The sequence below is a fragment of the Hordeum vulgare genome, chromosome 4H, assembly GCF_904849725.1.
Source record: "Hordeum vulgare subsp. vulgare chromosome 4H, MorexV3_pseudomolecules_assembly, whole genome shotgun sequence".
In the NCBI taxonomy this organism is placed as follows: Eukaryota; Viridiplantae; Streptophyta; class Magnoliopsida; order Poales; family Poaceae; genus Hordeum; species Hordeum vulgare.
The window spans coordinates 439062350-439134438 of NC_058521.1; positions in this window are offsets into that span (position 1 = coordinate 439062350).

Consider the following 72089-nt stretch of genomic DNA (forward strand, 5'->3'; position numbering starts at 1 on the left):
ACCTATGCAATTTACCATGGTATTAGGTGTGTTGGGGACACAAGAGACTTCTCGTTTCTTAATTGCGGGGTTGCTTGAGAGAGACCATCTTCAACCTCTACTTCCCTGAGTTTGGTAAATCTTAGGTCATCCACTTGAGGGAAATTGTTGTTGTCCTACAAACCTCTGCGCTTGGAGGCCCAACATAGTCTACAAGAATAGAAGCGTGCGTAGACATCAGTGGGCAATCATCCACATGCACTATCCTAAAGTTGCAAGGACCTTCAACATCATTGAAGGCTTAACATTCTCCTTCCACTTCAACAATTTTCTAGACAATACTCATATGATGCTACTTTCCAAAGGTTTTAGATGTTGCATTTGAAACTTGGTCATGTTGTGTAATTGGGTACCTAGGTAGTATATGCCTATATGATCTTCTACTATGATGTAATTCAATCATGAAATCCTGGTTGTTTAATATGAATATAAAATATATTGTGTGCTTGATATGAAGTGTTAATTTGATTACTAAACAGATTATAAATAATAGGGCAATTAGGCTAATTATTGGGATACAACATTGTGGGCGATGACCTCGACAAAGCAACATGGTTTCTAGAAAGTTGGTGTGTTAGATCAATGAACAATCAGACACGACTTCTATGTGATAATTGTGTGCATTAGGCCACCCTATCACAAGCGTTTCCACATAACAAGTGTGTGTGATGGACAACCCTATGCCAAACACTTTTTTCTAGGCATCGTGTGTGATGTATTGAATAATGCAATCGACAGAATTATAACTATCATTTGTGATGGTCACCCCTTTCATAGACGATGTTATGCATAAAATTGTGTGCAATGTACCATACGAACGGAAACGTATCTTGGGCATTCACTGTTTGGTATGCTAAGAACATCTCACACGCCTTCTACAATATGTTTTTTGTGATGGCCCTCCAAATCGCACACGATCTCTTTTTTCCTAGTGTGTGTGACCGGAGACACCGACGATTTCTATGTGTCATGTGGCATAGCACCCTATCGCACACACTCGAAAGGTGATGATTTAAAACTTCATCACAAAAATGGGGTAAAAAATCGTTTGTATAGTACTCACCTGCACTAGTGAAAGACACTTGTCGGTAACGAGATCGAACTAGGTATGGCCATACCGGCGAGCGAATCTCGGGCAAGTAACATATCACCGGACAAAGGAAATTAGATATGGGATTAACTAAATTCTTGACATCAAGGTTTAACCGATAAAGATCTTCATGGAATATGTAGGAACCAATACGGGCATCCAGGTCCTGCTATCGATTATTAACTAGAGAGGAGTCTCGGTCATGTGTATATGATTCTCGAACCCATAGGGTCACACGCTTAACGTTCGATGACGCTAGAGTAGTATTGGGATAATTACATTGGTGATCAAATGTTTTTAGGAGTCCTGGATGAGATCCTAGACGCCATGAGGAGTTCCGGAATGGTTTGGAGGTAAAGATTTATATACACAAAGTAATATTTTGACTACTCAAAAAGTTTCGGGTATTGTCGACAGTGTGTCTTGAGTGCTGAAAGGGTACCGAGGGTCCATCGGGGGGGTCCACCTGTCCCTGGGGGGGCATGGGCTGTAGGGGGTGCGCCCATGCACCTAGGGTTGGTGAGGACTCTAGGGTGGAGGCGTCCCCCCTTTCTTGGGGGCCACTCCACCCCCTTGGTTCTCGCCCCTGCCTTGAAGGAGGGATCTAGGGCTTGCGCCCCTACCCCTACACCGATATATAGTGGAGGGGTGGAACGATTGCCTCACCCCTTTCCTTGGCACAATCCCCTCTCCCGTATCTCCCTCGTCCTCGTCTCGATGGTGCTTGGCGAAGCCGTGCCGGTGATGCACCACTACCATCGCCGCCACGCCGTTGTGTAGGTCGTGATCCCATCAAATTATCCCCTTCTCCTGCTGGATAAAGGAGGAGGAGACGTCACCAAGCTGCACGTGTACTGAACTTGGAGGTGTCATCTGTTTGGTGCTAGGTCGGATTGGATCGTGATCTAATCTCGAACACTACGACTACATCAACCGCATTATATACGCTTCCGCTTTCGGTCTACAAGGGTATGTAGACCCACTCCTCCCCTCTCGTTTCTATGCATCTCCATAGATAAATCCTGGGTGCTTATAGGAAACAAATTTGTTTTCCATGCTTCATTCCCAACAATATCACTGTCCAACACAAATGTGTGCTACTTCGAGCAAAAAAGAATGCTTTTGGAGATCACAGTTGTTGGTGTGAAGCATGTTTTTAGCACGGTTGCAACATTCTTGTCGGTCGGTTCCAGTGCGCACTTGTCGTGTTTGTAACATCACGTTGGCCTAGTTTTCAAATTATGATCACCACTTTCTTTGAAAAAACATTCTTCGTTCCAGCCCGCGGTCAACATGGTCACGACAAAAAACATTGTTGGTTGCAACATATGTGGCACCACTAGGGTTGCAGCGCCAACTCACGTAGTTCGTCGATGCCTCACTTTGAGGATTTGGTAGATGTAGGTTTGAGTTGGGTGGCTTTGCATCATGGTCCACCCCCTTGCAGCCAGTGGGTGCTATCATCCTGAAAGTGCTTTATATCAACTAGAGGGGGGGTGAATAGGCGATTTTTACAATTTCATCACTGAGGAATATCCTAGTGAGGAAAATCCTCAGTCATGAACTGGGTGCAGAGGGAATAGTACTTAGGCAGAAGTGCAAAAACGTCTACACCAAAGTACTTAGCGTGAATTTATAGAATAGGTTTGCACAGGTCACGTATACGGGATAAGAAGGTGATGGATAGCTCAGGTGAAGAATTTGAGGTGAAGAATTCATTGAAAGTCTTTAGTCAAATTCTTCAAATAGTACAGATGAAAGTCTTCAACATGCAATTGAGGAAATGAAGAGTTGAAGAAATAGAACCAATAGCTCGATGAAGATAGTGGTTGATGACCCAGTTCCAACTGTTGTGACAGTTGTACGTCTGGTTTGGAGCAGCTTGGTATTGAAACCAAAGGACACACGGTCCCGGGACACACAGTCCCTACCCTATTCTCCTTGAGCTAAGAACAGACAGTCCTCGCCCAACACTCGTGGTAAGTATTCAGGGCAAACTTCCAAACCCTCGCAAACTCGGTCACCTGGCGATCCATAATTGAGTGCTGGATGCTCTAGACCATGACGCCTAACCGTCTGGACGATGCACAGTCCTCAAAGGTAACAAGCATCGGTTGCACACTAGAATAACTTCTTCAGTGATGCTTAATCACTTGGGTTTTGGTTTGGGTTTGGGTGTTTCGGGTATTTCCTCACTTGATGATTTTCGTTGAAAGACTTTGAGGAATTGGGTTGCTCTAAATCACTAGTGTCAGTTTCTCTCGGAGCAGCCAACCAGCTAGTGGTTGTGGGGTGCGGCTATTTATAGCTTGGGAGCATCCCGACATGATTTGACATTAATGCCCTTAATGATATGACCGTTGGGTGGATAAGATTTGGGACAGGTGGTGCGTGGCGCGGCAATGGTCGGAACTTTCAACTGTGAACGTCCTCATGTCTCTCATGTTCCTCACTTTGAGGATTTGGTAGATGTAGGTTTGAGTTGAGCATGATGATGAAATTATATCCATAGTTTTACCTCGACCCCCTTTAAAAGTACGGTGTTCCTTGACTCAAGAATGAAAAAAATGAAAGAGTAAATCTTCAAACTTCAAAGTCTTTAGGGTATTTTCTTAGGGACACACCGAATTCCTCATCTTCAATGTATTCATGGGGAATATCAATTTCTTTGCAAATTATTTGCGATCGAAGTCTTCAAGGAATGACCAAACTCTTCACCCGAACACATACATTTTCAGCGATAGATATTCATTGAATAACTAAAACTCCTCGGCAACTTATAGAGCTTGCGTACACTTACAAACTTATCAGTCTCTTAACCTATAAGTCTTCAATCCACTAAAATCACTAAGGGGCACTAGATGCACTTACACATCGCGTCTCGTCGTAGCTTATTGTGAGTGTACCTGACATAGCGGGCCCACAAGGCAGCGGCGACCCCATGCCCATGCTGCCACCCGGCCCGCATGCTCGAGGCAGCCCAACTTGTGCTACCATGGACCAGCATGGGCCAACTGTGGCCCGGGCACGCCCTACTTATCCGTGGCACCGAGGGTGAGGAGGCATCCTGTGCAGCACAACAACGACGGCGGCTAACTCCTGTGTTCTTCTCTCGACCGATCCCCTTCACCAAATCCATGTATCCCCTCGTGTAATAGATATCTAGGAACTGAATTGTGAACTATCTCTGTCGATCGGAGTGATTCTGGTTCCCTATCATCTGGTATCAAAACCCAGTCTGCGCTACCGCGCCTCGATCTAACACATCTGATCGAGACGCGGATGCCGAGTAAAGCTCGCGCGTCGCTGGACGCCATGGATCCGAGCATCTCCACCTTCCTCAGCCTTTCCAAGACATTGATCTAACCTGCGATTGACACCAACACCAAGGCCCAGCAAACCACGACGGTCAAAATTGACGATCTCCTCGCGTGGAGGCCTGATCTCGAGCGACGTGTCACTGATCTGGACGAGGCGGTCATGGCGCTCTAGTTCGCGCAACCGGCAACCCCTCCGTGGTCATGTTCCGCTACGACGGCTGACCAAGTGGGGGAACCATGTTCTTCCCATGGGCTTGATGGCCACAACGACATCCATCTACAACAGGGGCGTGCGGCGGTGTCCATGGTGACTCCACCATCGCTCCCGCCAAAAGGTCAGCTCGAAGCCCACTCCCGTGTGATCCCTCTGTTCATTCTCTCACGCAAGTCAGATGCTCGCGGGACTTGGCCAGGCGCACCCTTCAGTCTCGTTCCCGCGGCTTACGGGCGATAATCCAAACCTGTGCAAAACATTGTGCGAGGAGTATTTCTCTATGTTTGGCATTGTTGCTTCATTCTAGGTCCCGATGGCAGCGCTCAACTTCTCAGGACCTACAGCCATTTGGTTGCAATCAATTCAGAAGCGCTTGGGCGAGTTTAATTGGTACTCGTTCTATAACACCCAAGTTTTTTTTCTTTCTTGATTTCCTTGGATTTTTAAATTTTTAGATTGACAAAAACTTTGAAGCTCTCTTACTAACCTTCTTGAGAAAACCTTTTGGATCTTTTTTTTCCACCAAACAAGTTTAGAGATATTATTTTGGCCCTTTCTCAAAATGAATGGGTTGAGAGAATATTCTTTCTTTTGCAAATTTGGAAATATTTTCCTAAAATCTTCTATTATTCTTTCAAAAAGAAATTAATCACTACCTTCTGTTTTAAATCTTTTACACCTTCCCTAGCCCTAAAGCTTTAATTTGAATATTTTCCAAAACTTTAGAAGGGATGGGTCACCCTTAATTATTTTATTTGAATAAAAAGGGATTTTCTATAATCAGTTTAAACCTCTGCCATTTTACAACGAAACTCCTATTTTCCTTTGGATTCTAGACCCCAAACTCTAGCAGTTTGAAGCCTTAGTGTCTTCTATCATTTCCACAACATACTTTGAGTTGCCAAGTTCAAGTATTTCAAATTCTGTTTGACTGAAGTTTGACCCCAGAAATTTATTTTCTCTGCAAACCTGCCTCAAACTTCTCTAAAAATTCTGAAATTTTTTGCAGTGCATTTTCTTCCAATCATAGTGCTCCCCACAAAATTTCAACTCCAAATTCATCCAGCAGCTACCTTTTTCAATCTGTTGAGCACCTCATCTGCACTCTAACTGAACATGTCTAAATTTATTTCAGACCAAACTTTAGACAGAGCTGCAGCTCCTCCCCCCTCGCCAATCTCGCCAGTATCGTCGCCTTGGTCGCCGATCCTGTGCGTCGAGCCTATCCGTAGCGCCGCCCGCAGCTTGGGCACTTCTCCCCGTCGGTGGCTAGCTGTTAGAGCCGAGCAAGCTCATGCAGCGGCTCTGCAACAGCCGTAGCATTCCCTCTGCTGCAACCCCGCGCCGCCCGACACCGCCCTTTGCCCCTGCTCCCTCCGTGTGTCCCCCTTCGACAGTGCACGTCACGATGACCGTCGCCACGCACCGAGCTGCTCAGAGCACGGTTCCTCCAGCCGCAGAGCTCTGCAATGGCCGCGTCGTCGCCGCGTTGCCACAATCGATGACCAGCTCCCCTTTGGTCAAAAATGAGACCCCCGTGGTAGTTAGGTTCGATCCGCGCCACCTAATCTCCTGCCCGAGCCTCTGCATCACCGGAATCGCTCGCTGGAGTTAATGTCGAAGCTCCTCCCGCGACGCCTATAAATAGAACCCCACCCCCGAGCTTCACACCTCACCTCGCACCTCTTCACACTCCATCTCCACCCAACAGTACCAGCCGATCCAGGAAGGGCTCCTCGAGGGGCCTTCTTCATCAACTCCGGCCGTCCCGATCCACTTCGGGATTTGGCCATTCCCGAGCCGCGAAGGAACGGTAGGACCCCCTTAGGTTTTCGTTTGCATCCAGGATCTCCTCCCCTTCTTATCCATCGCTCAATTTGATCGTAGGAGCTCTCTTCCGTCGATCCCCGCAACTCACTGGACTGCTGTCCGCCGGAGACTTGCTACCGTCGACGTGAAGCTTCCCCCACAGCCATATCCTCTTCATTCAGACGGGCGATTCAACGGTAAGTGCTGCCGCACCCTCAGCCGGCTCTCTCCTCTCTACAATCGTCACCCGCGATCATCGGATGCTTCTCGCACGGGTGAGGCCTTCGAACCTGACAGGGGGACCCCCCTTGTCAATGTCTCCCCCTCCCTCCAAAGCGTTTCATAGGAAACGTATTCGGCCAGAAGCTGTTTTCCTTTTGGGGAAACGCCTTTCCCCTCGGGTGCTTTGATATATCTCACGCTAGCCCGTGTTTCTAATAAATCTTATTGCAGATTAGTCCCTGAAACAGTTTTGGCTATAACTTTTGATCCATAACTTATTTTTCAGTGATTCTTTTTGCAAAATGATCCTCGTAATGCCTAGTTTATTTTAACGTTTTTCTAAAACTGTTTTTGGACCAGTAGCTAGGCAATACCACTTATGCCATTGTTTGCTTTATACCGTAGATTCCGACACCGCCACCGACGTTAACTGCATCGAGCTTGATCCCGACTACGTGGAACCACGCAAGCATGTTTGAACTCTTGATGTGTTGTTTGCTAACCTAACTCATATTTAATACCCATCACCTTGCATATTTCATACATGTTATACATATTTCAACAATGATAAAATATGATGATGGCAAGTGGTAGTTATGAAAGGTCGTGGAATAGCCTAGTCACGCGGAACGTGATGCCTGGTCATGACATGTGCACGATGGTGTTGGTAAAAACATGGTTAAACTCCAGTATCAACCTAGATCAAGTCTTGTTCGTGTCATACTTCTATATCGTGCTACCACAGTTTCCTGGATAATGGATTCGGTATAGTCAGCTGTAGACCTATTATCAGTCACACACCATTAGAGGGGCCGGTATGAAGGTATCCATGGCCCTAGACTAAATCCTGTCATCCGATCAGGGGGCATGGGTGTTTCCGGTCTGGGACCGGAAGGGAGGGCACTCCCCGTGAGTGCGCGGTATAAATATTTTGATCCCATGCTAGTCGAGGTTGGAGCCTCCCCGTCTTATGGTTTTACCTTGGCAGCGTAGTCCGGGTGAAATCGGGCTCTGTAGAGGTTAAAATGGGTGTGTGTTGATTCTGAGTGTCCGCTTCTAAATTCTCGTACGCGCGATTAGTCATAATGACTATCGAAAACCATGGGCTATGGGTAAAGAGTACACCCTCTACAGACTCAAAACTATTCGAGTAGTCGTGTCCCCGGTCAAGGACATTGTTTGACGAGTCAAGTGACGGTCCTAGAGTCGGTCTTTGGAGTATAAGCGGTGATAATAATGGATGTGGAAAATCATATGATGATGTGGGACATGATCATACTATGGTTATTACTCTGGACTAACCCCTATGATTATGTTGGTGGATATCCCTGGGACAGTTCTACCTCCTGGATATTCAATAGGTATTATTATCTCTTATAAGCTCGTTCTGTGGTGTCGCTTAGACGCCCGACTGTGGCCCATTCTTTATTTATTATGCCCTTTCTGTGGTGTCGCTGAGATGTCCGACTGTGGCTTGTTATTTTATTTATTATGCCCTTTCTGTGGTGTCGCTAAGACGCCCGACTGTGGCTTGTTATTTTATTTATTATGCCCTTTCTGTGGTGTCTCTAAGACGCCCGACTATGGCCTATTATTTATTTCTGGCCTTATTGTGGTGCCGTAAAGATGCCCGTTTGAGGCTTCTTATTTATTTCATTTATGTTATGCCCTGTATGTGGTGTCGCTCAGACACCCGACAGTGGTTTTTTACTTTTCTGTTAAGGATATCTCGGGAAGACTACCGCGTGATTTATCCACTAACTTAATTTACTTTGAGCACATATATTTTTGGATATAACTTGATTCTAACCATGCATATTAAAATCAACTGCATGCATCTCATCTTTTGTGCAACTTGTTTGTGAGTACTTCTCGAAGTACTCATTGGCTTGTTATTGTGGTCAGATATGGATGAAGGAGACCTCATGGAAGAAGAGTTTGATAGCGAGTTTGATGTCTAGATGAGTCCCAGTCAGTCTTGCGATCCTGGAGTCCGCCGCTCTTTTATTCCATCGCTTCCGCCACCCGAATAAATCGTTGAGCTTCACTCTGATGCTTAACGCGTAGTAGTACTTGTCATGTCACATTACTCTGATGTGACGTGCCCCTTTTATTTTCGCGAGCAGTAGAGTCATCCTAAGACCACTTTAACATTCCATTTTTCCTAAGACTTGGATATGTTGTAATAATTGTAGAGCAACCCTTGCTCTGCTTGTATAATATTAAGTACTACTGGTTTTCTGTATCAAGATGAGTCTGTGAGTGAGAAATATTTTCTTCACTAAGGATGCACATGGCTGATTTTCAATTAATTCAATTATTTGGAAACTGGTCGTGAAAAACTTGGTACCAGAGCCAGGTTGACTGTAGGAAACCCCTAGGCATGATAGCTGACCGAATTAGTCATTTTTAATTCCGGCTTGTTTTAGCAATTTTCTGTTAGTCAACGTATATTTATGTTTTGACTATATGATAATTTTGTTTTGTAGATGGCTGGCAGTGGTTGCCCGTCGTAGGTGTGTGCCAACGAGCCAACGGGATTTTCGCGACTTCTTTTCGTCATCGTTAAGATCGCGATTGGACCGACGACTTGCCCCGAGTACACATTTTACCGCCACAAGATCAGCGACTCCGTGACTACGCATCAGGCGTCGGTGCATTTTATTCGTGGTCGACCAGAGATCCGTTGTCTTCACTTTGTTGGGAGAGCCATGCCTACGGAGAAGCATGCTATTTAGATGGTACCCAGGGAGGCGATTGCTCGTCTCCGGGACACTCTTCCAGCAATGAAGACTCCTCCTTATTATTACCTGCCTTGCCACGTGTCGTACACCAGTCACTATGCCTATGCATGCCCCAAAGGAGAGGAAGATGATGCTGTTGGGATGCTCGTGTAGTATGTCCGAGCCCTGGAGTCAGCCTTTGATGGCTTAGTGGATGACTTGGTGGCTGCTCGCATGGAGCACCTTACTCGTCCTCACCACAGGACTGAGCTCCTTCGCCCCGCACCGCCTTGGTCATGCCCATCTTCTTCTGCCTCATGCGCTCCACCATCTCAACTCCGTCGTCAGCTGCCTACCATTGAGGAGTTCAATCAAGTCATTGCTCATGCCCCCATTAGAGCTGCTATGCTTGCTAGTCATGTGCATGCTTCGCCATCTCGTGCAGTCCGCTTAGAGCCAGTAGAGGAGGAAGTGAACTCCCCAGCTCCTCATCTGACACTTTCCCTAGGTCAACCACCAGGTTCCTTCCGACTCCGCCTAGAGATGGTGCAGCAAATCGCTAGTACGCCTGTATGATATGTATGATATGATGTGCTCTTAGATCGAAGAGAAGTAGTCGTGTTGCGTCATGTAGGACAGGAGAAATGCACTAGCTTAAATAACAAGTCAAGCATATGAGAGTACGACCTGAGTGGTATCTATAAATATGTTCGATGTAAGATGTATCGCAGTCCTTCTCCGAACATGACGGTTACTTATGAAAAATACTTGCTGTCTTTCCTTGGAAAATTATTTCTAAACTTTTTATTCGAGCTTCATTTTCTTATTGGTTCTTGCAACATTAAACCAGCTTTCAAAAAATGAGTCATCCCTGGACACGCTCAATGCCAAGGGACAATGGAGAAAATCAATTCGCTGAGACAGGGAACAACTTCACTCAAGGTGAGTCTAGCCAGCATGAAAGCAGCCCAGCACTTTCAGAAGTCTGTCATTTATACGAGCAGAGCCAACAGCAGCATCACGAAATGATGAATCAACTGATGAATATGGGAAATCAGCGTGGTCCACACCCACAACACTCCCGACTGGCTGAACTACAAAAGACACGTCCGCCAACATTTTCACATACCGACAAACCAATGGAAGCAGACGATTGGCTACGTGACATTCAAAGGAAGATGACAATTGCACATTGTTCAGATCATGAGAAAGTACTTTACGCTCCCCACTATTTGACTGGAGTCGCAGCCTCGTGGTGGGAAAATATCCTCCACGTACATCCTGACGAGAATAGTATCACATGGGCTGAATTCAAGGAAAGTTCTCATGGAGCGCACATACCCAGCAGTATCATGAAAATGAAGAAGAAAGAATTCGAAGACCTGAAGCAAAGACGTTCCAGCGTGATGGAATACCTGGATCAATATAATCAACTGTCCCGCTGTGCAAGTGAGGACTACAAGACAGAGGAAAGAAGGATGGAGAAATTCCAGTATGGACTTGCTCCAGCATTAAAATGCCAACTGGTTGTTCACAAGTTTCGAGATTTTAAGACACTGGTAGACAAAGTCAATATGCTAGAAGCCGAACGTCACAGCCTGGATGACATTCACAAACGTCGTCGCAATAATTCTGCCCCAGTGTGCAACACCATGCACAAGACAGAGGACTCAAAGACTCAAGCTCCGCGTACAACAACACCAACCACTAAATTCAACAACAACTCTTACGTAAGGAACAAAGATTTTTCTCCCCGTACCAGCATCACTTGTTTTGCATGCCGAGAAATAGGACACTACGTTCTGCAATGCCCGAAGACCGGAAATGGTGCAACCAAGACCAACACTTCCAACTTTGAGTCAGCAACAAAGCGCAACAATTTCAACCCCAATAACAATCACAGGAAGGGTCACGTGAATCTTGTCGCCAAGGAAGATGTTGGAAATATGCCCTAGAGGCAATAATAAAATGGTTATTATCATATTTCCTTGTTCATGATAATCGTCTATTATTCATGTTATAATTGTATTAACAGGAAACAGTAATACATGCGTGAATAAATAGATCACAATGTGTCCCTAGCAAGCCTCTAGTTGGCTAGCTCGCTAATCAATAGATGATCATTGTCTCCTGATCATGGACATTAGATGTCATTGATAACGGGATCACATCATTGGGAGAATGATGTGATGGACAAGACCCAATCCTAAGCATAGCACTAGATCGTATTGTTCGTATGATAAAGCTTTTCTAATGTCAAGTGTCTTTTGCTTCGACCATGAGGTTGTGCAACTCCCGGACACCGTAGGAGTGCTTTGGGTGTATCAAACGTCACAACGTAATTGGGTGACTATAAAGGTACACTACAGGTACCTCCGAAAGTGTTTGTTGGGTTGGTACGAATCGAGATCGGGGTATCTCTGGGCCCACTCGGTAGAACATCATCATGACCTCAATCTGACTAAGGAGTTAGTCACCGGATGACGTGCTACGGAACGAGTAAATAGACTTACCGGTAACGATATTGAACAAGGTATAGGTATACCGACGATCGAAACTCGGGCAAGTTCTATACCAACAGACAAAGGGAATTGTATACGGGATTGATTGAATCCTTGACATCGTGGTTCATCCAATGAGATCATCATGGAACATGTGGGAGCCACCATGGGTATCCAGATCCTGCTGATGGTTATTGGCCGGAGAGTGTCTCGGTCAGGTCTGCATGCCTCCTGAACCCGTATGGTCTACACACTTAAGGTTCGATGACGCTAGGGTTATAGGGAATTGGTATACGAGGTTACCGAAGGATGTTCGGAGTCCCGGATGAGACTCCAGACGTCACGAGGAGCTCCGGAATGGTCCGGAGGTAAAGATTGATATATAGGATGGATGGGTTTGGACGTCGGAAATGTTTCGGGCACCACCGGCAAAGTGCCGGGACCACCGGGAGGGGCCACAAGCCTCGGAGGGCTACATGGGCCAAGTGCGGGAGGGAACCAGCCCCTAGGTGGGCTGGGTTCCCCCCACACCCGGCCCATGCGCAACCAAGAGGGAGGGACGGGAAACCCTAGGAGCTGGTGGGCCTAAGGCCCACCTAGGGGTGCGCCACCCCCTCTCCCTGCCCTGGCCGCCGCACCTCCCATCTGCGGGGGCTTCCGAACCACCTAGGGTGGGAACCCTAGGGGTGGCACACCCCCCTCCCCTTCTCATATATATAGAGAGGGTTTTGGGGCTGTTTTGCACACAGTTTTCCCTCTCCCTCGGCGCAGCCCTGCTCCCCTCCTTCCTCCTCTCCCACGGTGCTTGGCGAAGCCCTGCCGGGAGACCTCGTGTCTCCATCGACACCACGCCGTCATGCTGCCAGAGATCTTCCCCAACCTCTCCCTCCTCCTTGCTGGATCAAGGTGCAGGAGACGTCACCGAGATGCACGTGTGTTGAACGCGGAGGTGCCGTGGTTCGGCACTAGATCGGAATCACACCGCGATCTGAATTGCCGCGAGTACGACTCCATCAACCGCGTTCTTGCAACGCTTCCGCTTAGCAATCTTCAAAGGTATGAAGATGCTCTCACCCCTGTCTTGTTGATGGTCTCTCCATAGAAAGATCTGAATACGGCGTAGGAAAATTTTGAATTTATGCTACGTTACCCAACAATGGCATCAGAGCCAGGTTTTCTATGCGTAGATTCTATGCACAAGTAGAACATAAAAGGTTGTGGGCGATGATTTTTCAATTGCTTGACGCTACTAGTCTTATTCTTTTCCGGTGGTATTGTGGGATGAAGCGGCCCGGACCGACCTTACACGTACGCTTACGTGAGACAGGTTCCATCGAAAGACATGCACACCGTGCATAAAGGTGGCTAGCGGGTGTCTGTCTCTCCCACTCTAGTCGGATTGGATTTGATGAAAAGGGTCCTTACGAAGGGTAAATAGCTTTGGCATATCATCGTTGTGGCTGGCACGTAGGTAAGAAGGCGTTCTTGCTAGAAACCCAAATCAGGCACGTAAAACTTGCAACAAAAATTAGAGGACGTCTAACTTGTTTTTGCACGGTTTGACATGTGATGTGATATGGCCAAAGTTGTGATGTTGCATGCGTGATGTATGAGATGATCATGTTATTGTAAGAGGATTCACGACTTGCATGTCTATGAGTATGACAACCGGCAGGAGCCATAGGAGTTGTCTTAATTTATTGTATGAGATGCAACGCCATGTGTTTACTACTTTTACTTCATTGCTAACGGTTAGCTATAGTAGTAGTGGTAGTAGTAGTTGGCGTGACGACTTCACGGAGATACGATGATGGAGATCATGATGATGGAGATCATGGTGTCACGCCGGTGACAATGATGATCATGTGATGCCTGAAGATGGAGATCGAAAGAGCAAAGATGATAATGGCCATATCATGTCACTATATGATTGCATGTGATGTTTATCATGTTTTTCATCTTATTGCTTAGAACAACGGTAGCATAATAAGATGATCCCTCTTAAAATTTCAAGAACGTATTCCCCTAAGTGTGCACCGTTGCGAAGGATCGTTGTCTCGAAGCACCACGTGATGATCGGGTGTGATAGATTCTAATGTTCGCATACAACGGGTGTAAGCCAGATTTACACACGCGAAACACTTAGGTTGACTCGACGAGCTTAGCATGTACAGACATGACCTTGAATACAAGAGACAGAAAGGTCGAACATGAGTCATATGGTTGAATACGATCAGCATGAAGTTGCTCACCATGACGACTAGTCCGTCTCACGTGATGATCGGACACGGGTTAGTCAACATGGATCATGTATCACTTAGATGGCTAGAGGGATGTCGATTTAAGTGGGAGTTCATACTTAATTTGATTAAATGAACTTAATTGTCATGAACTTAGTCTAAAAATTGTCTTTATAAATATTGTAGATGGCCAACGTCAACCTCAATTTCAACGCATTTCTAGAGAAAAACAAGCTGAAAGATGATGGTAGCAACTATGCAGACTGGGTCTGCAACTTGAAGCTCATCCTTGAAGCAGCTAAAAAGGCTTATGTCCTTGATGCGCCGCTAGGTGACCCTCCTGCTCCTGCAGCAGCCAAGGACATTCTAAACGTCTGGCAAATGAGGAGTGATGACTACCCTCTGGTTAGGTGTGGCATGTTATACAGTTTGGAAACTGGGCTCCAAAGGTGTTTTGAGCAACACGGTGCATATGAGATGTTCCAAGAGGTGAAACTAGTTTTTCAAGCTCATGCCCGTGTCGAGAGATATGAAGTCTCCAACAAGTTCTTTAGCTATAAGATGGAGGAGAACAGTTATGTCAGTGAGCACATACTCAAAATGTCTGGGTTACACGGTCGTCTGACTTCACTTGGAGTCAAACTTCCGGATGATGCTATAATTGACACAATCCTCCAGTCTCTCCCACCAAGCTACAAAGGTTTTGTGCTGAACTACAACATGCAAGGGATGGAAAAGACCACTCCCGAGTTGTACACGATGCTCAAGTCTGCAGAAGTAGAAATCAAGAAAGAGCATCAAGTGTTGATGGTCAATAAGACCACCAGTTTAAAGAAGGGCAAGGGTAAGAAGAACTTCAAGAAAGACGGAAAAGCCGTTGCCGTGCCCGGTAAGACAGATACCGGGAAGAAGAAAAAAGAATGGACCCAAGCCTGAGACTGAGTGCTGCTATTGTAAGGGAAAAGGCACTGGAAGCGGAACTGCCCCAAGTACTTAGCGGACAAGAAGGCCGACAACGTTAAAGGTATATATGATATACATGTTATTGATGTGTAGCTTACTAGCGCTCGTAGTAGCTCCTGGATATTTGATACCGGTGTTGTTGCTCACATTTGCAAATCAAAGCAGGAACTGTGGAATAAGCGGAGACTGGCCAAGGACGAGGTGACGATGCGCGTCGGGAATGGCTCCAAGATCGATGTGATCGCTGTCGGCACGCTACCTCTACATCTACCATCGGGATTAGTTTTAAACCTTAATAATTGTTATTTAGTACTAGCTTTGAGCATGAATATTGTATCAGGGTCTTGCTTAATGCGAGACGGCTACTCATTTTAGTCAGAGAATAATGGTTGTTCTATTTATATGCGTGATATGTTTTATGGTCATGCTCCGCTGGGGAATGGTTTATTATTGATGAATCTCGATCGTGATGTTACACATATTCATAGTGTGAGTACAAAAAGATGTAAAGTTGATAATGATAGTCCCACATACTTGTGGCACTGCCGCCTTGGTCATATCGGTGTTAAGCGCATGAAGAAGCTCCATACTGATGGACTATTAGAGTCTCTTCACTTTGAATCATTTGACACATGTGAATCGTGCCTCATGGGCAAGATGACTAAGACTCCATTATCAGGAATAATGGAGAGAGGGACCGACTTATTGGAAATAATACATACTGATGTGTGTGGTCCAATGAACGTTGAAGCTCGCGGTGGCTACCGTTATGTTCTCACTCTCACCGATGATTTGAGTAGGTATGGGTATATCTACTTGATGAAGCACAAATCTAAGATGTTTGAAAAGTTTAAGGAATTTCAGAGTGAGGTTGAGAATCAACGTGACAGAAAAATTAAGTGTCTACGATCTGATCGTGGAGAATATTTGAGTCACGAGTTTGGCACACACCTAAGGAAGTGTGGAATCGTTTCACAACTGACGCCGTCTGGCACACCGCAATGCAACGGAGTGTGTGAACGTCGTAATCACACTTTATTAGATATGGTACGATCTATGATGTCTCTTACTGACTTACCGCTATCATTTTGGGGATACGCATTAGAAACTGCAGCATTCACTTTAAATAGGGCACCGTCTAAATCCTTGAGACGACACCGTACGAACTACGGTTTGGCAAGAAACCTAAGCTGTCATTTCTTAAAGTTTGGGGCTGCGACGCTTATGTGAAGAAACTTCAACCAGAGAAGCTCGAACCCAAAGCGGAGAAATGCGTATTCATAGGATACCCTAAGGAAACTATTGGGTATACCTTCTATCTTAGATCCGAAGGTAAAACCTTTGTGGCAAAGAACGGTTCCTTTCTAGAGAAAGAGTTTCTCTTGAAAGAAGTAAGTGGGAGGAAAGTAGAACTTGATGAGGTCATTACAACCCCTCTCGAACCGGATAGTAGCGCAGCGCGGGAAATTGTTCCTATGGCGCCTACGCCAACTGAAGAGGAAGTTAATGATGATGATCATGAAGCTTCGGATCAAGTTGCTACTGAACCACGAAGGTCCACAAGGGTATGTTCCGCACCAGAGTGGTACGGCAACCCTGTGATGGAAATCATGTTGTTAGACAACGGTGAACCTTCGAACTATGAAGAAGCAATTGCAGGCCCGGATTCCAACAAATGGCTCGAGGCTATGAAATCCGAGATAGGATCCATGTATGAGAACAAAGTATGGACTTTGGTGGACTTGCCCGATGATCGGCGAGCCATAGAAAATAAATGGATCTTCAAGAAGAAGACTTATGCAAACGGTAATGTGACCGTTTATAAAGCTCGACTTGTCGCAAAGGGTTTTCGACAAATTCAAGGAGTTGACTATGAAGAGACTTTCTCTCCCGTAGCGAAGCTGAAGTCAGTCTGAATCATGCTAGCAATTGAAGCCTTTTATAATTATGAAATTTGGCAAATGGGCGTCAAAACAGCGTTCCTTAACGGGAATCTTAAGGAAGAGTTGTATATGATGCAACCAGAAGGTTTTGTCGACCCTAAGGGTGCTAACAAAGTGTGGAAGATCCAGCGCTCCATCTATGGGCTGGTGCAAGCATCTCGGAGTTGGAACATTCGCATTAATGAGGTGATTAAAGTGTTTGGGTTCATACAGGTTTATGGAGAAACCTGTCTGTACAAGAAAGTGAGTGGGAGCTCTGTAGCTTTCCTCATACTGTATGTGGATGACATATTATTGATGGGGAATAACATAGAGTTGTTGGAGAGCATAAAGGCCTATTTGAACAAGAGTTTTTCAATGAAGGACCTTGGAGAAGCTGCATACATATTAGGCATCAAGATCTATAGGGATAGATCGAGACACCTCATAGGTCTTTCGCAAAGTACATACCTTGACAAGATATTGAAGAAGTTCAATATGGAAAACTCAAAGAAGGGGTTCTTGCCGGTTTTGCAAGGTATGAGATTGAGTAAGACTCGGTCACCGACCATGGCAGCAGACAGAGAGAAGATGAGTACTGTCCCCTACGCTTCAGCCATAGGCTCTTTAATGTATGCCATGCTGTGTACCAGACCTGATATAAACCTTGCCATAAGTTTTGTAGGGAGGTACCAAAGTGATCCTGGTATGGAACACTGGACAGCGGTCAAGAATACCCTAAGTACCTGAAGAGGACTAAGGAGATGTTTCTCGTTTATGGAGGTGACGAAGAGCTCGTCGTAAAGGGTTATGTCGATTCTAGCTTCGACACAGATCCAGATGACTCTAAGTCACACACCGGATACGTGTATGTTTTGAATGGTGGGGCAGTGAGCTGGTGCAGCAGCAAGCAAGAAGTCGTTGCGGCATCTACATGTGAAGTGGAGTACATAGCTGCTTCAGAAGCGGCTCATGAAGGAATTTGGATGAAGGAGCTCATCACCGACCTTGGAGTGGTCCCAAGCGTGTCAGGTCCGATCACACTCTTCTGTGATAACACTCGGGCCATTGCCATAGCCAAGGAGCCCAGGTTTCACCGGAAGACCAAGCACATCAAACGCCGCTACAACTCCATCCAGGACCATGTCCAGAGTGGAGTAATAGATATTTGTAAAGTACACATAGATCTGAATGTTGCAGACCCGTTGACTAAACCTCTTCCTCGAGAAAAACATGATCAACACCATAATGCTATGGGTGTTTGATACATCACAATGTAACTAGATTATTGACTCTAGTGCAACTGGGAGAGTGTTGGAAATATGCCCTAGAGGCAATAATAAAATGGTTATTATCATATTTCCTTGTTCATGATAATCGTCTATTGTTCGTGCTATAATTGTATTAACAGGAAATAGTAATACATGTGTGAATAAATGGATCACAATGTGTCCCTAGCAAGCCTCTAGTTGGCTAGCTCGCTAATCAATAGATGATCATGGTTTCCTGATCATGGACATTAGATGTCATTGATAACGGGATCACATCATTGGGAGAATGATGTGATGGACAAGACCCAATCCTAAGCATAGCACTAGATTGTATTGTTCGTATACTAAAGCGTTTCTAATGTCAAGTGTATTGTCCTTCAACCGTGAGGTTGTGCAACTCCCGGACACCGTAGGAGTGCTTTGGGTGTATCAAACGTCACAACGTAACTGGGTGACTATAAAGTTGCACTACGGGTACCTCCGAAAGTGTCTGTTGGGTTGGTACGAATCGAGATCGGGATTTGTCACTCCGTGTGACGGAGAGGTATCTCTGGGCCCACTCGGTACAACATCATCATGAGCTCAATGTGACTAAGGAGTTAGTCACCGGATGACGTGCTACCGAAAGAGTAACGAGACTTACCGGGAACGAGATTGAACAAGGTATAGGTATACTGACTATCGAATCTCAGGCAAGTTCTATACCGACAGACAAAGGGAATTGTATACGGGATTGATTGAATCCTTGACATCGTGGTTCATCCGATGAGATCATCGTGGAACATGTGGGACCCACCATGGGTATCCAGATTCCGCTGATGGTTATTGGCCGGAGAGTGTCTCGGTCATGTGTGCATGCCTCCCGAACCCGTAGGGTCTACACACTTAAGGTTTGATGATGCTAGGGTTATAGGGAATTGTTATAGGAGGTTACCGAAGGATGTTGGGAGTCCCAGATGAGATCCCGGACGTCACGAGGAGCTCCGGAATGGTCCGTAGGTAAAGATTTATATATAGGATGGATGGGTTTGGAAACGGAAATGTTTCGGGCACCACCGGCAAAGTGCCAGGACCACCAGAAGGGTTCAGGAGGCCCGCCGGGAGGGGCCACAAGCCCCGGAGGGCTACATGGGCCAAGTGCGGGAGGGAACCAGCCCCTAGGTGGGCTGGTGTCCCCCCACACCCAGCCCATGCGCAACCAAGAGGGAAGGAGGGGAAACCCTAGGCGATGGTGGGCCTAAGGCCCACCTAGGGTGCGCCACCCCCTCTCCCTGTCCTGGCCGCCGCACCTCCCATCTGGGGCGCTGCCGCACTACCTAGCGTGGGAACCCTAGGGGTGGCACACCCCCTCCCCTCCTCCTATATAGAGAGGGTTTTGGGGCTGTTTTGCACACAGTTTTCCCTCTCCCTCGGCGCAGCCCTGCTCCCCTCCTTCCTTCTCTCCCACGGTGCTTGGCGAAGCCCTGCCGGGAGACCTCGTCTCTCCATCGACACCACACCGTCGTGCTGCCGGAGCTCTTCTCCAACCTCTCCCTCCTCCTTGCTGGATCAAGGTGCGGGAGACGTCACCGGGCTGCACGTGTGTTGAACGCGGAGGTGTCGTGGTTCAGCACTAGATCGGAATCACATCGCGATCTGAATCGCCGCGAGTACGACTCCATCAACCGCGTTCTTGCAATGCTTCCGCTTAGCGATCTTAAAAGGTATGAAGATGCACTCACCCCTCTCTCGTTGCTGGTCTCTCCATAGGAATATCTGAATATGGCGTAGGAAAATTTTGAATTTATGCTACGTTACCCAACAGAAGATGCTATGAACGCACATGAAATAGTACTCGGTAAGTTTCTTGTCAACAAAATTCCGGCCCTGGTTTTGTTTGATTCTGGAGCTTCCCACTTGTACATTTCGAAAAGATTTGTTTTGCAACACAACTTTTCAACCCTCCCCTTGGAAAATTCAATGACTATCAAGTCCCCGGGAGTACAGCAGACTACTCAAGATATTGCAAGGATGTTGCTATTGAAATCAAGGATTTGGTGTTTTGGGGAAAATCTTATTGTTATTGAAAGCAACAGAGTGGATATTATTTTGGGAATGGACTGGCTAAACACCAACGAGGGATTTATTGACTGCTTTAATCGAATGGTCACCCTCACTCACCATCAACGTAAGAGAGTAACAGTTGCAACCCTACGGAGGAAAAAAAATCAAGCAAAGCAAGATTAAACCAGACAGAGGCCAGTGAGTTGAAAGATGTTCTAGTGGTATGTGAATTTCCGAATGTATTTGCTGACGAGCTGCCAGGTATGCCGCAAGATCGAGAAATAGAATTTTTTATTGATCTTGCACCGGGCACAACCCCAATATATAATAAGCCGTACCGCGTGGCACCAACTGAGTTAGTCGAACTCAAGAAGCAAATAAAGGAACTATTCGAGAAAGGGTACATTAGACCAAGCTCTTCACCTTGGGGATCACCAGTACTATTTGCCAAGAAAAGATATGGGACACTCAGACTATGCATTGATTATCGAGCACTCAACATGGCCACTATGAAGAACAAGTATCCACTGCCCCGAATAAATGATTTGGTTGATCAATTGGCTCAAGCAAAGGTATTTTCAAAGATCGATTTGAGGTCAGGGGTACCACTAGCTCAAGATCCGTCCACAAGACATTCCAAAGACAGCCTTTACCTCGAGATACAGATTGTACGAGTTTACAGTAATGCCTTTCGGACTAACCAATGCACCAGCTTACTTCGTGCATTTGATGAATAAGGTATTCATGAAGTATATGGATAAGTTTGTCGTAGCCTTCGTCGACGACATCCTTGTCTACTCCAAAAATCCTAAAGAGCATGTGGAACACCTAAGAATTGTGTTGGGAGAACTCTGCAAACATCAGTTGTATGCAAAATTCCGCAAATGTGAGTTTTGGCTTAAACGGGTTGGATGTTTGGGACATGTGATGACACAAGATGGGATAGCCATAGACCCGGAAAAGGTCAAGGCCGTAAGTGAATGGCCGCAACCAGCCAATGTGACAGACATCTGGAGTTTTCTCGGATTAGTAGGATATTACCAAAGTTCATTGAATTTTTTTCTACTATTACCCGACCCATGACCCAGTTGCTCAAGAAGGAAAAGAAGATTGAATGGACAGAAGCTTGTGAGAAAAGTTTCCAGGAATTGAAGAAGAGATTGACTACAGCCAAGTATTGATTGTGCCAGACTTAAGCAAGGATTTTGAAATATACTGTGATGCCTCTAGGAAAGGACTCGGATGCGTACTCATGCAAGAAGGAAAGGTCGTGGCTTATGCCTCACGACAACTCCGACAACACGAAGAGAATTACTACACTCATGATTTGGAGTTGGCCGCCGTGATTCACACTCTTAAGGAATGGAGACACTTTCTTCTTGGAAATCGCCGCCAAATATACACGGATCATAGGAGTCTCAAGTATATTTTCACACAGCCATATCTCAACCTACGACGATGACGTTGGTTAGAGTTAATTAAGGATTATGATGTGGGCATTCATTACCATCTGGGTAAGGCTAACGTAGTAGCAGATGCTCTTAGCCGGAACCCTGCCTCACGCAAGAAACCCATACCAGAGATGAGACTTGAGCTTGCCAAAGAGTTCACTCTGCTAAACCTGCTCCTCATTCCAAAAGGTACAGTGGCACAACTTGAAGTACAACCCACTTTGGACGGGAATATCAAGGAAGCTCATAAAGGACACCCGAGCATTGAAGGCATAAAGAAAAAGATGAACCTCGGGAAGGCCCCCGAGTTTATTATTGATGAGCAAGGGATTTTGTGGTACACAGACCGACTGTGTGTACCGGACCAACAGGATCTCAAAACTAAAATTCTGGAAGAAGCCCACAACGTGCCCTATTCTATCCACCTAGGAGGCACCAAAATGTTCAAGGACCTCCAGACGAAATGTTGGTGGCACGGAATGAAGATAGATATTGCCTCTTTCATCGCCCTCTGTGATTCATGTCAACGAATTAAGTCAGAACATCAGAAGCCAGCAGGGCTATTACAACCTATGAAGGTACCCTAATGGAAGTGGAATGAGGTACGAATGGATTTTATTGTCGAACTACCCCGGTCACGACATGGACACGACGCTATATAGGTGATCACTGATCGACTTACAAAGGAGGCTCACTTCATACCAGTCAAGACTACGTACTCCACAGAGAAGCTAGCAAGACTATACCTCGTCTGTATTGTGTGATTACACGAGATACCCAAGACTATTATATCCGATAGAGGCACCCAGTTTACGTCAACATTTTGGGAATATCTGCAACAAGCCTTGGGAACACAACTAGTATTTAGCACAGCCTATCACCCTCAGACTGGAGGACAAACCGAGCGTACAAATGAGATCCTCGAAGACATGCTCACGGCTTGTGTGCTCACATATGGGAACAGTTGGGAAGACAGTTTGCCCTACGCCGAGTTCTCATACAACAATAGTTATCAAGCAAGCTTGGAGATGTCGCCTTTCGAAGCCTTATATGGAAGGCGATGTCGTACTCCTCTAAATTGGTCAGAAATCGGAAATGGCCACACCTTCGGCCTGCAGTTCCTCCAGGAGGCAGAGGACAAGGTAAAGGTCATAAGAGAGAAACTCAAAACAGCCCAAAGCCGTCAGAAAAGCTACTACGATAAAAAAACACCGGGATGTCGGTTTCAATCCTGATGATTATGTGTACCTTAAGGTATCACCCATGAGAGGGCTACAAAGGTTCAAAGTCAAAGGCAAACTTGCACCTCGTTTCATTGGACCGTTTTGCATAATTGCTCGTAAAGGACAAGTTGCCTACCAGCTAGACCTACTAGCAGAATTGTGAGACGTACACGATGTGTTCCACATTTCGCAGCTAAGGAAGTGTGTGAGGAACCCCGAGCAACAGGTAGCTCATGAAAACATAGAAGTGCCACCAGACCTATCCTATCAGGAACATCCCGTGAAAATATTAGAGGAATCAGAAAGAAGGACTCTACAAAAGGTCACCAAGTTATTCAGAGTACAGTGGAGCAACCACTCATAGGATGAGGCCACGTGGGAAAGAGAGGGTTAACTCTAGAAAGAGCAACCGCAACTTCTTGAGGAATGGTTGAAATCTCGGGGACGAGATTTTTCTTAAGGGGGTAGGTGTTGTAACACCCAAGATTTTTTTATTTCTTGATTTCCTTGGATTTTTAAACTTTTGGCTTGACAACAACTTTGAATCTCTCTTGCTAACCTTCTTGAGAAAACCTTTTGGAATTTTTTTCACCAAACAAGTTTAGAGATATTATTTTGGCCCTTTCCCAAAATGAGTTGACAGAATATTCTTTATTTTGCAAATTCGGAAATCTTTTCCTAAAACCTTATATTATTCTTTCAAAAAGAAATTAATCACTAGCTTCTGTTTTAAATCTTTTACACCTTCCCTAGCCCTAAAGTTTTATTTTGAATATTTTCCAAAACTTTAGAAGGGGTGGATCACCCTTAATTATTTTATTTCAATAAAAAGGGATTTTCTGTAATCAATTTAAACCTCTGCCATTTTACAAAGGAACTTCTCTTTTCCTTTGGATTCTTGACCCCAAACTCTAGCAGTTTGAAGCCCTTGGTGTCTTCTATCATTTCCACCAGAAACTTTGAGTTGCCAAGTTCAAATATTTCAAATTCTGTTTGACTGAAGTTTGACCCCAGAAACTTATTTTCTGTGCAAACCTACCTCAAACTTCTCTAAAAATTCTGAAATTTTTTGTAGTGCCTTTTCTTCCAATGAGAATGGTCCCCACAAAATTTCAACTCCAAATTCATCCAGCAGCTACCTTTTTCGATCTGTCCAGCACCTCATCTGCACTCTGAATGAACCTGCTTGAATTTATTTCACACCAAACTTCAGACAGAGCTGCAGCTCCTTCCCCCTCGCCAATCTCGCCAGTATCGTCGCCTTGGCCGTCGAGCCTATCCGCAGCGCTGCTTGCAGCTTGGATGCTTCTCCCCGTCGGTGACTAGCTGTCAGAGCCGGCCAAGCTCACGCACCGAGTCTGCAACAACCGTAGCATTCCCCCTGCTGCAACCCCGCGCCGCCCGACACCGCCCTTTCCCCTGCTACCTCCACATGTCCCCCTTCGACAGTGCACGCCGCGAAGACCGTTGCCATGCACCGAGCTGCTCACAACACGGTTTCTGCTGCCACAGAGCTCAGCAATGATCGCGTCGTCGCCGCGTTGCCATAGTCGATGGCCAGCTCCCCTTTGGTCAAAAATGAGACCCCCGTGGTGGTTAGGCTCGATCCGCGCCACCTAATCTCCTGCCCGAGACTCTGCATCACTGGAATCACTCGCCGAAGTTAATGTCAAAGCTCCTCTCGCGGCGCCTATAAATAGAACCCCTCCCCCAAGCTTCAGACCTCACCTTACACCTCTCCATACTCCATCTCCACCCCACAGCACCAGCCGATCGAGGAATAGGTCCTCGAGGGGCCTTCTTCCCCAACTCCGGCCGTCCCGATCTGCTTCAGGATCCGGCCATTACCGAGCCCTGTAAGGGACGGTATTACCCCCTGAGGCCTTCGTTTGCATCCAAGAGCTCCTCCCCTTCTTACCCATCGCTCAATTTGATCGCGGGAGCTCTCTTCCGTCGATCCCTGCCACTCACCGGAGCTGCTGTCCGCTGGAGACTTGCTACCGTCGACGTGAAATTTTCCCCGCAGCTAAATCCTCTTCCTTCAGATGGTCAAGTCAACGGTGATTGCTGCCGCAACTTCAGCTGGCTCTCTCCTCTCTCCTATCGTCACGGCGATCATCGGACGCTTCTGGCGCCGGTGAGGCCTTCGAACCTGACAGGGGGACCCCCCTTGTCAGTGTCTCCCCCTCCCTTCGAAGCATTTCGTAGGAAACATATTCGGCCAGAAGCTGTTTTCCTTTCGGGGAAACGCCTTTCCCCTAGGGCGCTTTGATATATCTCAAGCTAGCCCTTGTTTGTAATAAATCTTATTGCAGATTAGGCCCTAAAACTATTTTGGCTATAACTTTTGATCCATAACTTATATTTCAGTTATTATTTTTGCAAAATGATCCTAGTAATGCCTAGTTTATTTTAAGATGTTTTTAAAAATATTTTTGGACTAGTAGCTAGGCAGTACCACTTATTCCATTGTTTGCTTTATAACGTAGATTCAGACACCGAGATCACCGGCGTTAACTGCATCGAGCTTGATCCCGACTACGTGGAACCAGGCAAGCATGTTTGAACTCTTGATGTGTTGTTTGCTAATTAACTCATAGTTAATACTCATCACCTTCATATGTCATACATGTTATACATATTTCAACAATGATAAAATATGATGGTGGCAAGTGGTAGTTATGATAGGTCGTGGAATAGCCTAGTCACGCGGAACGTGATAGGCTATGTCCTGGTCATGACATGTGCATGATGGTGCAAGTAAAACCTTGGTTAAATTAGAGAATCGACCTAGGTCGAGTCTTGTCCATGTCATACTTTTATATCATGCTACCACAGTTTCCTAGATGATGGATTCAGTATAGTCAGTTGTAGACCTATTATCAGTCACACACCATTAGAGGGGCCGGTATGAAGGTATCCATGGCCCTGGAATAAATCCAGTCATCCGGTCAGGGGGCATGGGTGTTTCCGGTTTGGACCGGAACGGAGGGCACTCCCCGTGAGCGCGTGGTATAAATATTTTGATCCCATGCTAGTCGAGGTCGGAGCCTCCCCGTCTTATGGTTTTGCCTTGGCAGCGTAGTCCAGGTGAAGCCGGGCTCCGCGGAGGTTAAATGGGTGTGCGCTGATTCTGAGTGTCCGCTTCTAAATTGTCGTACGCGAGATTAGTGATAATGACTATTAAAAAATGTGGTCTATGGGTAAAGAGTACACCCTTTGCAGAGTCAAAACTATTCGAGTAGCCATGTCCCCAGTCAAAGACGTTGTTTGACGAGTCAAGTGACGGTCCTAGAGTCGGTCTTTGTAGTATAAGCGGTGATAATAATGGATGTGGAAAATCATATGATGATGTGGACATGATCATATTATGGTTATTACTCTGGACTAACCCCTATGATTATGTTGTTGGATATCCCTGGGACGGTTCTATCACCTAGATATTCAATATGTATTATTATCTCTTATAAGCCCTTTCTGTGGTGTCGCTTATATGCCCGACTGTGGCCTGTTCTGTATTTATTATGCCCTTTCTGTGGCGTCGCCGAGACACCCGACCGCGGCTTGTTATTTTATTTATTATGCCCTTTCTATGGTGTCGCTAAGACGCCTGACTGCGGCTTGTTATTTTATTTATTATGCCCTTTCTGTGTTGTCGCTAAGACGCCGACTCTGGCCTATTATTTATTTTTGCCCTTACTGTGGTGTCGCAAAGACGCCCGTTTAAGGCTTGTTATTTATTTCATTTATGTTATGCCGTGTATGTGGTGTCGCTCAGACGCCCGATGATGGTTTTCACTTTTCTGTTAAGGATATCTCGGGAGGACTACCGCCTGATTTATCCACTAACTTAATTTATGTTCAACAAATATATTTTTGGATATAACTTGATTCTAACCATGCATATTAAAATCAACTGCATGCATCTCATCTTTTGTGCAAACTGTTTGCGAGTACTTCTCACAGTACTCACTGGCTTGTTGTTGTGGCCAGATATGGATGAAGGAGACCCCATGGATGAAGAGTTCGATAGCGAGTCCAATGTCTAGAGGAGTCCGAGTCAGTCTTGCGATCCTGGAGTCCATAGCTGTTTTATTCCATCGCTTCCGCCACTCGAATAAATTGTTGAGCTTCACTCTGGTGCTTAACGCGTAGTAGTACTTGTCATGTCACATTACTCTGATGTGACATGCCCCTTTTATTTTCGCGAGCAATATAGTCACCCTAAGACCAATGTAACATTCCATTTTTCCTAAGACTTGGATATGTTGTAATAATTATAGAGCAACCCTTGCTCTGGTTGTATAATATTAAGTACAACTCGTTTTCTGTATCAAGACGAGTTTGTCAGTGAGAAATATTTTTCTCACTAAGGACGCACATGGCTGATTTCCAATTAATTCATTTATTTGGAAACTGGTCGTGACACGTTCACAACCTTGCTGTGCGCAATGTTTGGCCATGAAAACCATCAGATGGTGATTCGGCAGTTTTATAGAGTGTGGCAAACATCTATTGTGGCGGATTACATTGAGAAATTTGAGCTCATTACCAATCACTTGAATTCATATTTTGATTCCATACATCCTTACTATTTTCTCACTCATTTTGTTGAGGGCCTGAGGACCGACATCAGGGTGGTGGTGCTGGTATAGCAGCCACCGGATTTGGACACTGCACGCGCCTTATCTCTGCTCCAAGAGGAAGTGGCTGACGGCAGTTTTGGTTCATTACCAATACCACCCGAGGCGGTCCCGCGCGCAGCTATGCCACACCACTGCCATCAGCACCAACTCGCCACACTCCACTGATAACGGCCACTGATCGTCGTCGTATGGATGCAGCCCACGCCGATGCATCGAAGCTCAAGACACTGTAGGTTTACAAGCGAGACCGCGCTCTCTGCTTCAAGTGCGGTGAAAGGTGGGGACACGATCATGTGTGCCCCACTTCCGTCCAATTGCACATTGTCGAGGAAATTCTCGGCATGTTCGACATCGACAACTTCATCGACACGCCACTGCCATAGCCAAGTAGGGCGAGCGACTCTGGCATGGCTATATCTCTGTCGGCCGTGACTGGCGGCGTTTCAACCAAGGCATTTAAGCTACGTGCTTGGATTCAAGGACGTGAAGTCATCTTGCTGGTGGACTCGGGCAGCTCCAACTCCTTCCTCGACACGTGTCTCGCTGCATCTTTGTGAGGAGTTCAAACTCTACCTAAACCAGGGCACATTTGTGTAGCCGACGATGGCGAAATGATCTACTCTGCCTTCGTCCCAAGCTGCCCCTGGTACTCACAGGGTCATGAGATTTTCACAGATCTGAAGGCACTTGCACTCGGCACCTACGACGCCATCTTGGGGATGGATTGGCTCGAGGAGCACAGCCCCATGATAGTTGACTGGCGCAGCCGCTTCATTGAGATTTCTACACCAACACTTCCTCTTCGGCTAGTAGGTCATGATGTTGCATCCACTGTCTGTGAGTCCGTCAACAACATTTAGTTACAAGGCCTCTGCAGCAAAGGAAGTGCTTCGCACATCATTCATCTATGTGTTCTTTCCCCAACCAGTGAACCATCAGCATCGATACCAGACTGCATTCAATGTGTCATTGATGATGTCCCAGATGTGTTCGCTGAACCCATAGGCCTGCCTCCTTGGTGTGCCTCTGATCATCAGATTCCTCTCATCCTGGGTGCACAGCCAGTAAACATTAGGTCGTACAGCCACAAACCGGAGCACAAGATGGAAATTGAAGCACAAGCGGAAGAATTACTCAGATCACGTATCATTCAGCGCAACACTAGCCCATTTTCATCACGAATCATCCTCATCAAAGAAAAAGGATGGAACATGGCGTCTGTGCATCGATTACACGCACCTCAATGCACTCGCTGTTGTCGCCAAGTACATCGTGCGAGTAATTGAGGAACTCTTGGATGAACTCCACGGCGCGGCCTGGTTTTCCAAGCTGGATCTCCGCACAGGATATCATCAAATCAGACTCGCACCGGGAGAGGAACACAAAACAACATTTCAAACCCACCAAGGCCATTTCGAGTTCAAGGTGGTCTCCTTCGTACTTGCACGTGCACCAACAACATTCCCGGGCACAATGACAACAACCCTCAAGCCTCTCAACCGTGTGTGTGTGTGCTCCATTTCTTTCACGACATTTTGGTTTTCAGTATCGCATTGTCGGACCACATCATGCATCTGAGGTAAGTCCTACAACTTCTCCACCAAGACAAATGGAATGTCAAACTCAGCAAGTGTGCCTTTGAACAACAACATATCTCATATCTCAGCCACACCATCAGCGCAGAGGGCGTGTCCACCGCACCTTCCAAGATTGCAGCAGTGGTCGACTGGATGGCACCAACGTATGTCAAGGGAGACGCAGTTTCCTGGGCCTAGCAGGCTACTACCGCCGATTCGTCAAGAAATTTGGCGTGACCGCATGACCCCTGTTCAACCTACTCAAGAAGGGGGCTCCATTTCTCTGTACACTAGTCGCTGACAATGCATTTCAGCTCCTCAAACAACTTCTGGTCTCAGCTCCTGTGTTGTCTCTTCCCAACTTCAAACAACCATTCACAGTTGAAACGGACACTAGAGACCGCGGCATTGGAGCCATCCCGCAACGGCAGGGACAAGCGACTGCGTTCATGAGCAACGCACTTAGGCCACGATACCAAGGCATGTCCACCTACGAAAGTAATACGTGACAATTATTGTGGTTGTCGACCAGTGGCATCCCTATTTGCAGCATATGGAGTTCGACATCCTAACCAATCAAAAGAGCTTGGTTCATTTGGAGGAGGAGCGCTTGACGACACCTTGGCAACAAAAGGCTTTCACCAAGCTGCTCGGCTTACGCCATCGCATCCGCTAGAAAAAGAGGCATTGAGAATGCTGGTGCTGATGCATTGTCGTGAGCCAACCCCTCAGACACGCTCATAGCTGTCACATCCTGTCAGCCAGCGTGGCTCGAGGACGTTGCCAACAGTTACATCAACAACCCGCAGGCCGAGCGTTTACTGGAACAACTGGCTGTAGGGGAAGACCCAAAAGGGTGTTTCTCATTGCAGCAGGGCATAATGCGCTCTCGTGGTATGATCTGGCTGGGAGGTAACACTGCAATTCAACAGAAGATCATCTCAACTTTTCATGACAGGCCCGTGGGCAGGCACTCAGGCTTCTGTGTGACCTATTGGGGCATCTTCCGCCTCTTCGCTTCGCCTAAGATGAAGACACATGTCCTGCAATATGTCTGTTGTTGTCAGGCATGCCAACATACCAAACTTGATCGAGCTGTGTCTCCTGGACTCCTTCTGCCTCTACCTATATCAAACCAGACATGGGATATGATACCGATGGACTTCATCGACGGCCTGCCATAGTCGAGTAAGTTCAAATGTTTGCTTATCATGGTGGACAAACGCACCAAGCTTGCATACTTCCTCCCTGTGGCTCACCCCTAGACAGTTGCATCAGTCGCTCAACTCTATCTGCATTAGATATACAAGATCCACAGACTGATGGGAGCCATCATATCAGACAGGGATTCAGTTTTCACGAGCCACTTCTCGCAAGAGCTATTTTGTAGCACGGGCACAGAACTCAGACAGAGCACAGCAAACCACCCGCAGACCGATGGTCAAACCGAACGTGTTAACCAATGGGTTGAAACCTTTCTTTGTTGCTTCACGCAGTCATGCCCGCGGTGTTGGAGCTTCTCGATTCCCGTCACACAGTTCGGGTACAACAACACCCACCACTCAGCCATTGGGATGACTCCTTTCAAAGCCATGTTTGGGTATGAACCTCGGCACTCGGGGCTCACACCACCTATAGTTGTTCCGTCCCGGCTCTTCAATCCTTGCTCGACGAGCGTGTTGTGGTTCAAGACTTGCTTCAGCAACACCTCAACAGAGCTCAGCAGATTATGAAGGAACATGCTCACAAGAAGCGGTCATTCTGCACCTTCTTTGTTGGCGAGCAAGTCTTCCTCAAGCTCCAACCGTACATACAAACTTCAGTTGCGCCACAGGAAAATCACAAGCTAGCCATCAAGTACTATGGGTGTCACGCCCAAGATGCGATACTATCCTTAATTTGGCACGAGGGCCTCGTCAAGGATAGAAGTTCATCTCGTCGTTTCGCAAGAATGGATATCGTTACAAGTACATGTACTGAAAAGAAGAGATATATATAGAATTGGCTTACACTTGCCACAAGCTACATCAGAGTCACATCAGTACAATTCATAATAACACGAAGAAGAGAAGGGTCCGACTATGGACGAAAACAAACGAGAAAAGAAGAACGACGTCCATCCTTGCTATCCCAGGCTGCCGTCCTGGAACCCATCCTAGATCGATGAAGAAGAGGAAGAAGAAGCAACTCCAAATGAACAATCAACGCGCTCGCGTCAAGTAACCTTTACCTGTACCTGCAACTGGTGTTGTAGTAATATGTGAGCCACACGGGACTCAACAATCTCATTTCCAAAGGTATCAAGACTAGCAAAGCTTAATGGGTGAGGCATGGTTAAGTGGTGAGGTTGCAGCAAGCGACTAAGCATTTATTTAGTGGCTAACTTACGAGTACAATAATAAAGAGGGGGAAGATCTACACATAGCAAACGTGAACTACTGTTGATCAAATGAATGATCCTGAAGACCTACTTACGTCAAACCTAACCCCACCGTGTCCTCGATCGGAGAAGGAACTCACGAAAGAGACAGTCACGGTTACGCAGACAGTTGGATATTTTAATTAAGTTAACTTCAATTTATCTAGAACCAGTGTTAAACAAAGTTTCCACGTTGCCACATAACCACGGGCATGACTTTCCAAAAAGATTTAACCCTGTAGGGGTGCTCCAACTAGTCCATCACAAATTACCACAAGCCGCATAGAAATCCTCGATCACGAAGCTCCCAATCTCATCAGACTCCTTAGTGGAAAACGTCAACTCTGAGATATCTCGTAAAAGGTAAAACTAATCCAGCAAGGCCGCCCAACATGTCGACGATCCAGATAGGATCCGCGTATCTCGTTCTCATGACATGACGGATGAGCTAGACGTCGGGATCGCTAAACCCTGGGTGACCAGGGGGCGCCGGACATCGCTCAGGTGGGACCAACACTCATGAGGAGCACTGGCCCGGGGGTTGATTAAATTACTCCGCGGGTGCCGGCGGGTCCCTATGCATTATTATTAGGTTATTAGGAAAATGTAGTACCAAAGTTGGGCCTTGCCAGACTAGCTTTCATCTAAAACGAATTATCAAGGGGGTCCCCATAACAACCCCGATCGTTTTAGGAGCGCTCAATTATGGAACATAACACTGGTAGCCGAAACTAAGGGGGCAAAGGTGGAACAAAACACCAGGCTAGAAAGGCCAAGCCTTCCACCTTTTACCAAGTATATAGGTGCATTAAATTAAATAGCGTTTAATAGGATGATATAACAAGGAACCCATGTTATCACATGGAAGCAACTGCACCTGCAACTAGCAACGCTAACACATGGTAAAGCAAGCGGTAACATAGCCAATCAGTGGTTTGCTAGGTTGTGAACAGGTTGAAGGTTTCATGGCATTGTTGAGAGGCTGATATTTAACATGTGGTAGGCAACGAGACATAATCGATAGAAATGGCAATACTAGCATGGCAATGATAGTAATGGTATCTGGGGAAATGGTCATCTTGCCTGAGATCCCGTTTGGAAGAAGAGCGACTCTGTGAAGTAGTCGAACGGGTCTTCACATTCCGACGCGCTTGCGGAACTCTATCGAGACGAAGCAAACCGGAAACAAGCATCAACATAGATATTCACCACAGCACATGCACGACATGATGCAATTCACATATGATGCATGATCAGTTCAAAACAAGCAAGTCACGGCATGTCAATCACAACAACCAAATACTACACATTAAGTGAAGTTCAATATGCAACGAGTTGCATATTGACGAAACTCCACATACGAATTATTTAGTTCAATCTCGATTTGGTACACGGCAATATTAATTGTTGTTAAACATGGCAAGAGGTGAAGCGCAACTAAACTAACTATCTAGGCATTTTAAATGAGGTCGGCAATGACATATAGCATCTCCGAGATGACCTCACATGTTAATTTATAATTCTGTCCAGATATGAACTAACATGTTTAAATAGTTGTTAAACAGCAAAACAAATAGGTTCACGTGATTCTACGCGTCGTTACAAGCAATTTACACATAGAGAACATCTCCAATGAAGCTACAGTTCAAAAGATACGAGCATCGCAAGATATGATGGCATGAATGCAATATTTGTGCAACGACAGTCACAAGCATTTCAAAACATACAACCAGAAAGATAATATCAAATTACACGAGATTCTAAGCAAGTTTCATGTAGGACAAGATCAAAACGTAGCTACGGTTCAACAACTACGAGCTAAACAAGAAATCACTACAAACTGCTAAAATCAGCCACATAGCATTTTCTACACCCCACAACTACGAGCTACGCAAATCTAAAATGCACAACCAAGGCATGAGACGGAAGAGGGCAAGAAGCACAACAACATACAACTAACAACACCTAGCATGGAAGCATGGATCACTAGGAAAAGAAGTCACAAAATGGCTTCTCACACATAGTTTCAGACTTAGTGAAAATAACAGTTTATGAAACTGCAGTTTTCGATCTGAAGGCATATTGACAGTAGCAAAACCATAAGCTGCAGGACTCCAAATGGCATGAAAAATCACAGCATGTTAGGGAATCCTAAAATCTACAACTAACTCAATTGCACCAACCTCAAAAGTGCTACAGATCACAAGATAAACTCATGCAAAGACAACAACAAAATATAACAGATCTCAGACTTAGAAATATTTCAGCATCTCCAAATTAGCACTATTTCCTAGCAGGTTGAGAGCAAGAAAACCACACCTAAACATGGATTTCTATTGCAACCAAAATTACCAGGGGCTTGCATACATATCCAAGGGCAAAACTCTAATTGACAACTAACTCATATCAAGGACGGAATAAATCCCACAAAATAGACAAGAGGGCAACATAGCAAAATATCGCGCGAACTAACTTGCTCAAAAGCTAAAACTTAATACACAGTTAAATCCTATGTATTTGTCTACCCCGAAAACATATATAACATGAGGGGTTGCAAAATAAAAATAACGCCACACGTATATGCGGGAATATGTCCAAGACACGGTATAATGAACTAGCTACGGAATCCTACATGCAAAAAAACCAACAACTACTCTAAAATACATGGCAAAAGGGTTCCTAAAACATGAACATTTTATCTACGGAGTTCTAGCAATCCGGACACGCGCGAAAATAAATACAGGCAACTATCTTATTGAGATAGCACGCAAAACTAGGCGTTAGGCACGTCAAACTACTTCAAACATTTATGCAAGTTGCAAATTCAAAATCTACACGAGATTCTACACAAGATCCATATAAAACTCGCCTCGATCCGACTTACGGCTTAGAAACAACGAGCATTTGAAAAACCGCTATTTTTCTGAAAAGAATAAATCGGAATCCTAAAAGAAATAACTAACAGGCCGAATTTCTAACGGGCCTAAACAGGCTGGGCACTAGGCACTAAAACACGCACATGGGCGCTGAATAGAAGTGTTCACCTTTGGCCAAAGGCCGGCCTGGGGCGCTGCTTGCTGGGTCTGGCCCACGCGGGGAGCCAGCCTAGGGGCGGGACGAGCGGTTGCTCCGTGTCCAGATCCCGATCGGGAGCAGGTCGCGGCGGCGACAGGCCGAGGCGGCTCTGGCAGTACCCGGCGGTTGCACGGGGAGCGAGGGGCGGTTGGTATGGAGGTCGTCGGGCGGCGGCACGCGGCGAAGACGGCCTGGGATCCGACGGGGCGGCGACCGGAGGGGCACAGCTGGCGGGTGGCGTGGATCTGGCCGGGGCGCACGAGGAGACGCGGCGGCTTGAGAGGACCGCTGGATCTGGCGAGCTGGGCCTCGACAAGGGGCGTCGCTCCGACGGCTTGCCAGCGACACACGGGGAGGGTGGCGGCCCGAGGGGACCAGCAACGAGGGCGGCCTCCTGCGGCTGCGGAAGCAGCTCGGGAGGAGCAGGGGGCGAGCGCACGGCTCGGGCGGCAGGCGTGACGATGGGATGCCCCGGGCCCAGATGGGCTCGGGCGGGCCCCGATCTGGGCTGGGAGGGTTGCGCGAGGAAGGAGACAGGGAAGGAGGCGGCGGGGAGCTGGTTGTCTGCGCGTGGATCCCAAGGAGGCTAGGGTTAGGCCAGATTAGGAAGGGCTAGCCTTCCTTTTTATAGCAAGAGGAGCTAGGTTTAGGGATAGAGACCGTTTTCGGGCTGTTCGATCGAGATCGGACGGTCCCGGAAATGTCCTAGGTTTAGGTTTGGCTAGATGGGTCATGCAGAGTGGCTTAGACAGAGATGAGAGGGAAGTAGTGCGGCGCGGCAACGCGATTTAAAACATCGAATCACGTCCCACGAATAACCGAAGATGGTGCCGCTACGGTCGACCATTCGGGTATCAGACGGACTCCGATTGCGACAAAATTTGGCAAGCGGCCTACCTATATCTATATAAGACCGCACGTCAAGTTTCAACCCAATCAGAGAAAGTTTTAAACACACTTTTAAAAACAAGATTCGAACAATGCCGCGGGCGCGTGCGAGTGTGGTCGGGCTCCGAACGTGCAACGACGGGAACCCGCAACTAACAACGGATGCAAGTTTGAAAACTGGCGGCAACGGGATGCCTATGCAATATGGATGATGCGCATGATGCGATGAAGATGCAACAAATAAATGAATCCACACGACAGAAACGGAATAAAAGGGGGGGATCTTCTGGAACGTCGGCATCGGGCTGTCACAATGGGCCTTTCCCTATTGTCGCCAAGATCAATGAAGTCGCGTTCAAGCTCGAGCTGCCCCCTCAAGCCACAGTGCACCCGGTGTTTCACGCGTCGCTGCTTCGCCGCGCCCTCCTCCTGGGTATGACCGTTGAACCACAACTTCCACACTGGTCTGACGATATGGTTGTTCCTATAGCTATACTGCAAACCCACTGGCGCAAACACAAAGATGGCGTCCGCGAACAAGTCAAGATCCAGTGATCCAACTCGTCGGCATTGGGCCCTACCTCGGAAGACAAGGCAAGTCTACTCGCATGATTCCCACATGCAGAGGCTTGGGGGCAAGCCTCGTCCGAAGCGAAGGGAGATGTCAACGTACCTCACATAGAGGGCCCACAAGGCAGTGCCCCCCAAGTCCATGCTGCCACCCGACACGCACGCTCCAGGCAGCCCAACCCGCGCTACCAGGGTCCAGCATGGACCAACTGAGGCTCGGGCGCGCCCTACTTATCCGCGGCGCAGAGGGTGAGGAGACGTCCGGTGGATCACGACAACGGCGGCGGCTACCTCCTCTATTCTTCTCTCCACCGATCCCCTCCACCAAATTCGTGTATCCCCTCCGGTAATAGCTATCTAGGAACCGAATTGTGAACTATCTATGTGGATGAGAGTGATTCCGGTGTTGGTAACCTATCACTTATCTTCGTTGACATTTTCCTAGACTAGTGTAGTCAAATACCTGTTTTTCTCTAAAGCATTTTCTTATAAACGCAATCATACTACAAAAGTGCCCTTCTACACCCGAGTTCAAATAAGATGGGATAAACAATTTCTTCAAAAATATTTGATTTTTTTTTAAATCTGTTTTTTAGGCAAACTTTGACAAATGTTCTAAGAGTTTGCCAAATTTCAGCACAAAATCACATTTTTGAAAGTCGTGAAAAAAAACAAGTTCTGCATTTTCAAAATATCAAAAAAATTGCCACGATTTTCACAAATATATTTCAAGATGAAATTTGGTAATCTCTTATAGCATTTGTCAATGTTTGACATAAAAAAATTCAAATATTTTTGACCATTTCTAAATATTTTTTGAGTTTAGTGTTCACCCGAACTCATTTCAGGTCGGGTGCGAGAACATCACGTCTTACATACTAAATGAGCTCGGGTACGAGAACATCACGTCTTACATACTCCCTCCGTCACGGTTTAGAAGGCGTGCATGAAAATTTTGTAGAACCTAGATGGTTATTGATTGGCTGTGAAATTAGTTAAAAAAATAACATTCACACTACTCATGCACATGAAAGTAGTATAATGGAGTATTAATTAAATGCTAAGAGTAAATACAATGCGTTTTAAACCTTGTTTATTAAAAAATGCACTTAAGTTTAAGCGTGACGAAGGTAGTACTACTTTTATGCAAGACAAAATCTTAATATGCCAACAGGAGGAAGAACGTTCCCCGCAAAAAGAATAAAGGAAGAGTGTGTTCCCAATCATTATTTATGCTGTGTGGCCATTGAGATCCCAACCCGAGTATGCTAGCTTCCTTGAACATAGACTCGCACCCTACGAACGCTCACAACGGGGTAGACGCTGCCGTTTCTTGCCTGTGAGCGCCTCGAGCGGCCGGGTCAACTTGCGATTCGAGCGTCTACTACGTATACAGTTTGTTTCCATGGAATTGGAAGTTTCGAACGTGCGGCCAACGCGGCAGCGAAGACGGCGGCCGGCGTGGGCTAGTGGCAATATGCCACGCGAGCCTTCGATCGACTATAGCCTCCGTGTTTTAGCGCTGAAAGGTCGACGCTGATGCCTCGATGAGTCCCATCATGTAAGGGCAACTTCAAAGCACGACCCTATCCTGTCCGTTCATATTTAAGGTAAGATGAACACATCAGGTGACCCAACGCGCGGGCGTAAACAGACGTTTGTCCGTTTTCTGCCCGCTTTGAACTCATTTTTGATTCAAACTTGATCCGGTTTTGAGGTGAAACGGATAGCGCGCGCATGTCGCACGGACGGACGGGACACGCGCGTCTTTCTTTCAATGGCCCGCTCGTCGGTGGCACAAAGCAACATGGCCTTCCCATCCCCACGCCTCATTCCATTTCATTCCCTCCCCCTCCCCCAAATCCTCCCACGCCCCCCCCCCCGGTTTGTCGGGATCGCCGAAAGTCAGCGTGATCGCGCCGTCCACGCCGCGCCCCTCGGCCGTCATCGACCTCAACGTCACGTCGGGGTCCTGCAGCGGCGGCCGCCCGTACGTCGAGATGCAAAGAAAGCAAGCTCGGCCGCCGTCTACGGCCACCATGTCGTCGCCCGTCGTCCTATTCGGCGAAATGCCAACACCGACGCCAACGGTCGACGACCCCTTCTACGACAAGTTCATGGAGAATGTTATCTTCAAGGGTCGTGGCGAGGCCTTTCAAGGGGGGGGGGGGCAGGGGGGGCCTTCGGTCCAATGGAGACCCACAGTGAAGATGGTCGCAGCGACTACATGGTCGATGAAGACTTTTGAGGCCGACCATGGTGAATCGTGGCATGAAGAAGATGTCATATATTGTGAAGGTAATGAAGAAGAAGAGGACGAAATCGATATTGCGGGTGAGCCATTGTTCATTGACGAGCTCATCCAAAGAGCGGAAGCTCAAAAGAGGAAAAAGAGCATTCATACAAGATCATACACACAAGACTTTGCATGGCATGATGTCTCAAAAGAAAGTCAGGGACGAGAAGAAGAGACAAGGCAAGGAGGAGCAAATGAAGCAATACATTCGAATGTTTGTGTTTGAAAATGAGGCGGACAGGATGCGGCCAAGGATGCGTCCGCGCGTTGAACGCACGACCACCGCATCCCAGAAATGGCTCGGACACGAGCCCAACGTCCGCCCCAAACGGACAGAATCCGGGCCAAACGGACATCCGGATGGGGTCGTGCACTCGAGTTGGCCTTAGGCGGGCGATGTGGTCGTGTCCGGGCCTATTCTGGGATGCGGTGGCCGTGCGCCCAAGCACGCGGACGCATCCTTCGGCCGCATGATGTCTGCCACGGCTAATATGTCCATATATTCATATTTATCAATGTTTTAAACAAGTTTGCACGTCCAAATATCAATTGTCTCTAATAAAAATAGTTTTACAACCCAATCAAAATTGTCTCGAATAAAATAATTTTACAACCAAATCGAAATTGTCTTTAATAAAGATAATTAATCAATATATCTATTAGTTTCCAATGTGATCCCACATGTGCTCAACCAAGTTATTTTGAAGCTGCAAATGAGTGTGCCAATCAGGATTTCACGATGGAATAGGGTAATCTGGTCAAACGTGGCCGGTTCTTCGTGCAGGGGCTCAACATTGTTACCTTGAAAATCAAATCCTTGATCGAAAATGGAGTCATCACGCTCGTCCTCCACGATCATGTTGTGCATGATCACACAAACAGTCATCACCTCCTAAAGCTTCCCTTCGTCCCATGTCAATGCAGGATTTCGAACGATACCCCATATGGATTGAAGCACACCAAAAGCACGCTCCACATCCTTTCTAGCACTCTCTTGCATTTGGACAAATCTCTTTCTCTTCTCTACTTGGGGGTTTGAGATTTTCTTCACAAAAGTTGACCACTGAGGATATATACAATCAGCAGGTAGTATTCCTTGTTGTAGTGGTGATCATTGATCTCAAAGTTGGCAGGTGGGGAGTGCCCTTCTGCAAGCCTAGCGAACACTGGGAAACGTTGCAACACGTTGATATCATTGTGAGAACCAGCCATGCCGAAGAAAGAGTGCCATATCCAAAGATTGTGTGAATCCACCGCTTCTAATATGACAGTGCATGCTTTCACATGCCCCTTGTACTGGCCCTGCCAAGAAAATGGACAGTTCTTCCACTCCCAATGCATACAATCTATGCTGCCAAGCATGCCTGCAAAGCCTCTATCAGCGTTGATCACCAACAACCTTTTTGTGTCAGCGGCATTTGGCTGCCTCAAGTACTCGGGGCCAAACACCACTACCAAGGCCTTGCAGAAGTTGTTCATTGACAACAGACATGTCGACTCACTCATGCGCACGTACTCATCCACAAGATCGCCTGGAATTCCATATGCAAGCATGCGAATGGTGGCGGCGCATTTCTGATAAGAGGGGAATCCAAGCTTGCCAAAGGCATCCGTTTTGCACTCAAAGAATGGGTCATGATGAACCACTCCCTCACAGATGCGATTGAACACATGCCTTGACATACGAAAACGGTGACGGAATCTCCTCGGTTTGAAGAGTGCGGTATTTTGAAAGTAATCAGCATAGAGCAAGGCATGGCCTCTCTCTCCCGCGCGGTTCAGGTTGGGCGCACGGCCAGGCACTGACCCCCTGTACCGAGGCCGCTGCCTTTGAATGTGGTCATGAACGACCAGTGCAGCCACCACAAGTTCTTCGCCATCCGAGGACGAATCATCCGATGAACAAATGAAGTGGTTTAAGAAAAATTCATCTCCACTATCCATACCTTTATGGGCAAAATATAAAACACTTTGCGGTCGTGATGGCGAAGAGGCCGCGAATCACCTCGAGGCAGCGGGGGCGGATGGTGGCCGACTACAGGTCGCTCTGTAGCACCCCCGACGGAAGCTGTCGTTGCCGATGGGCGTCGTCGCCGGCCGGTTAGTAGTGGCGGCGCCGGCGGCGGGGTTGGGTGTGGAGGGGCCGGTTGAGGCTTGGGGGGAATGAATCGGCAGAGTCCCCGACAGGCGGGCCAGGGGAGGACACGGGCGTGCGTCCCGACCGTCCGCGCGCTGTTCATTTCTCCCCAAACGTCGCGTAAGTTTGGGTTGGGGATAGGTCAAAAATGAACGAAAAACAGACATTTATCCGTTTAATACCGCGAGTTGGACCGCATTATTCGTTCGTTTTATTCCAAGCGGACGCACCGGACCTAATGAGGTCATGCGCGGTGTTGGCCTTAGGCCAACTCCACCGCGCGACCCCATCCTGTCTACGCGTGTCCGTTTGGGGCAAAACGGACGAAACAGACGGCCCAGCGCACGGGAGAAAACGGACCTTTGTCCGTTTTGTGTCCGCTTTCGACCCATTCCTGGCCCAACTTTGCGCCGATTTTGGGGTGAAACGGACAACACGCGGACGGACGGGACGCGCGCGCTCGTCCGCCTCTGGCCCGCGTGTCAATGGCACAAAGTAAAACCCACCCCGCCCCCTTTGGCGCAATTTCCCCCCAAACCCTCCCACTTCTCGCCGTCTCCCTCTCTCTCCCCCGTCCATGGCTGACGCCCACCCGAATTCCTACGGCCCAGCCGTCGACCAGCCCGGAATGGCCAAGAAGAAGAAGGCCAAGGCGCCAAGGAAACCGCGGGCGGAGTGCACGCCGGAGGAGATCGCCAAGTTGGATGCGGAATCGACGAAGAGGAGGAACCGGAGAGCGGTCGTGAAGGATAACGTCGCCGCTTGCAAGTTCATTGCCGAGCACGATGCGATGGAGGCCGCGCGGCGAAAGGCCGAGGTCGAGGAGAAGGAGGCCATCGTCAACAAAGCGCACGCCCTCCTCATGCCTGGCATTTGTCGTCCAGCCGGTTTCTATGCAGCGGTCGTCGGCCCGGCGAGCACATGATGAGCGAAAAGGAAGAGAGGCAAGAAGACGGCCAAGTTCGTCGGAGGTGGAGATGGCGAGGTGTTGATGAGGCCGAGGGGCAAGACCAGCTCCAAGGTGGACGACATACATGATGCCGCATCCATGGCCTTGCATGAGACTTTGCATGGCATGATGTCTCAAAAGGACATGAGGGACGAGAAGAAGCGGCAAAGCAAGGGCGAGCAAATGAAGCAATACGTGGAGCTTCAAAGGAAGAAGCTAGAGATGGAGGAGGCGGCGAAGAAGAGGAAGATCGACCTGGAGGAGGAGGCCCGGCAAAGGCAGCTCGACATCGAGGCCGCCAATGTCGAGGCGAGGAAGAGGCAGCTCGACATCGAGGCCACCAATGCCGCACCAAAGCGAAGGAGGTGACCCTTGCGATCATGAGCGTGGACTTGACCAAGATGAGCGAGAAGACGAGTAGCTGGTTCGAGGCCAAGCAGAAGAAGATGTTCGACGCCGACGGCCTGAACTAGGTCGTCTGATCGGACGTGGCCGTTCTTTTTTGGAGGCTGGCATGGGTGCCGCCCGCTGGGCCGCTGGCTGTGTGCCGGCGAGAAAAAGATTCATTTTGGAGGCTGGTTGTGTTGTCGCCCGCTGGCTGTGTTGCCGCGTACAAAACTATTCATTTTGGAGGCTGGTTGGGTTGCCGGCCGCTTGCTTTGTTGCCGGTGAGGACGTGTAGGCCGCTGGCTGTGTTGACGGCGTGAACTAGGGCCGCTGGCGTGAACTAGGCCGCTGGTATTTGAAGCGTTGCTCTTTTGGAGGCGGACAAGATAGGGCAAACGGATGCGGCCACGAGTTGGGCGCGCGGCAAGCGCATGCCACGACAGGACCAGAAACGACCCCATCTCCCTACCCAAACGGACAGAATCCGGGCAAAACGGGCGTCTCTTTGGGGTCGCGCGATGGAGTTTGCCTAAGCACGAGCACAGGAGAGGGGGTGCTGACCTGAGATTGGCGTCCTGAAGCTTGAGAAAAGGAAGGTCATTGTTGTTTCTTGTGTTTTATCGAACCACGACACATCTCCGCGACGTGTTGGACTGTTTGTGCTCAGGCCAACTCCACCGCACGACCCCATTTTGTCCGGCCCCGTCCGTTTGGGGTAAAAGGGACAAACAGGTCGGCCCAGCGCGAGACGGCCCGGACCCATCCTGTCAGTTTCGTGTCCGGCACGACACATTTTGAGCGCAAACTTGCGCGGGATTTGGGTCGTGGCGGACACCAAACGGACACACGCTCGTCCGCGTCCAGGACGCGTGGCAGGCGGCCACCAAACTCCCACCCACCTGCATCAATGCGCACGAGCGGCCGGGCCCGCCTGTCATCCGCCCAGGGGACGGTCGCGGTCCTTCTTAAATGAGGAAGCCATGGCCCGGTCATCCACAGTTCCCATCTCCACCCCCGCGGCCTCCTCGAAAACCGACAGTTCCCTCCGCGAAACCCTAGCCTCCTCCTCGAGCTCGCCGGCCGCCGCAACCATGGGTCTGTGGAACTACGGCTGCAAGGGCAGCCACGACCGCGAGGCTGGCTCCTTGTCGGGACGCCGCCTCGCCACCGCGCCAGGCCGCGACTCCCTTCACCATCGCTCTAGGCCCATCGGCCATCGCGACCGGCAGTACCTCAGCGTTGAGGTCTGCCGGCGCTACTGGGAGACGAGGACGCCGGTCCCCTGGAGCGATGTCCACCTCCCCAACGCGTGGCATCTCTCCGCCGATCGCGTCCCCATCCCTCCGGTGTCGACGAGCGGCCGTGCGCGCTGCGAGGAGATCGACCGCCATCGTCGCCTCCTCCCCGGCGACCTCTACTCTGACCCAAGGTACGCCGCCGACTCCACCGTCTGGGACACATGGCTTAGGGACGAGCACGACGTGCGGCGTGCCTCCTACTTCGTCGGGACGGTCGCGGGGCCGCGGCAGGCACGGGAGGTGCGCGGGTGTACACGGGTGCGCGGCCTCACGCCCACGTCGTCGCCTTCGCCGTCTCCGTCACCACCTCCACCTCCTCGCATGACGGAGGAGGAGGGGGCCCAGCTCATGCAGCGCGTCATGGAAGACTCCATGACGACGCATGACGAGCGCCAATGGCCGGGCCTGGACCGCGCCATGGCCCTCTCTGCGGCCGGCGACGTCGCCATCCTCGAACCAATGGAGGAGGAGGAGGTGGCCGCGTTCCCTCCGGAGCTGGTAGGCGCGTCGTGGGGCTGGTCGTGCACCGCGTCGGAGATGGCGCACGCAGTGGGGGTCGTGAACTGGTGCCCCATGCCGCCGCGGTGACCAGAGCGGGAGGCCTCGCCACGGGAGGAGGTGCTGCAGGCCAGCTTCCAGCACGCCCCCGCGCACCAGGGACCGTCGGCCCACCTCTGGACGCCACCGCCCTACGGCGACCTCGTCAGCGACGGCGACGACGACGACACCGGCGACGAGTGAAGACGGCGACGACGACGGCAACGACGAGGCTACTTTTTAATGTTAATTATGTCAAAAACTGAACCGTTTTGTGGACATGAATTGGGCCTTTATTAATGTTAATCTTATTATGTTTTAAGTTTTTAAATTGCGTTTATTAATTTTTAGTTGAGTTTTTCTTTTTCTTAAATCAAGTTCAATACGGATATGATTTGGGGTGCGGTCGCGCGGTGAACGTACGCACGATCCAACGAACAAAGACGGACATAGACGAGTCTATTGTCATCCTAAACGGACAAAATCCGATTAAATCGGACGTCCGTCGGGGTCGTGCGGTGGAGTTCCCTCAGTGCCTCGGAGATTTGATGGTTCGGTTCTCTGCGACTTTGCATGTTCGTATGTCTACATATGGCAGAAAACCCCGTTGGCACTATGTGCTGCATCACAGCTGGCTCCGAAAACGGCGTACCTGTTCTGACTCTGGAGTCTCGACGGCGCCACGTATATCTGGCGACGTAGGGTTTGTCTCTCCCGGGAAATAGACAGCGATAACTATGCCGGAATTCACACTAGCAAGTGACACTGCTACTACTTCTGCATGGCGAGTTGAGCACAATGCACAACCCTTGTCCATTGCGGACTCCGCTACGACGCACCCAATCTGCACCGACACAATTTACTGCTCTGGTACAGAACTTGGTCAGTTGGCACCAACGGTAACGAACGACCCGCGTGGGCGCGGTACTGGCAATGTATGTAGTCTTCGGTCCGTTGGAGAAACTTCGTCTTATTCGCTCTCCTCCTATGGAAGCATTGAGCTGGAAAGAGTTCTGACTTCCTAACGTGGCAACTTGCAGATCCAACTGGATTATGCGGATGCCCGCCAGGCCTCCTCCCGACGATTGGCCGAGGGAGGTTGGTGATGGTTTGCGTTCGGCTCAGCATGTCCACCAATAAAGCAACAGCGTGCGCAAGCGCGCCGCGCACATGGCCAAGCCCTTGTAGGCAAAGGCAGGTACATATCCTTGGGAGGAGGCAGGGCAGCTGCCCTGTTCTAGATTCCAAGACAATTGCGCAAACGGCAAAACCAGATTTCATTTGGGCAATCAGCTCGTCTTTGCACTTCGGCTGTTAAGGCTTTAACTCCAAGAGCGACCCCGGGTAGACCATTTTGATCGAGACAGACATAATTTACGACCCAATGCACGGCCGCAAACACAAAATCTATCCGGCCCAATTCAAATCCGACGCAAATTCAAATTAGATCTTACTTCCGGACAGACACTAGGCGAACGTGCGCATGTTGTCTCCTTGTCCACCCCGGATCCGCCTCTAGTCCCTCAAACTGTTTCCTACCAGCTCATTTAATCCCTACGTCCGATGGGGCCTGCAAGTCAGCCGCCCAACTGCCCATGTCCGTCCTTTTTAATGTGAAAGTCGTGGACCGGTAAGTTCAGTTCCACACAATTCCACTTCCATCTTTGCCTCCTCGAGTCCCGACACCCCAAATCCTACCTTCATCCGCCTAAAGTCATGGGAATGTGAAAGTGAATCCCGAGCAAGAAGGGGAAGCACGACTACGAGGCGAGTTCATCGGCCGTGTCGTCAGGAAGCGTCGCCGTCAACTCACCTGGCTGCTCGCCTTCTCCATCTCCCCTCACGCAGCTGTGCTGCGGAAAAATCCGTGCGTCAAGGTGGATATCACATGTCGGCACTGGAAGATGGTGCTCCAACTCCCTTGGCCTGATGCGCACATCCCCAACGGGTGGCATCTGAGCCGGGACCGGGTGCTAGTGACGGCCATCCCGACGAGCAGCCACGCCCAACTCTTGGAGATCAACCACTGGCGGGCATAGATTTTGTTGGGAACGTAGTAGAAAACATTTTTTTAACCTATGATCAAATGAGGAACATTATGAAGATGCATTAATGGTTAAGATCAAATCATTACCAACTTCGAGTTGCAACATAAGAAGAGTCACTGTAGATCAACAATGAACTCCCTTAAACCGTTCACGAATAATCTCTCGAACCGAAGACCGAAAGCACGACCTCTCCACAGTTTGTAAGCGTACGGTCTTCATGGTCCAACAACGCTTTGCCGTCCATAGCTAACCTGTAACGACCAAGATGCGGTCCTTTTCGATCTGGGGGTCGAGGTCCCTGAATAGGAAAAAAGCGCATCTAAGCGTTTCGCAAGCAAGTAACATAGCACAAATCTATACCTAATAATAAAACGGCTATTGCTTCCGTTGGAAAACCCACCGCAATATTTTTATAAAAAAGCCCCTATAATTTTTGTTATTCAACCCACGCTTCATCATTTATCTGCAACGCAAAAGGAAAAAACGATTCGCTGTAAAAATTATACCCGTACACATCGCCTCATCCCGTCAACCCTGGCCTGTGCCCAGGCCGCCGCCACACCACTCGCCGCCGCAGCCGACCTCAACCGCCACCGCTGCCGATCTCAACCCACCCGCCTCCGTGGTTGTACCTCTCCCCGCTCACTGCCCCCATTGCGGCGCTCGAGCGCATCGCGTCGACCCTGGTCCACCCTGGCCTGTGCCCAGGCCGCTGCCATACCACTCACCGCCGCGGCCGACCTCAACTACCACTGTTGTCGATCTCAACCCACCCACTTCCGCGGTCGTACCTCTGCCCGCTTGCTGCCCCCGTTTCGGCGCTCGAGCACAGCTTCTGGATCAAATCAACGCGACAGCTACAACGACTTGGGATGATGCGTCTGCTCGATGTAGAACGGCGGCGGCGCGCGGATAAGGCGCAGCGGAGCGAAGTAGTTGCAGGTGGAGGCGGGCCTCCATGGCTCACACGGGGAACTCCGAGGTTATGGCGCGGCAACGGTGACTACTTATGGCCAGATAGAGACGCCTAACCCTTGCTCCCCTCATCGTATCCCCTCCTCCAGCAGGACTCATCATCTGGTGAGATCCCCTCCCCATGCCTCCAACCGTGTGCCAAGCACGACAAGAAATTTTGTTTTGTGATAATTTGTTTGCTGATGAATGAATGTATTGAATGTAAGATTGCATTGTTGTAGAGAGAGAATGGAACACCACCTTCAGTTTGTCATCTGATCTCACATTATCTATCCCATGAGTGAAATAAGATAACAGTCCATTGATCAATTCACGTAGTCTTTTTGTTTTGCTTTGCTTGTCCCGCTCAATTTCTCATCATGGTGGAATTAACAATGGACGGGTTGATTTCCCAACAAAATAGGATAGGACTCACTACATTAGTTAGTTAGCTTATTATTTTAATAAATCAAAATGATTATAAAAAGATTAAAAGCGTGTGGTATTTTTTTCTCCCGTTGCAACGCACGGGCTCTTTTGCTAGTAATAATAAAGGTAGACAATTTGGGATTCAACTGTCTTCTTATTAATAACTCAGAGTACATCACAGATACAATCAAGGTAGTTCCGCTACGAACTACAAAACATGGAAATGCTATGCTACCCTGCCTGCAGGCCCACGATCACGACCACGCCTCAGTCCTCTGGATAGTTCACGTAGAGGCGGTCTGTCTCCTCGTCGTACTGCCACGCCAGCTGGGTGCCGTCGGGATCATCTGTCTCTGGGGTACCTGTACCTGCTGGGAGTTTCGGAGGAATCCGTGAGCCACGGGGACTCAGCAATCTAAGACCTTGGTGCCAGAACTAGTCATGTTATTAGGTAGGGTAAGGGTGAAGTGTATCAGGCTCCAGCATCCTATGCTTGATTAAGTGGCTAACTTACGCAAAGTAGAAGTGAAGGTGGTATACACTAGCGGTCGGAACTACTTGATCAGTAAGTGATCCTGAACACCTACCTACGGCATTCATAACCCCACCGTGTTCCCGATCGAAGAGAGATCTTCGAAGGGACAGTCACGGCTACGCACACAGTTGGCAGTTTTTATTAGCTTATGTTAAAGTTCTCTAATACCGGATGTTAACAAAATATTCCAAGTTTCCACATAACCGCTGGCACGGCTTTCCGAAAGATTAAACCCTGTAGGGGTGCTCCAACTAGTCCATCACAAACGAACACAGGCCGCAAAGGCATCCTCTATCACGAATCTCGTGATCTCGTCGGATTCCTTAGAGGAAAACCTCAACTCTGGGGGAAACCAAAGCTTCACTGGGATTCCTATACGCAAGATATACCGCTAAGGTAAGACAAGGCTAGGAGGACCTCCCGACGTGTCGACGACCCCGATAAGAGTCGCGTATCTCAGTCTCAGGACACGCCGGATGAGCACAGCGTACAGTGGCCTGATAGACATCTCCCGAGTTGCGCCGGGTTGGCCCCGCACACGACTCTAGTTTGGACCAACACTCACGAGGAGCACTGGCCCTGGTTGTTGATTAGAATCCTCGGGGTAGCTATTCCCTATGCAATTTATTATTAAGTGATTAGCAAATTAACACCAATGTTTGGTCCTGCCGGACAAGCCTTAGCACTACGCAATTTATCAAGGGGGTCCCCATAACAACCCCGAACGTGTTAAGAGCGATCATTATGGAATCAAACACCCGTAACCGGTAACTAAGGCGGCAATAACGGAACAAATCACCCGGCAAAAGGCTAGGCCTCCCGTCATTTACCAAGTATATAGGTGCATTAATTAAATAACAGAATTTAACATAATGATATCAAGCTCATGTCATCACATGAGTTAAAAACACCTGCAACTAGCAATGCTAACATTAGTAGCTGAGCAAGCCTACTTAGCTACACAAGTTTGCTAGGAAGGAGAATGGTGTTTGGGCTCATGGCATTTCAAGAGGCAATTTAATTCAGTGGTAGGAAGCGAGCAATATGACATGGAAACGAAACTAACATAACAAGTCTAGAGATGGAATCAAGGTCATATCATCTTGCATGTGATACCCTCAGCTTGGAATGGTTCTGGTTCGTCCTGCACGTACTCTCCTGACTCCACGTATTCGTTCTCCGATCCCGGTGCTACCCAACATAAGAGTAACATCCAATGAACACCAGCACCACAAGATGCAACAATCACATGATGCATGAGATGAAAATTGAGCATGCACCACTATTTCTATCACTAGCACAAGCAAAGTAAACTACTGCAAGTTTCTGGACAGAACTGTACACTAAGCTATTTTGACATGCATGAGAATGACATGAACAGATGCGGCTCGTGAAAACGTTGCAAAACCATATAAAGAACATTGCAAACGGAACTACGGATCAACGGGAATCAACGAAACAAGATATGAAGCTCTACGTGGAAGATTCAACACCACACTCACAATTGGCACAAATCTGGTATTCCCAGGTTGCCAAGACAACTAACAACCCAACATGAATGTATTGGAGCAAGGAAGAACACCACAACATCAACTAAGCACACACAATGAGCAAAATGACTATACTACATAATCTGCCACAATCTGCATCTTAGCTCTTTGTGAGCTACATGCAAAGCACCTACAGCCACCCAACTATGACAAATAATATATGTGGCTGTTGCCCATCAAGAACACTACAAGCATCAGCAAGAATCACAGCAAAAGGAATTAAACTCTAGAAGATACAAGGCCACAAACTTTCCCAAAACCATCATATCTCAGGGACTTAGTGAAAATTCCTGCACCTGAGTTTCTGTCTTTGTTCTTAAGCTTTTTGACAGCAATCAAAACACAAAGTACTGGACTCCAAATGATTTGAAATTTTACAGGGATCTTCACAAACATACCAGGTTCAAAATCCTAGCACTGAACTAAGGCTAGTTCTCAACAGAATGACCAGCACATCCTCATCTATACGAGAAGAAAATGTTTCCAGAATCCCAGACTTAGTGAAATTTCAGATTTCACTAATCTGGAATTTTTCAGCCACATGCCCACTTTGTCTAGGCATAGTTTGCACACACATAACACCAAGTGATAAATGACACCACTATGGTGTAGAGCAAAACCCCTACTACTATCACACAAAAGCTCATGCCCTTGGGCTCCACCTATTCCATGGAATCAAGGAACAAACTTGCAACAAATCTGAAGATGTCAACTCCATAAAGTATCCTAATGGAAAAACAAACTTCACCACTGGATTCCTTGGGAGATTCTACCCCAAAATCATATATAACATGTGGGCAATTACTTGGAACGAGTGGCCACAAATTAAGGGAGAGTAAACTACTCCAAATCATGCCTAGGGAATGGGCATCATTTCATGTAGTTCCTACTAAGACAACAACTACAAAGGTTGAGCTCATGTGCACAATGACAAAGTGACATGGGGGTTTGAACCCCATGTTTGTGTCATTCACATCAACAACCCAAACACTACTACCACATAGATCTTACACACACCTCATGCCCTCTTTCATATCAACATGAGGAGGAGCACAAGTGTTGCAAAGTGGGGCTGCCTCACCACACACATATCGCCACCACTACCTCAAGGCAAGCACTTACTCCCAAGAACCAAAATGAAGGGGATCTATTGAACAAGATAAAACATGGAACCATCATATCACCACACTATCTTCACATGCACATGAATCTACTAGAACACACAACACAAGGCTCATCTCAAGTGCTTGTGCAATTGCACAAGCATGTGTGTAGAGGCACACACACTCACCCTCAAGCATTCACACACACACACATAAACACATAACACACTACATACATGCTCTCTGCCAATAATTCTATAGCATACAAAAAGGAACATAAACTGTCCCTTTAATACCTATTGGATTAGGCTCAAAGGGGTAGATTCAACATAAAGGGAAAACAGAAAAAGAAAGAAAGAAGAAAAATAAAAATAAAATGACAACAGGGCTGCTGGGATCGAACTCAGCACCTCCTGGTTCTACCACACACATGCTACCACTCCCCTACTGTCATCGTTTTGACAAAGGAAGGGACACCTAACACGTTAACCTCCTGCTGCGCTACTGATGTTCTGCCCAAATAAAAAGGGGGTGCGCCGAGGGGAATCGAACCCTGCACCTCTCGAGAACAACCACGATACTCCAACCACTGCGCTACGAATAGAAGTCTGGCAGAGGGGAGGGCTAAACCGAGATAGGTTAGCACCTCAACTGAATCTACCATGCTCCTGCGCGTGCACTGATGCTTGCCGGCGACACGGACGTTGGGTGCACCTCTCTGCTGCTGCTGCACGATAGGGAGGCCGTCGCCTACTGCTGCGGCACGCCTTCTACATTGTCTGCACCTGTACTTTCACTACTACCGAGCACCCAACATCAAGTACAACTACCAACTCCTGCACCACAACACACACATCAACACACAACAGCGAAACACCTGCACCTCTGTGCTGACAGAGATCATGGCGACATGGGAACGATGTGGTGCTGGTCTACCACGGCTCTACATCGGCGAGGGGTCCGAATAGCCTCGGTGCTGCTACTACGAGGGGAGAGGGAGCATCCCTCTGCGCAACACACCCACAATCTCATCTACACGCGCTGCACCACGCCCTTCTACGGAGCTACGAACAGAGAACGCTAGCACTACCAGGTTCGGCCGATCTACGGAGGGGAAGGAAGGAGGAGCTCCTGCTCACCTAGGTGAAGGAGGAAGGGCGCCGATCGATGGAGAAGTCGCTGGAGGGGAAGAAGATCGCTGATGAAGAAGCCCCTGTCGATGAACCGAAGCAGAGGAACAGGGAGGGAGTCCACGAGAGCGCGGCGTTGACGTGGAGATGCCCGTGGATGAGGTCGCTCCATGGCCTTCCCGAGGACGGGAATGGAGCGCGGGCTCCTACTCCGTGCCCCTGGACATGGCCGCCGGCGCTGCTCGACGTAGACGGCGGGGTAGACCCGGCGGGCTGAACTCTCTCTCTCTGCTACTCGTATAGAGGCTTACCAGAGGGGGAGGAAGAGGGGGAGGAATAAGAAGAGAGAAGGTGGCGGCGCACTGGAGGAAGGAGAGGGAAACCTAGGGAAGGAGGAAGGTTCCCTGCGTCTTATATTACCTCGGGGAGGGCGCTTGACCACTGGATCGCGCTGTGGAGGAACGGGAGGAGGAGATGCAGTCGTACAGAGATGACGTCGAGAGGAGGAAGAGAGGGACACGGGATTGGGCTAGAGCATAGGATAGGGGGGAAGATGGGCCTCTCTGGGTGGGAGGAAGCCCACCAGAGTGACACATAAGAGAAAAAAATAAACTCTGGCTATTTCCTATTTAACTAAAGCACAGAGAAAAGAAAAAGCCCACAGGTCTAACAACTGAATATTAAATCAAAACAAAAATGCCCCTGGACATGAAAATACATGAGCTATTTAAATAAAATGCAAAAGGAATTTTATGGGGCAATTAAATAAATACAAAACAGCAATTATAATAACTGTTTTGTGATTTATTGCACCTTTAGAACACCTAACAAAACACCAAATCTTGCACAACATAATACCCACAATATTCAGCAAACAGAGGACATTTTAAAACCAGGTAAAGAGCAAGTGAAATTTTGAGCTTGGGAAAAAAGAGAGAAAAGGTTTGAAACTAACAAGGGGGGTTTGAAAATAATGCCAAGCACCACACCCTCATTACTTCACACCACATCATCACATATGCATCAACACATGAAATCACAAGATCACAAAATCACATCTAGCAAGATCACATGCAATCATAACATGACATAGAATCATAAGGTATGGCAAGGATGGTATGGCATGGATGCATGCATGCAAAAGAAGAATACAAGGTGACACATGAAATCACACATGCATAGATAGCTCTCATGACAATGTCAAGGTGGTCCCACATGGAAGGTTACAAAAAGGGAAAGCTTTACACTTGGGGCACTACATAACCCTCACTAGAGAATTAGAGGGAGAAAATTAGAATCAGACTCGTCTTCTAATTATGAGGACTAGAGAGGATTAGATCTAGCTCTAATTATCTCAATTAGAACTAGAACTAGAGAACTAGAGGAAGCTCCAAAACTTGTGTCTAAAAATACCTGAAACCTATTGCGTATATAGGTGGAGGAGAGGTGAGGGGCGCCACAAGGCGTGCGGGGGAGGGGGTTAGGAATCCCTCCCCCTTGTGTCGTCCCTAGGAGGGGGAATCTCCCTACATATATACCTAGATGCTAAGTGAAAGCACATATGGTCCCTTGGTGGTTTGGATAATTCATGACAACATACATTGTCTCTTGGACTAACACTTTTACCTAGTATATTTCAGGTATAGTCCACATAGAGCATTGGCTAATGATTGTGTGGAGAAGCCCCAAGGAAAGGAAAAGGATCGTCCAAGCTTCAAGATACAAGACTCTACATTTTATATTTGTGAGAAATCACATTTGAGTCCATAGGAAAGCCAATACTATTTAAAGGGCGTGAGGTATCTATGATTAATTGGTTGCTCAAGAGCTTAGAGATAGCGACCAAAATACTCAATCATTCTCCCATAAAATTATATGTCAAAAGCCTAAACATCAAAATCGGTGCCACCAATATTTTCCACTCGGCCCTATCGATTTTTGTACAGACAGAACCTATACCAAACACTAGAATCTCGGTACGACCAACATCCACTTCGGTGCCACCAAAAATCAGTGACCAACTTCTGGTTTGGTGTTTTCAAGAATTGGAATTTCTGAGTGTTGGAATCGATCTAACCGAGATTTGGAAATTGTCCAAGGTAACCATATATGTACCACCGAGATTCCTATATAGGTCTCACCGAGAATTCAAAATTTACCACATTTTGTGCAAATCGGTGGCACTAAGATTCACATCGGTTTCATTGAGTTGGGAAATAATGTTGTAACGGTTGGATTTTCGGAGATTCCTATATACACCCATCCACGGCCTCTCACTCATACAGAAAGCACTCAGAACACACACACACTTTCCATATCCATTTTTCTGAGAGAGAGCCACCTACTTATGTGTTGAGATCAAGATATTCCAATCCATCCATTTAAAACTTGATCTCTAGCCTCTCCAAGTTGCTTTCCACCCAATCAATCTCTTCTACCCATGCCAAATATGTGAGAGAGTGATTGAGTGTTGAGGAGACTACCTTTTGAAGTACAAGAGCTAGGAGTTCATCGTTCTACCGCATCTATTACCTTTTGGAGGGTGGTGCCTCCTAGATTGGTTAGGTGTCGCTTGAAAGCCTCATACTTCGTGTTGTGGACTTGAACACAGAAGTTTCTGCGGGCAAGGAGATCGCCTACTTCATGAAGATCGAGTGAGGCTAATCCTTCATGGACGTAAGCCATGGTGGAATAGACAAGGTCGCTTCTTCGTGGACCCCTTGTGGGTGGAGCCCTCTGTGGACTCTTGCTGGCGTTACCCTCCATGGGTTGAAGTCCCCACTAACGTGGACGTACAATAGCACCACCTGTCGAAACCATGCCAAAAATCACCGTGTCCATCTTTGCGTTTGATCCTCCTAAACTCTACTCCTTACTTACATGTGCTATGTCTTTACTTTGTGCTGCCATATATGTTAACTAGCATGTATAGGGTGCACTAGACATGTACAAGCTAGGTTTTAATTTATGCAAGTAGTCTATTCACTCCCCCCTCTAGACATGTGTTCTAGTGATCCCACAATTGGTATCATAGCTTTGGTCTCCATAACCTTGGTTTAATCACCATTGGGGGAAGATGGATGTGTCTAGTTTGGGGAATCTTAGGTGTAGAGTGCATGTTCTCAACGGGGAGTATTACAGACAATCGAAATATGTAATGCTTGATATATTTGATGAATTCCATTTGATCAAGCATGTTGAATATCCCTATGTGCCTCTCATTAATCCGTTACATACTTCTCATGGTGATGAAGTTAATATGCTTGGCAATCTTAAAACTGTTAATCTCATCATTAGAGGACTGCCAAGAAATGTGCTTAATCAAATGAAGAACTTTGAGTGTTCTTATACTATGTGGAAAGATTTGGAGAAAAGATATCGTGACTACTCCTTGAAAAATCTTGAAATCATTTTCCAAAAACCTATTGTCTTTCACAAAATGAAGCCCAATGATCCAAATTTTGATAAATGTCTATTTGAGCTTCGTGACCTCATATGTGCTAAAGGAGATGTCATTACCATTAATAACATCATTGTTGAAGCCATTCACATGCATAAACATAAACATTGTCATAGTCAAAATTCTGATGAATCTTTTGATTCTTGTGACGAGGAAATTCCATGTGACGATGACAATGTGGAGCATGGCTACTATGATGAAAATGAAGAGATTTGCATCATATATGAGAAGACCATGAGGAGCCTAAGTCTTATGACAAACCTTAGAGACTACATGGCCAAAGGAAAGGAGTGGATACTTGATAGTGGATGCACCGATCACATGATCGGGGATAAAGACATGTTTCATGAGATCACACCAAACCATGGACCATGAAGGTATGTGACTTCTGGGGACAACTCCAAGGGTAAGGTACTTGGTCTTGGTAAGGTGGCCATATCTCCTGATAGTACCATTCAAAATGTCATGCTTGTTGAATCCCTTGGCTACAATCTTCTTTTCGTATCTAGATTAGCGTATTTTGGTTTCAATGTGCTATTTACGGAAGTTGATTGCCAAGTGTTTTGTCGAGATAATCATAACCTGGTCTTTACAGGTTTTCACAGAGGTGACCAATACATTGTCGAATTCACTAAAAGATCCAAACCACGTACATGTTTTATTGCAAAAAAAATTGAAGGTTGGTTATGGCATAGAAGGCTAGGACATGTTGGTATGCGTAATCTTGACAAGCTTATCAATGGTGATCATATTCTTGGTGTTAAGGATTTTATTTGACAAAGATAGAATTTGTAGTGCTTATCAAGCAGGAAAAGAAGTCGGTGGAAGTCATTACATGAAGAACATCATGACTTCTAGAAGGCCACTCGAGCTGCTTCACATGGATCTCTTTGGTCCCAACACTTACAAGAGCCTCGGTGGAAATTCTTTTGGTCTAGTTATTGTTGATGATTTTTCCAGATTTACATGCGAATTATTTCTTGATTACAAGTCGTAGGTACAAAAAATCTTCAAGAACTTCGCTCGGTAAGCTCAAAATCAGTTTGATGTGAAATCAAGAAAGTTCGGAGCGACAACGGGTCGGGGTTCAAGAACACAAATGTGGATACTTTACTTGACGAAGATGGTATCTCACATGAGTTCTCGGTGATGTACACACCTACAAAAAATGGAATTGTTGAGAGGAAGAACCGAACTCTCATAGAGATGGGTAGAACGTGAGATGAATACAAGACGCCACAACACTTTTGGGCTGAAGCCGTGGAAACAACTTTTCATGCCACAAACCAACTCTATTTACACAGGCTTCTCGGTAAAATGGCATACGAGCTACTCACCGGTAACAAACCCTAAGTTGGAGACTTTCGAGTATTCGGCTCTAAGTGCTACATTCTTGATAAGCATCATCGTTCTTAGTTTGGTCCTAAATCTCATGAAGATTTCCTACTTGGTTAGGGATCAAATTCTCACACTTACCATGTCTACAACAACTTCACTCGGAAATTGGAAGAGACGATAGATGTGAAGTTTGATGAATCTAATGGTCCACAAGTCGAACAATTCCCAAATGATGTAGGAGATAAGGAACCTTTGGAAGCCATCCGAGACTCGTCCATCGTCAAGATTCGTCCCATGGAGGTGAATGAAATTATTTCATCAACACAAGTGGAAGCCCCTACTTTGCGTCAAGGCGAATCAAAAAACGACATGGAGGCATCCACAAGTGGTACACGACATGATGAAGAGGATAAAGAGTTACATCATGATGCTCCACCTCAACCACCTTCACCACCACCTCAAGGATATGACACCTTCAACAACAACAAAGAAGAAGATGATGAGGAAGATCCACCATCCAACAAGAAAACGTTGCCATGAGTTCGATAAAGAGTAGACGAGGATCATCCGCCGAATCAAACCTTTGGGGACATACAAACTGGGAGAATCACTTGCTCTAAAACTCGTTTAGCTAAATTTTATGAGCATTACTTACTCATATCTAGCATTGAGCCTATGAAGGTAAAAGAAGCCCTTCAATACCCAGATTGGGTGAATGTGATGCATGAAGAGCTACACAACTTCAAGAGGAATGAAGTTTGGACACTCGTGGAAAATCCCAAGGACGAGCACAACATCATTGGTACAAAATGGGTGTTTCAGAAGAAGCAAGATGAAGATGGTCAAGTTGTACGCAAGGAGGCGCGTCTCATAGCTCAGGGTTATAGGCGAGTCGATGGTATGTGTAACGCCCAAGATGCGATCCTATCCTAATTTTGGCGCGAGGGCCTCGACGGGGATAGAAGCGCATCTCGTTGTTTTGCAAGGATGGATATCGTTATAAGTACATGTACTTAAAAGATGAGTATATGGAGTTGGCTTACACTCGCCACAAGCTACATCAAGTTCACATCAATACAACAATACACATTCAACATGAAGAAGATAAGGGTCCGACTACAGACGAAAACAAACGATAAACGAATGACGTCCATCCTTGCTATCCCAGGCTGCCGGCCTAGAACCCATCCTAGATCGATGATGAAGAAGAAGAAGGAAACTCCAAATAGAACAATCATCGTGCTCACGTCAATGTAACTCTTTACTTGTACCTGCAACTGGTGTTGTAGTAATCTGTGAGCCACAGGGACTCAGCAATCTCATTTCCAAAGGTATCAAGACTAGCAAAGCTTAATGGGTGAGGTATGGTTAAGTGGTGAGGCTGTAGCAAGAAACTAAGCATTTATTTGAGGTGGATAACTTACGAGTACAATGATAAGAGGGGGGGGGGTGATCTACGCATAGTGTACTTGTTATTAGTGGATCAGAAGACTATGGTGACCCGTAGATCTTCAGCTGTTGATTTGTAGAGCAGGGCCGGAATGCGGGGATTGCATTATTCAAAAAGTATCATATCTTCTTTCCCTAGGGAGAAAGCAGAAACCAGAAACGAGTGGAGGTTCGATCTCTCTATTGGAAATATGCCCTAGAGGCAATAATAAATTGGTTATTATTATATTTCTTTATTCATGATAATCGTTTATTATCCATGCTAGAATTGTATTGATTGGAAACTCAAATACATGTGTGGATAGATAGACAACACACTGTCCCTAGTGAGTCTCTAGTTGACTAGCTCATTGATCAAAGATGGTCAAGGTTTCCTAACCATAGACAAGTGTTGTCACTTGATAACAGGATCACATCATTGGGAGAATGATGTGATGGACAAGACCCAAAACTATGAACGTAGCATATGATCGTGTCAGTTTATTGCTACTGTTTTCTGCATGTCAATGTATCTGTTCCTATGACCATGAGATCATGCAACTCCCGGACACCGGAGGAATACCTTGTGGGTTATCAAACGTCGCAATGTAACTGGGTGACTATAAAGGTGCTCTACAGGTATCTCCAAGGTTCTCTGTTGGGTTGCCATGGATCAAGACTGGGATTTTTCACTCCGTGTGACGGAGAGGTATCTCGGGGCCCACTCGGTAATACAACATCACAACAAGCCTTGCAAGCAATGTGACTAAGTAGTTAGTTACGTGATCTTGTATTACGGAATGAGTAAAGAGACTTGCTGGTAACGAGATTGAACTAGGTATGGAGATACCGACGATCGAATCTCGGGCAAGTAACATACCGAAGGATATAGGGAACAACATACGGGATTAAATGAATCCTTGACATAGAGGTTTAACCGATAGAGATCTTCGTAGAATATGTGGGAGCCAATATGGACATCGAGGTCCCGCTATTGGTTATTTACCGTAGAGTGTGTCAGGTCATGTCTGCATATTTCTCGAACCCGCAGGGTCTGCACACTTAAGGTTCGGTGACGTTTTGGTATAGTTGAGTTATAGGTGTTGGTGACCGAAGGTTGTTCAGAGTTCTGGATGAGATCCCGGACATCACGAGGAGCTCCGGAATGGTCCGGAGGTAAAGATTGATATATAGTAAGTCCTGCTTTGGTCACCGGAAAAGTTTCGGGCTCATCGGTGGTGTACCGGGAGTGCCGCGAGGGGTGCCGGGGACCATCGGGAGGGCTGTCACGCCCCAAGGGGCTTCATGGGCTGTGGGAAGAGATAAACCAGCCCCTAGTGGGCTGGAATGAGTTCCCACTAAGACCCATAAGGTTTGAGAAGGAAAAACACAAGGTGGAAAGAGTTTCCAAGTGGGAAGGAGGAATCCTACTCCTAATAGGATTGGAGGAGGATTCCTCCTCTCCTCCTTGCGCAAGGGAAAAAAGATGTAGCCATAGGGCGCAACCCTCTCCCTCCTCTTCTCCTATATATACTTAGGGTTTTGAGGGTTTTAGACACAATAGAAAATAGCCACGCGTTTCCCTCTCTATCTAGATATGTTTCTCCTCTAGTTTCAGCGGTGCTTAGGCGAAGCCGTGCTAGAATAGCACCACCACCACGCCGTCGTGCTGGAGAACTCATCTACCTCTCCCCCCTCTTGATGGATCAAGAAGGTGGAGATCGTTATCGAGCTGTACGTGTGCTGAACGCGGAGGTGTCGTCCGTTCGGCACTAGATCGGGAAGGATCGTGATGGGATCGCGGGACGGATCATGATGAGATCGCGGGACGAGGTGCGATTTGGATCGCGAAGATGTTCAACTACATCGACCGCGTTATATACGCTTCCGCTTAGCGACCTACAAGGGTATGTGGATCAGATCTCCCTCTCGTAGATGTTCATCACCATGATAGGTCTTCGTGTTTGTAGGAATTTTTTTGTTTCCCATGCTACGTTCCCAAAAGTGGCATCATGATCTAGGTTCATGCGTAGATGATATCTCCAGTAGAACACAAAAGAGTTTGTGGGCGTTGATGTTCAATTTGCTGCCCTCCTTAGTCTTTTCTTGATTTAGCGTTATTGTTGGATTGAAGCGGCCCGGACCAACTTTACTCATACGCTTACGAGAGACCGGTTTCATCGACTGACATGCAACTTGTTGCATAAAGATGAGTGGCGGGTGTCTATTTCTTCAACTTTAGTTGAATCGGATTTGACCGAGGAGGTCCCTGGATAGCAATTTGCATATCACTGTTGTGGCTTTGCGTAAGTAAGATGCGATCATACTAGATACCCATAGCAGCGACGTAAAACATGTAATAACAAATTAGAGGATGTCTTACTTGTCTTTGCAGGGTATGGATGTGATGTGATATAGACAAAGACATGATATGATATATTGGATGTATGAGATGATCATGTTGTAATAGTTAAATATCGACTTGCACGTCGCTGCTACGGCAACCAGCAGGAGCCATAGGGTTGTCTTTAAACTAACGTTTGTGCTTGCAGATGCGTTTACTATATTGCTAGGTAGTAGCTTTAGTAGTAATAGCATAGATAGCATGACAACCTCGATGGCGGCACAATGATGGAGATCATGGTGTGGCGGGATACGTCCATTTTGCATCATGCTTTCATGTTGATATTTATCGCTTTTTGGGCTGTTATTACACTTCGAGGTACAATACTTATGCCTTTTCTCTCTTATTTTGCAAGGTATACATGAAGAGGGAGAATGCGGGCAGCTGGAATTCTGGCCTGAAAAAGGAGCAAGTTTGAGATGCCTATTCTACGCAACTCCAAAAGCCGTGAAAACCAACGTGGAATTTTTTGGGAATATATAAAAAATACTGGGCGAAAGAAGTACCAGAGGGGCGCCACCTGGAGGCCACAAGCCTGCGAGGCCCGGCCTACCCCCCTGGCCGGGCCTGGGGGCTTGTGGGCTCCCTGTTTCCCCTTCGGCACTCATCTTTTGCTATATGAAGGGTTTCGTCCGGAAAAAATGAGAAGGGAGCTTTTCGGAGGATTCACCGCCGCCACGAGGCGGAACTTGAGCAGAACCAATCTAGAGCTCCGGCAGGACGATCCGCCGGGGAAACTTCCCTCCCGGAGGGGGAAATCGTCATCACCAACACTCCTGTCATCGGAGGGGACTCGTCACCATCAACATCTTCATCAGCACCATCTCATCTCCAAACCCTAGTTCATCACTTGTAACCAATCTCCGTCTCACGGCTCCGATTGGTACTTGTAAGGTTGCTAGTAGTGTTAATTACTCCTTGTAGTTGATGCTAGTTGGATTATTTGGTGGAAGAGTTTATGTTCAGATCCTTGATGCTACTCATTACCTCTCTGGTCATGAACATGATTGTGCTTTGTGAGTAGTTACTTTTGTTCCTGAGGACATGGGATAAGTCATGCTAATAGTAGTCATGTGAATTTGGTATTCGTTCAATATGTTGATGTGTTGTATGTTGTTTTTCCTCTAGTGGTGTTATGTGAACGTCGACTACATAACACTTCACCATTATTTGGGCCTAGAGGAAGGCATTGGGAAGTAGTAAGTAGATGATGGGTTGCTAGAGAGACAGAAGCTTAAACCCTAGTTTATGCGTTGCTTCGTAAGGGGCTGATTTGGATCCACTAGTTTAATGCTATGGTTAGACTTTGTCTTAATTCTTCTTTCGTAGTTGCGGATGCTTGCGAGAGGGGTTAATCATAAGTGGGATGCTTGTCCAAGTAAGGGCAGTACCCAAGCGCCGGTCCACCCACATATCAAACTATCAAAGTAACGAACGCGAATCATATGAACATGATGAAAACTAGCATGACAGAAATTCCCGTGTGTCCTCGGGAGCGTTTTTCCTCCTATAAGACTTTGTCCAGGCTTGTCCCTTGCTACAAAAAGGATTGGTACACTTTGCTGCACCGTTGCTACTTTTGTTACTTGTTGCTTGCTACGAATCATCTCACCATACAATCACTTGTTACCGATAATTTCAGTGCTTGCAGATATTACCTTGCTAAAAACCACTTGTCAGATCCTTCCGCTCCTCGTTGGGTTCGACACTCTATCTTATCGAAAGGACTATGATTGATACCCTATACTTGTGGGTCATCAAGACTCTTTTCTGGCGCCGTTGCCGGGGAGTGAAGCACCTTTGCTAAGTGGAACTTGGTAAGGAAACATTCATATAGTGTGCTGAAATTCATTGTCACTTGTCACTATGGATACTAATCCTTTGAGGGGCTTGTTCGGGGTATCTTCACCTCGAATGGAAGCACAAATAGTTGGCCCTCAACCTGCTGCACCTACTGAAAATATTTTCTTTGAATTTCTTTCGGGTATGCTTGACAAACTGCTGGCTAATCCTTTTACAGGAGATGGAACATCACATCCAGACTTGCATCTAATCTATGTAGATGAAGTTTGTGGTTTATTTAAGCTTGCAGGCTTGCCCGAGGATGGGGTCAAGAAGAAGGTCTTTCCTTTATCTTTGAAGGATAAGGCGTTGACATGGTTTAGGCTATGTGATGATACTGGATCATGGGACTACAATCAATTGAAATTGGAATTTCATCAAAAGTTTTATCCTATGCATTTAATACATCGTGATCGGAATTATATTTACAATTTTTGGCCTCGTGACAGAGAAAGCATCGCTCAAGCTTGGGGGAGGCTTGAATCAATGTTATATTCATGCCCCAACCATGAGCTCTCGAGAGAAATTATCATTCAGAACTTCTATGCTCGGCTTTCTCACGATGATCGCACCATGCTTGACACTTCTTGTACCGGTTCTTTTATGAAGAGAGATATTGACTTCAAATGGAATTTATTAGAGAGAATTAAACGCAACTCTGAAGATTTGGAGCTTGAAGAAGGTAAGGAGTGAGGTATGAATTTCCAGTTTGATTGCGTTAAATCCTTTGTTGAAACAAATACTTTTTGTGACTTTAGCGCTAAGTATGAACTTGACTCTGAGATAGTAGCTTCATTGTGTGAATCATTTGCTGCTCATGTTAATATCCCCAAAGACAAGTGGTTTAAATACCATCCTCCTTTAGAAGTCAATGTAGTTAAACCCAATCTAGTTGAAGAGAGAGTCATTGCCTATAATGATCCTGTTGTTCCCAGTTCTTACATTGAGAAACCACCTTTCCCTATTAGGATAAAGGATCATTCTAAAGCTTCAACTGTGATACGTAGAGGCTACATTAGAACACCTACACCCCCTGAGCAAATTAGAGTTGAACCTAGCATTGCTATTATCAAAGATATTTTGTCCGACGATGTTGAGGGACACAATATTCACTTCTGTGAAGATGCTGCTAGAATTGCTAAACCTCACGCTAGAGACAAACAGAGGCCTGTTGTTGGCACGCCTGTTGTTTCTGTTAAGATAGGAGATCATTGCTATCATGGTTTATGTGACGTGGGTGCTAGTGTTAGTGAAATACCTCAATCCTTATATGATGAAATCAAAGATGAGAATGCACCTATTGAGATAGAGCCTCTTGATGTCACTATTCATCTTGCCAATAGAGATACTATCTGCCCTGTGGGAATTGTTAGGGATGTTGAAGTCTTGTGTGGTAAAACGAAGTATCCTGTTGATTTTGTCGTTCTTGCTACCACCCAAGATAGCTTTTGTCCCATCATATTTGGCAGACCCTTCCTCAATACCGTCAATGCTCATATTGATTGTGAGAAGCAAACTGTCACTGTTGGCTTTGAAGGTGTGTCACATGAGTTCAATTTCTCCAAGTTTGATAGACAACCTCATGAAAAGGAGTTGCCTAGTAAGGATGAAACTATTGCCTTAGCTTCTATTGTTGTGCCTCCTACAGATCCCTTAGAGCAATACTTGCTTGAGCATGAAAATGATATGCATATGGATGAAAGGGATGACATAGATAGAGTTGTCTTAGAACAAGATCCTATCCTTAAGAATAATTTGCCTGTTGAAGTGCTTGGGGATCCGCCCCCACCAAAGGGTGATCCTGTATTCGAGCTTAAACAGTTGCCTGATACTCTTAAGTATGCTTATCTTGATGAAAAATAGATATATCATGTTATTATTAGTTCTAGCCTCTTAGAGCATGAAGAAAAGAAGCTACTAAAAACTCCGAGGAAGAACCGTGCTACTATTGGATATACTCTTGATGATCTTAAGGGCATTAGTCCCACTCTATGCCAGCACAAGATTAAAACTGATCCTGATTTCAAACCAGTTGTTGATCATCAAAGGAGATTGAATCCTAAGATGACAGAAGTAGTAAGAAAAGAAATACTAAAGCTCCTGGAGGCAGGTATTATTTATCCCGTTGCTCATAGCGATTGGGTGAGTGAGGTGCATTGCGTCCCTAAGAAGGGAGGCATTACCGTTGTCCCTAATGATAAGGATGAATTGATCCCGCAGAGGATTATTACTGGCTATAGGATGGTGATCGATTTTAGGAAATTGAATAAAGCCACTAGGAAAGATCATTACCCTTTGCCTCTTATCGACCAAATGCTAGAAAGACTGTCTAAACACACACACTTCTGCTTTCTAGACGGTTATTCTGGTTTCTCCCAAATACCAGTTGCACAATCTGATCAGGAGAAAACCACTTTCACCGGCCCTTTCGGTACCTTTGCTTATATACGTATGCCTTTTGGCTTATGTAATGCACCTGCCACCTTTCAAAGATGTATGATGGCTATATTCTCTGACTTTTGTGAAAAGATTGTTGAGGTTTTCATGGATGATTTTCCTTTTATGGGTCTTCTTTTGATGGTTGCCTCAGCAACCTTGATCGAGTCTTGCAGAGATGTAAAGACACCAATCTTGTCTTGAATTGGGAGAAGTCCACTTTATGGTCAATGAAGGCATCGTCTTAGGACATAAAATTTCTGAAACAGGTATTGAACTCGATAAGGCTAAGGTTGATGCAATAGAGAAAATGCCATACCCCACAGATATCAAAGGTATAATAAGTTTCCTTGGTCATGCTGGTTTCTATAGAAGGTTCATTAAAGACTTCTCTAAGATTTCTTGGCCTCTTACCAATCTCTTGCAAAAGGATATTCCTTTTGTTTTTGACGATGATTGTGAGGAAGCCTTCGAAATACTTAAGAGAGCTTTGATAACTACACCTATTGTTCAACCACCTGATTGGAACTTACCTTTTGAAATCATGTGTGATGCTAGTGATTATGTTGTTGGTGCTGTCCTAGGGCAAAGAGTTGATAAGAAGTTGAATGTTATTCACTATGCTAGTAAAACTCTAGACAGTGCCCAAAGAAACTATGCTACTAAGGAAAAGGAATTTTTACTAGTCGTGTTTGCATGTGAAAAGTTCACGTCTTACATAGTTGATTCCAAAGTAAATATTCACAGTGATCACGCTGCAATTAAGTATCTCATGGAGAAGAAAGACGCCAAACCTAGACTTATCAGATGGGTTCTCTTGCTACAAGAATTTGATTTGCACGTTGTCGACGGGAAGGGTACTGATAACCCAGTAGCAGATAAATTGTCTAGGTTGGAGAACGTTCTTGATGACCCACAACCTATTGATGATAGCTTTCCCGATGAGCAATTGAATGTCATCAATGCTTCACGTAGTGCATCGTGGTATGCTGATTATGCAAACTATGTTGTTGCCAAATATATACCACCTAGTTTCACATACCAGCAAAAGAAGAAATTATTCTTTGACTTGAGACATTCCTTTTGGGATGATCCTCACCTTTATAAGGAAGGAGTAGATGGTGATATTAGATGTTGTGTACCTGAACATGAACAGGGACATATCCTACAGAAGTGTCACTCCGAGGCCTACGGAGGACACTATGCGGGAGATAGAACTGCACACAAGGTATTGCAATCAGGTTTCTATTGGCCCACTCTCTTCAATGATGCCCGTAAGTTTGTCTTATCTTGTGACGAATGTCAAAGAATAGGTAATATTAGTAAACGTCGGGAAATGCCTATGAACTATTCACTTGTCATTGAACCATTTGATGTTTGGGGCTTTGATTATATGGGACTTTTTCCAGAATCCAACGGGTATACTCATATCCTAGTTGTTGTTGATTATGTCACTAAGTGGATAGAAGCTATCCCCACTAGTAGTGCTGATCACAACACCTCTATCAGGATGCTTGAGGAAATTATCTTCCCTATATTTGGAGTCCCTAGATATCTAATGATCGACGGTGGTTCACATTTCATTCATGGTGCTTTCTGTAAAACGCTTGCTAAGTATGATGTCAACCATAGAATTGCGTCTCCCTATCACCCTCAGTCAAGTGGTCAAGTAGAGCTAAGCAATAGAGAGATTAAACTGATTCTGCAAAAGACTGTCAACAGGTCTAGAAAGAATTGGTCTAAGAAGCTCGATGATGCACTGTGGGCTTATAGAACTTCCTATAAGAATCCCATGGGCATGTCTCCGTACAAAATGGTGTATGGTAAAGCATGTCATCTACCTCTTGAGCTAGAGCATAAAGCTTATTGGGCAATCAAAGAGCTTAACTTTGATTTCCAACTTGCTGGTGAGAACAGGTTATTTGACATTAGCTCGCTTGATGAATGGAGAACTCAGGCATACGAAAATGCCAAGTTATTCAAAGAAAAGGTTAAGAGGTGGCATGATAAGAGGATACAAAAGCGTGAGTTCAATGTAGGTGATTATGTCTTGCTATACAATGCTCGTTTAAGATTTTTTTGCAGGCAAGCTTCTCTCTAAATGGGAAGGTCCCTATATTGTTGAGGAAGTATATCGTTCTGGTGCTATCAAAATCAACAACACGGAAGGTAATTGTCCGAGAGTGGTAAATGGGCAGAGAAACAAGCATTACATCTTATGTACTCCCATAAATGTTGAGAGCAACATTATCAATACCATAACTCCGGAGGAGTACATAAGGGATATTTATCAGCCTGTTTGAGACTCCGAAAACGAGGAGGTATGTGATTCGGTAAGTAAACCGACTCCAAAACTTTTCCCGTAGCAATTTTCCTCCGTTTTGGAATATTTGAAAAAATAGAAAAAATTTAAAGCAGTCCGGAAAGTTCCCGAGGAGGCGAGAAGCCTCCTAGGCCCGGCTTACCCCCCTGGTCGGGGATGGAGGGCTTGTGGCCACCTCGTGCGCCTCCCAGACTCCGTTTTCATGCGGAGTACTCCTTCTAGTCTGAAAAAAATCATTATATATTCTCCCAAAAGGTCTGACCTCTTTATCATGCAAATTCCCTCTGTTTTCGTTTCGAGCCTGTTTTCTACCGCAGAATTAGGGCAAGATGTCTTCCCAAGATTCAGAGGGGAGAGCTATGTGGCAGATTACCTTGCTAACCCCAAGGTCTATGGGGACTTGGATCCTTATGGTTGGACCACTGAGGAGGAAGAAGATTATGATCCCAAGGGGAAGGAGCAAACAAGTTCCGATGAGGAGGAGGCTCCTCTAACTCAAATTGGAGACACGCATGTGGAGTTCAAGAAGTCGAGCCTCCCCGACTCAAGAAATAAGCCCAAGACTTTGTTTATCCCTTCTCGTTTCTTGCACGAGAGTAAGCAGGAATTATGCCAAAGGGTGTTGAAGCTTGAAGAGGAAAATGACGATCTGAGGGAGAATAATTTTATGCTCAAGTGGAAATTAAACAAGCTCAAGACCTCTTGAACAACTCCACCACCATCACCTCCAAAGGAAGACAACTGAGCATGGGTATGGGCAATCCCCTTGGCTTGTGCCAAGCTTGGGGGAGTTACCCCGGTATCGTATCACCATCATATCTTTTGCCTTTACCTTTGTTTTAGTTTGTTCCTTTTCAGTTTTCTTTTTCTCTAGTAGAATAATGGTCTTAGTGTTTTAGTCTTGAGTTTTGCTTTGTGTCACCCTGTGACAGCCCGAGACCGACGCCTGAGAAGATTCCCCTTCTTTTCCATTTCCATCGTGTGGGTATTTTTATTTGTTGCATCATAATCGCATCATGCGCATCATCAGCATTGCATCGGCATCTCCGTTGCTGCCAGTTTTTCAAACTTGCATCCGTTGTTAGTTGCCGGTTCTCGTCGTTGTCCGTTCTGAGCCCGACCGCACTCGCACATGCCCGCGGCACTGTCGAAACCCTGTTTTAAAAGTGTGCGTAAAACTTTCTCTGTTCGGGGTGAAACTTGGCATGCGGTCGTGATTAGTTATAGCCAGGCCGCCTGTCGAATTTCGTCGCAATCGGAGTCCGTCTGGTACCCGAACGGTCGACCGTAGCGCCACTGTATTCGGTCTACCGTCGGACGTTTGTCGGTGTTTTAAAATACGTTGCCGCACCGCCCGTTCTTCCTCTCGTCACCAGATATCCACTGTGCACGGCCACGTACCCGTTCCCGCGTGCGGAATCATTCGAATCCGACCCCACGGTTGGATCCGGGTCGGAATTTCGCTAAACCTAGCCCCCCCTTTTGTCTATATATAGTCCCGTGTGCATTTTTAGACAGTCTCCCCCTTCCAAATCTAGCCAGCCTACCCAATCCCTCCCTCATCTCCATCGTTGGATCACGGATGGACGGCTAGGGGAGCCTCCCAGCCCCCACGTTCGCTCCTGCACGCGCCTCCCGTCATGGAGCTCGGTCCCTGGATCGGGAGAGCCGTCGCCGCCTTCTCCTCTCCACCGGCCGCCGAGCCTCGCGCCTCCCTGGTCTCCCCGAGGTCGCCTCCTGCCCGCAGCGCCCTGCCGGCCCCGTCCCCGTCCGGTCCCGTCGCTAGCCGTAGCTCGCCTCCGTCTAGCCCGCGCCGCCTCCATGCGCCGCCGCCGCATCCTCTCTGTTCGGCCACCGCCTTGCGCCGCCACCGCCAGGAACGGACTCGCCACGGCCGGATCCGGCGGATCCCGCCGGTCTCCCCGCCGCCTGCGCCCCCTGTGCCGGGCCGACGAGCCGCCGCGGCCAGCTCCCGCCGCTGGTTGCGCGTGCTCGTGTGGGAGGCAACCACCCCCGTCCGAGCGCAGCGCCACCTGGGCCGCCTCGTTCGCCAGGCCCAGGTCCCGCTCGAGTGCCCCAGGCCTCGGCCTCCACAGCGCCTCGAGCGGCCCAGCGCGAGGCCGGCCCACCAGCTCCACCAAGCGGGCAAGGCCCATGGTAAGCCCCCACCCGAGCCATTTTCCCTCGCCCGTGGCGAGATGTGCTAAGTTGCACCCTCTGGTTAGGCCCATGTAGATAATTTAGGAATCTCGGAATTGATAAATTCCAGAAATTAGACATAATTTCATATGCCCGTAGTTTCTAATCCGTAAGTCGGATCGCGATGTATTGTATATCGTTTTGGTGTAGAATTTCATGTAGAATACGATTTAGAAACTTGCATATTTATTTGACGTTGTTTGACGTGTCGTATGCATGGATTTACGTGTTGTCTCAATAGGAAAGTGCCCGCATTTATTTTGCGCGCGTGTTCGAATTGCTCGAATGCCGTAATAGAAATGCCTATGTTTTAGGAACTAATTTTCCATGTATTTTAGAGCGGTCATTTGTATTTTTGCATATAGGGAATTGCGCTAGCTTATTTTTCCGTGTCTAGGTTTTTCTCGCACTTACGGGTGGCATTATTATTGTTGCGCAACCCCACATATATTATATGTTTTCGGGGTAGAAAAATCCATGTGATTTTTCTGTGCAATTATTTTTAGCTTTAGAGCAAGTTAGTTTGTGCGATATTTTGCCGTGATGCTCTTTTGTTTAATTCGTAGGATTTATTCCGTGCTTCGTTTGACGGAGTTGTCAACTAGGAAGTTCTTCTTTGATGTTTTGTCTAACCCCTAGTATTTTTAGTTGCAATAGAAATGCATATTTAGGTGTGGTTTGCTTGCTCTCAAGGTGCTAGAATAGTGCTGTTTTGGAGAGCTGAAATATTTCTAAGTCTGGAATCTGTTATATTTTGTAGCTGTCGTGTCTTGCTTCTATCTTTTGACATGTAGCTCTTTTGAGGTTGGTCCAATGGAGTTAGTTGTAAACCTTGTGTTTCTCTAGCATGCTGTGAATTTTCATGCCATTTGGAGACCTGTAGCTTAAGGTTTTGCTTCTGTCAATATGGCTTCAGGTCGAAAACTGCACTTTCAAGAGGTGTAATTTTCACCATGTCTGAAATAGTGTGTGGGAAGCCATTTTATGACTTCTTTCTCTAGTGATCCATGATTCCATGCTAGTTGTTGTTAGTTGTTTGTAGTAGTTATTCTTTCCCTCTTTCATGTCATGCCTTGCTTGAGTTTATTGGAGTGGTGCAGCCCGTAGTTGTGGGGCGTAGAAAATGCTATGTGGCTAATTTTGGAAGATTGTAGTGATTTCTTGTTTTGCTCGTAGTTGTTGATCTGTAGCTCCGATTTGATCGTGTCCTATATGAAACTTGCTTAGAATCTCGTGTAGTTTTATTTTCTCTTGCTGGTTGTATGTTTTGAAGTGCTCGTAGCCGTCGTTGCACACATATTGCATTCATGCCATCATATCTTGCGGTGTCCGTATCTTTTGATCCATAGCTCCGTTGGAGATGTTCTCTATGTGTAGATTGCTTGTCTCGACGCATAGAATCATGTGAACCTATTTGTTTTGGTGTTTAACAACTAATCAAATGTGTTAGTTCAGATCTGGACAGAATCGTAAATTAACATGTGAGGTCGTCTCGGAGGTGCTATATGTCATTTCCGACCTCATTTAAAATGCCTAGATAAGTAGTTTAATTACGCTTCACCTCTTGCCATGTTTAATCACATTTAATATTGCCGTGTATCTAATCGGGATAGAACTAAATAATTAAACGTGGAATTTCGTCAATATGCAACTCGTTGCATATTGAACTTCACTTAATGTGTAGTGTTTGATTGTGTGGATTGTCATGTCGTGTCTTGCATGTATTCAGCCGCTCATGCATCATTTGTGTTGTGCATCGTGTGGTGAATATCTTGTGTTGATTTGTGTTTCCGGTTTGCCCCATCTCGATAGAGTTCCGCAAGCGTGTCGGATGTGAGGATCCGTTCGACTACGTCGGTTCGTCTGCTTCTCGGAGGCATTCTTCTTCCAAGCGGGATCTCACGCAAGATGACCATTTCCCCAGATACCATTACTATCATTGCCATGCTAGTTTTACTGTTGCTACCGTTTATGTCTTGTTCCCTACCACATGTTAAATATCAGCCTCTCAACAATGCCATGAAACCTTCAACCTGTTCAACCTAGCAAACCACTTATTGGCTATGTTACTGCTTGCTTAACCATGTTGTTAGTGTTGCTAGTTGCAGGTGCAGTTGCTTCCATGCGATAACATGGGTTCCTTGTTATATCACCATATTTAAATGCTATTTAATTTAATGCACGTATATACTTGGTAAAAGGTGGAAGGCTCGGCCTTTCTAGCCTGGGGTTTTGATCCACCTTTGCCCCCTTAGTTTTCGGCTACCGGTGTTAAGTTCCATAAATGAGCGCTCCTAACACGATCGGGGTTGTTATGGGGACCCCCTTGATAATTCGTTTTAGATTAAGACTGGTCTGGCAAGGCCCAACTTTGGTACTACATTTGCCTAATAATCTAATAATAATGCATAGGGACCCGCCGACACCCGAGGAAATTTAATCAACCCCCGGGCCAGTGCTCCTCATGAGTGTTGGTCCAAATTGGCAGACTACGGGGCCACCGCGGGGCAACTTCGAGGTTTGGTATCTCCTAGTGTGACCCATCCGTCGTGTCCTGAGAACGAGGTACGCGACTCCTATCGGGATTGTCGACACGTCGGGCGGCCTTGCTGGATTAGTTTTACCTTTGACGAAATATCTTGTGCATCGGGATTCCGGTGATGCTTTGGGTAATCTCAGAGTTGAGGTTTTCCACTAGGGAATCCGACGAGATCGCGAGCTTCGTGATTGAGGATTTCTATGCGGCTTGTGGTAATTTGTGATGGACTAGTTGGAGCACCCTTGCAGGGTTAAATCTTTTCGGAAAGCCGTGCCCGCGGTTATGTGGCAACATGGAAACTTTTTTTAACACTGGTTCTAGATAACTTGAAGTTAATTTAATTAAAACTTGCCAACTGTGTGCGTAACCTTGACTGTCTCTTTCATGAGTTCCTTCTCCGATCGAGGAAACGGTGGGGTATTGTCTAATGTAGGTAGGTGTTTAGGATCATTCGTTTGATCATCCGTAACTTCCGTCCGCTATGCGTAGATCTTCCCCCTCTTATTTCTTGTACTCGTAAGTTTAGCCACCAAATATATGCTAGCCGCTGCTGCAACCTCA